Raw genomic sequence first — 61,997 nt, 5'->3', positions numbered from 1 at the left:
AGGAATACCTAGGATAGGATAAAGTAATCCTTCTAAACCCCCCCTAAAAGATTTAGATGCACTATTGTAAAGTGGTTGTTCCACTGGATATCATAAGGTGAATGCACCAATTTGTAAGTCGCTCTGGATAAGAGCGTCTGCTAAATGACTTAAATGTAAATGTATATGAGGAAATCAGTCAATTGAAATTCTTTAGTCCCTAATCTACGGGTTTCACATGATTGGGATACATACAGTACCAGTCAAATGTTTGGACACACCTACTCATTCCTGGGTTTTCCTTTATTTTTTACTATTTTCTACATTGTATAATAGTAGTGAATACATTAACTATGAAATAACACATATGGAATCATGTAGTAACCAAAAAGTGTTAAATCAAAATATTTTATATTTGAGATTCTTAAAAGTAGCCACCCTTTGCATTGATGACAGCTTTGCACAGTATTTGCATTCTCTCTTCTTGAGGCAGTCGCACAAACCATCAAGCGCTATGATAAAACTGGCTCTCATGAGGACCGCCACAGGAAAGGAAGACCCAGAGTTACCTCTGCTGTGGAGGATAAGTTCATTAGAGTTAACTGCTCCTCAGATTGCAGCCCTAATAAATGCTTCACAGAGTTCAAGTAACAGACACATGTCAACATCAACTGTTCAGAGGAGACTGTGTGAATCAGGCCTTCATGGTCGAATTGCTGCAAAGAAACCACTACTAAAGAACACCAATAAGAAGAGACTTGCTTGGGCCAAGAAACATGAGCAATGGACATTAGACTGGTGGATATCTGTCATTTGGTCTGATGAGTCCAAATTTGAGATGCTTGGTTCCAACCGCAATGTCTTTGTGAGACGCAGAGTAGATGAACGGATGATCTCCGCATGTGTGGTTCCCACCATGGAGGAGGAGGTGTGATGGTGTGGGGGTGCTTTGCTTCTGACACTGTGATTTATTTAGAATTCAAGGCACACTTAACCAGCATGGTTACCACAGCATTCTGCAGTGATATACCATCCCATCTGGTTTGGGCTTAGTGGGACTATCATTTGTTTTTCAACAGGACAATGATCCAACACACCTCAAGGCTGTGTAAGGGCTATATGACCAATAAGGGGAATGATGGAGTGCTGGGTTGACCTTCAGTTGGAGGCAGCTGTTCCTCGTTGCCTCTAATTGATGACCTGACCTCAATCCAATTGAGATGGTTTGGGATGAGTTGGACGGCAGAGTGAAGGAAAAGCAGCATTTGTGGGAACTTCTTCAACACTGTTTGAAAAGCATTCCAGGTGAAGCTGGTTGAGAGAATGCCAAGAGTGTGCAAAACTGTCATCAATGCAAAGGGTGGCTACTTTTAAGAATCTCAAATATAAAATATATTTTGATCTAACTTTTTTGGTTACTACATGATTCCATATGTGTTATTTCATAGTTTTGATGTCTTCTGTCTTCACAAACCGTAGTCTGGCTTTTTTATGGTGGTTTTGGAGCAGTGGCTTCTTCCTTGCTGAGCAGCCTTTCAGGTTATGTCGATAAAGGACTCGTTTTACTGTGGATATATAGACCCTTTTGTACATGTTTCCTCCAACATTTTCACAAGGTCCTTTGCTGCTGTTCTGAGACTGATTTGCACTTTTCGCACACCAAAGTACGTTCATCTCTAGGAGACAGAACTCGTCTCCTTCCTGAGCAGTATGATGGCTGGATGGTCCCATGGTGTTTATACTTGCGTACTATTGTTTGTACAGATGAATGTGGTACCTTCAGGCGTTTGGAAATTGCTCCCAAGGATGAACCAGACTTGTGGAGGTTGACATTTTTTTTCTGAGGTCTTAGCTGATTTCTTTTGATTTTCCCATAATGTCAAGCAAAGAGGCACTGAGTTTGAAGGTAGGCCTTGAAATACATCCACAGGTACACATCCAATTGACTCAAATTATGTCAATTAGCCTATCAGAAGGTTCTAAAGCCATGATATCATTTTCTGGAATTTTCCAAGCTGTTTAAAGGCACAGTCAACTTACTGTATGTAAACTTCTGACCCACTGGAATTGTGATACAGTGAATTATATGTTAAATAATCTGTCTGTAAACAATTGTTGGAAAAATTACTTGTGTCATGCACAAAGTAGATGTCCTAACCGACTTTCCAAAATTATAGTTTGGTAACAAGAATTTTGTGGAGTGGTTGAAAAACAAGTTTTAATGACTCCAACCTAGGTGTATGTAATCTTCAGACTTCAACTGTACGTTTTAAAACCTCTACCTATACCGTGACTGTAGCAAACATGTTCTTGCATGTCAAGTGGGTCAGGTGCAGTGGCGACCTGTCATTCAGGGCAGGTAGAGCCCCACCTGTTTTGAGCCTCACCTGTTTAGCAAGTTATTTTGGCATTAATACGTGTCACATATCAGTTTGCAAACAATGTAAAAATAAAACAATTATTGAGTTAATAAAGCTGCATACAAACATGGTCTCTTTTTTGCTTTCTTGAGTAAGGCAGCTCCAAAATGCAGGTGTTTCAGCCTAGCTCAGTGTTTTCTGTGGTGGTGGGACAGCCAGCGGAAAATACGGAGCATAGGGGTTGGTAATGTTCTCTAGTTGCGCCGTGATTGGCTCAGTGTTCTTTCACTCATGGGGAAACTGTCACCACAAAATCTACGGGAGAGCTCAAAGATTCAAGCATTAGAAGTGCCCATCCAAGAAGGCTCAAGGTCATTGGCCACAGATAAAATTGTCAAATCACTTTATATCTACATTAGCTTTGATTGGACTGATCATGTCATCATACTTTCAATCTTAACTAGCAAGCTAGCAGTTACCATGAATCAAGTCTACAATCTACTGGCAAGTTATTTAAGAGAAATTATGAAGAGAAATTATAGATAAAACTTATCGGTGCTCATCGACCATTGGACATAAACATTACACACCAAGCTGTAAATCGCAAGTTCAACAACAAGTGGTTTGGAAGGAATCAGTTGCTAACTGCAAGCATTGCAAAGGAATCACTAGCCTGCTATTCAGTGGAGTGGATGTGTGGTCCAAGTCTGGGCTTAAGGATCTCTTTTCCCAACTTAAAAGGATAAACATATAAAATTGGCCATGCTGTCAATCCAGCATGACTTCTTGTCATCATCTTCGTCTTCTGAGGAGTAAGAAATATCAGACCAATACGCAGCGTGGTAAGTGTCCATACTTATACTTTATTTTTTTTTAAAACCAGACCACAACGAGAGTCTTGTAAGGCTATACATAGAAACAACTACCCACAAAACCCATGGAAAAACACCCCTACTAAATAGGACATTCAATTAGAGGCAACGAGGAACAGCTGCCTCCAATTGAAGGTCAACCCATTAAACTAAACATAGAAATAGAAGAACTAGAACAAACATAGAAATATATTAACATAGAACATAACCCCAAAAAAACGAAACACACAAAACAAACACACCCCTGCCACGTCCTGACCAACTACAATAACAAAATGACCCCTTTACTAGTCAGGATGCGACACTTCTGCTGCTTTCAAAACAACTGGAAACTCTGAACTGGGAAATATCAGACTTCAGTGAGTTCAAGACAACTGGGAACTTTGAAAAAAATGATCTCCGACTGGGAAAATACGTTTTGAACTGTCATCCAACTCGGAATTCCAAATCGGTAGGTGGCAAATCGGGAACCTTCTTTCTAGAGCTTCGACCTGAAGGTTACTAACGTCATGATTAAACCTAGTTTTTTTTCAGAGTTCCCAGTTGTCTTGAAAGCACCATAAATCCAGAGAATGCCAGACTTTGATGACAAAATTTTCCCATGAAGGACCGCCGCGCCACCTTCCTTTTCAATTGAGCACAGCACAACAAGGTGAGTCCAAAAATGTCTTGTTAGCTGCTGCATAAATTATGTACTATGCCAGGGAGATATGTATACTGTAGCTAAGAAAGTAATACTAAGTGTATGTTGTGTAGTAAACTGTTAGTAGCCCATGTGCCTTACCCTAATAATTTGGTCCCCTTTCCCCTCATAATTTGGCCTACTGTTCTGACTTGGTGGTGCAAATGTAGCCTATAACCTGTTTCAGAGAAATGTCATCGTTGAATATTGTAAGAGCTTTCATTGTCTGCTTACAATGATCTCCAAAATTACTGGCACCCCTGACTGGCAATGCACAAACAATACTTAAAAAAATATAAACAATATAATTATAGAGATAAACTCAAAATACCAACATGTGAGAAATACTGTACTTTATTAATGTTTCAATTGAACCAACCAAAATAATTTATTGATTTAATTAAAAATCAATGTCCTCCAATTCAAGGTTTCACAATTAATGGCACCCTTAAAGATTGTTGTAAATAACATCTACCAAAATTAAACCACAATATGCTCCCTTTATTTATCGTACGGTTCTGACTTGGTTCTGACTTGGTGTACAGGGAGTGCTGAACAAATAGGTATATTGATTACGTCCATCCTAGCTTGATCATTGTCTTAATCGAAGTTATGAATTTTCATCCCCTTATGCCATCATTTGTACATCTCAGTTGTCAGTAGAAACCACATTTGTTTAAGCAAGTAAACCATATCAGCTATGTTTTTTTAAAAAGGCAGTAAATGAGGCTGAATGAAATGTTTTTCTGCCAGACAAGGCTCCGCTGATAGCCAGGTGTAACAGTGGTAAGGTGTTGGGACTGCTTTTGGGACTCTGCTGTTGGGACAGCGGTATGTAGGCCCTAACAGTTAGTGGGCACCGTTTGTCACCCTTATAGTCCAATTAATGTATTGTTTAGGGTTGTGTTGTGTTATGTAGTGGGTTTGCTGGGATGCGTCTAAAAGCATTTTTTTTTTTTGCCCCACCAAGATTTACATGCTAAAATCACCACTGGTCAGGTGATTCTCTTCAATCACCAATATGTCACACCTGTGTGCTATTTATCCTGTACTCATAAACATTTCCAGGTTTTTGCTTTTAGGGATGAATACGAGGACTTAGTTGACGTTCGGCCGGCAAGGTAGAGACGTTGGTGTTTTCTGCTTTCTCTGTGATGCATATTATTTACATTTTTTTCTTTCTGCATTGTTAGTAAGCATTTCACTGTTAGTTTACACTTGTTGTTAACAAAGTATGTGACAAATACAATTTGATTTGATATTGTGAGAGACAGGTGGGTTTAGCCTGGTCACTCCTTTAGCAACCTAAAATGACCATGATGAATAAAAAACAAACAGTAACAGCATTGGCATATTTACCATTACACCATCGTTCATATTTAAGACAAATCATGTTTTCTGATCTCAAGGACCATTTTAGATTTAAATTTAGCTACACGTAACCCAAAACAGGTTACAGCATGGAGAACATTCACCTTTTACTTCATTCCCTTATCTTCTAGTTTGACCATTAAGCTGTTCACGTCTCAATTGTTTCCCATCTAGCACCATTCAGATTAGCCTAATAGCCCAGAAAGGTTTCCACTGATCATATTAAGGGTAGTTACCTCCAATCTAGAGAACAATTTTAAACATCCTATTATTTTACTCAGTGGGGAAAAACAGGCTTAAAAGTTTTGAATTCATTAGAAAGCTTGCTTATCAGAAGTATGTGTATATTATTGCCCTAATGTAGTGGAACTAAGGTGTTATTCCTGTTGATATGCCGGTGTTGCCACAAATCACCTCTGAGAAACTGTATAAAAGGACCAATGTCTTGTAGCAATTCACAAAAAGCCTGCATCTCTCACTGAAGAATATCCATTCACAAGGTAAGATAGTTTTCAAAATATACCCTTCCAGTATTCTGTTGTTCCAACTATACATTTCTACTTAATACATGCATTCTAGTGTCTAGCTTACTGTATGTGTAATACATTTACAGAAATATAACAGTTATTTAGAAATATAAAGGCACCCCTGTATTGTAAGTGTAAGACCTTCTCCACAATTGCAGTTTTTTTTCTCTTCCTGACTTCCTCTGCCTCTTGCTTCTCTCGTTTAGTTTTGTCACCATGAAGGTAGCTTTGTTTTCACTGGTGCTTCTCTGCCTGGCTGGGATGTTGCATGCTGAAGTCCTGTCCCAGTCTGACGAGAACAGGTAAGATTCCCATCCTGCGTTTGAGATGTCTGATCATATTTCATTTTGATGTTGAGTCCCCTGCATTATCAAATTTGTCCATTCCTCTCATATGTTTGTGTTCATGTCTGCTTGTTAGTCTCACAGAAAATGGACAGGGTTTGGGGAGAAGATACGCAGAGTCAACCATCGCCAGTGACATGAGCAAAATCATGGACTCCATGGTGCAGAAGAATTTTGTCAACTTCCTGCTCAACCAGAGAGAGAAAAAGAGCATGTAAGTCAAATTGGCTCTGAAATTACTATAATTGCTGCAGTTCAGAACTTGAGACATGCAGAAGCTGAATCGGAGAGATATGCAGAGGCGGAGAGCAAATTCAGCCACTGGCAACGATAATAATAAAATAAAACTGTCATAGGTCTAATGTCACTCCAGAGGAAGATCCAGAGGCTCGCCTGTACAACAATCTCCTGAAAAAGCTTACACTGTGCATTCGCAGCAAGGGACAGATCCATGTGAGTTCATTCTGTGAACTACTTTAATATAGTAAATTGTAGTAAATATAGTAAATTGTTGCCAAATTATTGGTTGTGTCATATTGTTTTTATTATAATATTTTCACATTTGTTTCCTCACTACAACCGAACACAGTGATGTTTCGAAGAATATCAACAAATGATCAACATAGGTGGGAGAGTAATGCAAAGAAGTCAACCAAAACATTATGACAATTTGGAGCAAAATGTATGCTTTCTATTTTTGTGTACACAAATATATATTGTAAAGTTAGAAATATGAATCCAGCATGTCTGAACTTTTTCATAAATAATTTCTAAGGGGAAATAAAATAGCTTGAAGTAAAAAACAAAAATTGGCCTCACTGAGTTGTTAATTGCATCTAGCATTTTGCATGAGATAAACATTTCACAAAAGTAAAATCTTGAATTGCAATATTTTCACAAATGTTCACATTTTTCACAAATGTCACACCTTAAAGAGTCCTGCTGGTCACATTGAAAGAATAACAAGGTCCTTTGCGTATCTTGAGAGGAGGCTTCATATACAGGGCATTCGGGAAGTATTCAGACCCCTTGACTTTTCCCACATTTTCTTACGTTACAGCCTTATTACAAATTTTTTTTAATTGTTTTTTTCCCCCTCATCAATCTACACAAACGTATTACATTTTTGCAAATGTATTAAAAATAAAAAACAGAAATAGTTTATTTACATAAGTATTCAGACCCTTTGCTATGAGACTCAAAATTGAGCTCAGGTGCATCTTGTTTCCATTGATCATCCTTAAGATGTTTCTACAACTTGATTGGAGTCCACCTGTGCTAAATTCAATTGATTGGAAATGATTTGGAAAGGCACACAACTGTCTATATAAGGTCCCACAGCGCATGTCAGAGCAAAAAACAAGCCGTGATGTCGAAGGAATTGTCCGTAGAGCTCCGAGACAGGATGTGTCAAGGCATAGATTCTGGGAAGGGTACCAAAAAAATGTCTGCAGCGTTGAAGGTCCCCAAGAACACAGTGTCCTCCATCATTCTTAAATGGTAGAAATTTGGAACCACCAAGACTCTTCCTAGAGCTGGCCGGCCAGCCAAACTGAGCAATCAGGGGGAGGGCCTTGGTCAGGGAGGTGACTAAGACCCCAATGGTCAGTGGTTAAAAACAAATGGCAAGAGTTGTGGAACAGGGAGAGAAAGGGAAGACACCTGTATAAGATCCAGGAAAAGTTGGGGGCAGGGAGGTCCTCAGGCCAAGAGAGAAGGGAGGAAAGTGTAATCAGAAGGCTGAGACTGCGACACACAAGGCTCAATAGTACCATGAAATTGGTGGGGAAACATCCAACTGGGAGGTGTCCTGTGTGGCTCAGTTGGTAGCGCATGCAATTCTTGCAATTCCTAGGTTGTAGGTTCAATTCCCATGGGGGACAAGTATGAAAGTGTATGCACTCACTCCTTCACCGTCTCTGGTTCAGTCTAGTTGGAGGCAGAAGAAGTCTCTTGCCGAGGCAGTAGGTGGCAGTACCATATTTGATGGAATTGCCTCTCGTCAAACTCGGGAGGAAGTTACTTCCGGGTTTCTAAACTAAGCAAATGGACCTTGCTAGCCCTCAAGTTTCACGAATAGTGCGAAATGAGTCGATTTCAAAGTTGTGTGTATAGAAATTATTATTGAATAAGAAAGGAATGCTGAGAGCTATCATATGGCTGCAATAGGCTAAAAGCACCTCGCGACCTAATAAATTACTTTGACCGTGCAACTGGGAACTACCTAGCTACCTAACGTTAGTTGGCAAGCATAACAATAGCGGTGTCAACTTTTTCATAGCTAGCTAGTCCTTTTTTCACATCAACAAGATGCATAGGAGAGGAGTAGGTGCGGGAGCTATCGCCAAAAAGAAGCTTGCAGAGGTAACGTTGTCTAGATGATTGGGCCCATCTACAAAATGTAAACAATGAATCCAAGGCATTTCAGAAATACAGCCATCTTATCCAAAACTCTTATTTTCTTGTAGGCCAAGTATAAAGAGAGGGGGACAGTGTTAGCTGAGGATCAAATTGTTCAGGTAAGCTCAATAATAATATCATAATAATATGCCTTTTAGCAGACACTTTCATCTAAAGCGACGTAGTCATGCGTGCATACATTTTTCTTATGGGTGGTCCCTGGAATCAACCCACTATCCTGGCGTTGCAATCAATCAATCAAATTGATTTTATAAAGACCAGTTTACACCAGTAAGTGTCACAAAGTGTTATACAGATACCCATCTTTAAACCCCAAAGAGCAAGCAATGCAGATGTAGAAAAACTCCTGAGTAAGGAAGGAACCAAGGAAGAAACCTAGAGGGGAACCAGTCCTCTTCTGGCTGTGCAGGGTGGAGATTATAAGAGTATGGCCATTTAGGCCAGATTGTTCTGCAAGATGTTTAAATGTTCATAGATGACCGGTAGGGTCAGATAACAACCACAGTGGTCCCGTGTGGCTCGGTTGGTAGAGCATGGTGTTTGCAACGCCAGGGTTGTGGGTTCGATTCCCACGGGGGACCAGTACAGAAAGAAGAAAAAAAATGTATGCATTCACTACTGTAAGTCGCTCTGGATAAGATTGTCTGCTAAAATGACTAAAATGTAAATGTTATAGAGGGTGCAGCAGCATAACACTTCAGGAGTAAATGTCAGTTGGGGTTTCATAGTCGAGCAGCACCATACTCTACAAACTGAGCTTATGTGTGGGTGTGTCTTCATTGAAATGTTATTCAATCCATGTAGCTAGTCAAGCTGTTGCCATTGTGGAAATATCTAAAACATCATGGTCCTTCAGATGTCAAAACAGCTGGAGACCTTCAAATCTAACCTTGAGGAATTTGCCAGCAAGCACAAACAAGAGATTCGTAAGAGTTCCCAGTTCCGGGTCCAGTTTCAGGAGATGTGTGCCACCATTGGAGTTGACCCACTTGCCTGTGAGAATCACAACTGTGTTTGTTTAAAATAGAAGTTGTTTTTGCTCTACATTAAAATGTCCTTTACTCCTTTTTTTTTTTTTTTTTTGCATGTGGTTACTCATACGTTGTATTTATTAAAGGAATTGAAATGCAACCAATTAAGTGTTTTCTGTGTCACTGACAGCTGGCAAAGGCTTTTGGTCAGAGATGCTTGGTGTGGGTGACTTCTATTACGAGCTGGGTGTGCAGATCATTGAAGTATGCCTGGCCCTGAAACACAGAAATGGAGGTAAGGCGTGTTTGGAACTTCATCAAAGTCATAGCAAAATACTGCATTTTCAAATGTGTCGTTCATTGGTGTTCCATCTGTGTGTTTTAGGACTTATAACCCTGGACGAACTCCATCACAGAGTGTTGAAGGGAAGGGGGAAATTTGCTCAGGATGTGAGCCAGTGAGTACTATCTGACAAATATCAGAAATTATATAATCAATTCTCTCCTAAGTAATGCAGAAAGTCAACATGTATGACCATATTTAATATTAGAGAGGATCTCATGTCAAATGTAGTTGAAGTAATATGGCTACAGGTTCACTTGCCTCACCTAAACCCTATTCTTGTGGAAAGCGGCTATAGACCACCAAGTGCTAACAGTCAGTATCTGAATAATATGTGTGAAATGCTTGATAATGTATATGATATCAACAGAGAGGTTTATTTTCTGGGTAACCTAAATATTGACTGCCTTTAATCAAGCTGTCCACTCAAGAAAAAGCTTTAAACTGTAACTAGTGCCTGCAACCTGATTCAGGTTATCAGTCAGCCTGCCAGTGTATTTACAAACAGAACAGAATGATTTACAATCATCCACTTGTATTGACCACATCTTTACTAATGCTTCTGAAATCTGCCCTAAAGCAGTATCCACACCCATCAGACGTAGTGATCATAATACAATAGTCATAGCTAGGAAAACCAAAGTTCCAAAGACTGGACCTAAAATAGTGTATAAGCGATGTCACGGTTGTCATAAGGAGAGGACCAAAATGCAGCAGGGAAGTGTATACTCATCTTCTTTATTACGGACAAAGAAGGAAAAACCAAAATAAACACGTATACAAAAACACAAACGAACTAGACAGTCTTGTCAGGCACACACACACACACACACACACACATACATACATACATACATACATACATACATACATACATACATACATACATACATACATACATACATACATACATACATACATACATACATACATACATACAGGACTCTCAATCAGAGGCAACTAGAAAACACCTGCCTCCAATTGAGAGTCCAACCCCAATTAACTAGACATAGATATACAACTAACCAGAAAGAACATAGAAATACTAACACAGAACATAACCCGGAACTAACTAACCAAACACCCTACTAAATAAACCACCACCCCGAACCACATAAACAAAATACCCTCTGCCAGGTCCTGACCAAACTACAATTACAAATAATCCCTAATACTGGTCAGGACATGACAAGCGATCAAGAGGTTTTGCAATTATTCCTATGTTGAAGATGTGAAAAATATGTGTTGGTTTAATGTGTGTAATGAGGAACATCCTGACGCTGCTCTTTAAGCATTTATGAAATTGCTTTTTCCGGTTACTGACAGGCATGTGGCAATAAATAAACGTACTGTTAAAACTGCCAAATCTCCATGGATAGATGATTAATTTAAAAACTGTATGGATGAGGCTAAGGGAGTGGCAAATAAGTCTGGCAACACAGCAGATTGGCAAACATATAATAAATTGAGAAATCACATAACTAAACAAAAATAAGAAGAAAATATACTATGGAACAAATATACATTATACTGTATAAAGAATAATAGTAAAAATCTCTGGAGTACCTTAAATGAAATTCTAGGCAGAAAAGCTAACTCTGCTCCATCGAGGTTGATTGCTCATTCATAACAAAACCCTTTGATATTGCCAACCACTTTAAGAACTTTTGTGTTGGCAAGATAAGCAAACTTAGGCATGACATGCAAACAAAAAATGCTGAGCCTTCATATTCATGCATAAAGGACCAAATAATGAAAGACAAGCACTGTAGCTTTAAATTTCGCAAAGTGGGTGTGGAAGAGGTGAAAAATGTATTGCTATCTATAAATAAGGACAAACCACCTGGTACCCGACAACCTGGATGGTAAACTACTGAGGTTGGTAGCGGAATACATTGCGACTCCTATATGCCACATCTTAAATCTTAGCCTAGAAGACGGAGTGTGCCTTCAGGCCTGGAGGGAGACAAAGGTCATTCCGCTGCCCCAAAATAGTAAAGCACCCTTGAATGGTTCAAACAATCAGCCTGTTACCGGTGCTTAGCATCATTTTTGAAAAAAATCGTGTTCGACCAATGTTATTTTACAGAAAATAAATGAACAACAGACTTTCAGCATGCTTATAGGGAAGGGTACTCAACGTGCTCGGCCCTGACACAAATGACTGATGATTGGCTGAAAGAAATTGATAAGAAGATCGTGGGAGCTGTTTTGTTAGACTTCAGTGCAGCCTTTGATATCATTGAAAAAACATAGTTGTTATGGATTAACATAATTTGCCTTATCATGGATGGATTGATACCTGTCCAATAGAACACATGGAAGTCTCTGTAATGCAAATACGGTTGAGTGTGGTGTACCGCAGGGTAACCGGCTTGGACTATTATTGTTTTCTTTGTTTAGTAATGACCTTCCACTGACCTTGAATAAAGCCTCTTTGTCCATGTACGCAGACGACTCAACAGTATACACGTCGGCTGAAAAAGTAAAATAAATAACTGACACCCTTAACAGAGGTCTAGTCAGTTTTAGAATGGGTAACTAGCAATAGGCTGGTGTTAAATATCTCAAAAACTTAAAGCATCATTTTGGGACAAATCATTCGCTCAACACTAAACCTCATCAATCGATTATTGAATAGTGTGGCTATTGAGCAATTTAAAGAAACTAAACAAGCTATCATGGTCAAAATATATACAGTGCATTCGGAAAGTATTCAGACCCCTTGACTATTTCCACATTTTGTTACGTTGCAGCCTTATTCTAAAATGGATAAAAAAAACGAACAATATTCGTCATCAATCTGTACACAATACCACATAATGACAAAGAAAAAACAGGTTTTTAGAAATTGTTGCAAATGTATTAAAACGGATCACATTTACATTCATATTCAGACCCTTTATCAGTACTTTGTTGAAGCACCTTTGGCAGCAATTACAGCCTTGAGTCTTCTTGGGTATGACGCTACATGACAGAACTTGGCACACCTGTATTTGGAGAGTTTCTCCCATTCTTCTCTGCAGATCCTCTCAAGCTCTGTCAGGTTGAATGGGGAGAGTCACTGCACAGCTATTTTCAGGTCTCTCAAGAAATGTTCGATCGGGTTCAAATCCGGCCTCTGGCTGGGCCACTCAATGACATTCATAGACTTGTCCCGAAGCCACTCCTGCGTTGTCTTGGTTGTGTGCTTAGGGTTGTTGTCCTGTTGGAAGGTAAATCTTCACCCCAGTCTGAGGTCCTGAGCGCTCTGGAGGTTTTCATCAATGATCTCTCTGTACTTTATTCCATTCATATTTCCCTCGATCCTGACTAGTCTCCCAGTCCCTGCTGCTGAAAAACAACCCCAGAGCATGATGCTGCCACCACCATTCTTCATCGTAGGGATGGTGCCAGGTTTACCCCAGATGTGACGCTTGGCATTCAGGCCATAGAGTTCACTCTTGGTTTTATCAGACCTGAGAATCTTGTTTATCATGGTCTGAGAGTCCTTTAGGTGCCTTTTGGCAAACTCTAAGCGGGCTGTCATTTGCCTTTTACTGAGTAGTGGCTTCCATCTGGACACTCTACCATAAAGACCCGATTGTAGGAGTGCTGCAGAGATGGTTGTCCTTATGGAAGTTTCACCCATCTCAACAGAGGAACTCTAGAGCTTTGTCAGAGGGACCATCGGGTTGTTGGTCACCTCCCTGACCAAGGCCCTTCTCGCCCGATTGCTCAGTTTGGCCGGGCGGCCAGCTCTAGGAAGAGTCTTGGTGGTTCCAAACTTCTTCCATTTAGGAATGATGGAGGCCATTGTGTTCTTTGGGACCTTCAATGCTGCAGAATTTTTTTTGGTACACTTCCCCAGATCTGTGCCTTGACACAATCCTGTTTCGGTGCTCTACGGACAATTCCTTCGATCTCATCGCTTGGCTTGGTCAGCTGTGGGACCTTCTATAGACAGGTGTGTGCCTTTCCAAATCATGTCCAATCAATTTCATTTACCACAGGTGGACTCCAATCAAGCTGTAGAAACATCTCAAGGATGGTCAATGGAAAAAGGATGCACCTGAGCTCAATTTCGAGTCTCATAGCAAAGGTTCTGAATACTTATGTAAATAAGGTATTTCTGTTTTTTATTTTTAATACATTTGCAAAAAAATGCTTTCTCATTATGGGGTATTGTGTTTAGATTGATGGGGGGGCGACGTCAATTTAATCCATTTTAGAATAAGGCTGTAAGGTAAAAAAAAGTCAAGGGGCCTGAATACTTTCCGAATGCTATGGTTACTTAATTGGGAAGAGGTCTGTCCATGATAAGGCGTTGCTCTGCTTTCTTGATATCCCAGTCAACCAGACAGGTCCTACAGGCCCTAGTTTTGATGCACTTGGACTACTGTGCAGTTGTGTGGTCAGTTGCAGCAAAGAAGGACATAGGCAAATTGCAGTTGATCTTAAACAGAGCAGCACATATTGATTTCTCTTAGATGTACACGGAGGGAAAGTGTCAGTAGCATGTATGCCAGTCTCTCCTGGCTCAAAGTTGAGGAGAGATTGACTGTATCACTATTGGTCTTTGTGCGCCGTGTTGAAGGTACCGAACTGTCTGTTCAAGCAGTTGGCACACAGTTCAGACACTCATCGGTACAACACAAGACATGTAACCAGAGGTCCCTTCCCCAGGTCCAGAACAGAGTCTGGGAAACGCACAGTATTAAATAGAGCCATAACTACATGGAACTCTCTGCCACCCCAGGTAACTCAAACTAGCAATAAAGAAGATTGAAAAAAATTCAAGAACACCATACGGCACAACGGGGCCTGTGGAGAGACATTTTTATGCTTTTTGTATTGAATTTTGCATTGTATTGTATTATGTATGTGATACGTGGTTGGGATAGGACTTTGATATGTGGTTGACTCGCCTGGCTGTGGGTCTCTCTGTATGGGAGCGTCTGCTGAATGGCTAAATTGTAATGTAAATGTAGTGCTATGTATATTATGTATTTTATTTGTTGTCTTGTTTCCTGTTTGGACTAGCTGCTGCCTTGACAGCAGCTAATTGGGGATCCTAATAAATACTAAATACAATAATGCAAACATATTGATATTTATTCATCAACTTTAGTGCACTTTCATTATGAAGTTGAAATTGTATCTCTATTCTCCACTCCAGAGATGACTTGGTGCGGGCCATAAAGAAGCTGAAAGTCATGGGGAACGGCTTTGGGATGATTCCTGTTGGAGGCTCTTACCTCGTGCAGTCAGTGCCAGCAGAGCTCAACATGGACCACACTGTGGTACTTCAGCTGGCTGAGGTAGTCCTTCATTTCACCTCTTGAATCTGTATTGTGTGGGTGCCTCATCAGTAATTATGCTAAAGTGCTTGTCAAAAATGTCTTAGAATACTGATTGTGAGATTAAAGAGGGGCGCTGTTTGTTTTTTCTTGTGAGCAGTTGCCAACATCATGCTTGGATCCAGAACATGCTGCTCTGATTCTTTTGCTGAGTCATTTAGAGGACTGCAAATATGGTGCCAGGTGTCATGAATATTTGTTTTTCTGCCAATTTGCAGAAGAAGGGCTACGTTTCAGTGAGTGAGATCAGAGAGAGTCTCAAGTGGGAGCGAGAGCGGGCCTGTCATGTGCTGGTAAGTCGCCTACAGAGGAAATGCAAAGCAAAGCTGCCAAGAGAGTTTAGGAGGAGGATATTTTACAGAAGAAAATGGTTAGAAGAAAATTAGGACTGACGAAGCACCATAGAACCATGGTTCTTGATTTGATTTTAGCTCACCACCATCCTAACATACACACTCCTTGTTGTTTTAGGATCACCTGTTGAAAGAGGGCTTGGCGTGGTTGGATTCCCAAGCTTCTGGAGAGCCACAGTATTGGCTGCCTGCCCTCTTTTCTGAGCTGACTTCCCGTGATGTCACACCTGAGGAGGCCAATCAGATAACGCCTTAAGATAGGATTTTTGGTATGTGGGAGGTCTCGGTAACTTCTTGAAGAACAATGTGTGCCTGTTGGGAATGTCCTGAATTGAAATGGGGTGTATTTAACTTTTAAAGGGTAGGTACCAATTATGTATATAAATCATTGGTAGGTACCCATGATATTGCTTCCCTTCAGTGATTGTGGAGATTAAAACTAGGTTACAAATGTTGTTTTCTGTGGCAGTTGTCAATCATGGATTTGTTTTTTTATTTAAAAAAAATCATTATATTCAATTACATTCTATTAAAACATCAGAGGATTTCTTTGCATATTGCAGTTTGTGATACAAAAACATGTTTATTTTCATGTGAACACAACTGTGAAGAGAACTTTTATTTGTTGCTTGAACATCCCACATGAATCTCATTTCAACCCTTACATTATCAGAGACATCATTTGACCAATAATCATTTGACTTTATTATGCAACACATCATTTACATTTTAGCGGCAGGTTCAAGGGGAAAATCCATATAGTGAAGTTAGCCCAAGTAAACATACAGTAGTTCAGAAGAAATAATAGCACTAGAGTAAACATAGGAAACGATTAAATAGCAATCCATCAGCGATGGAGGCAAATTAAGAATAAACAGTCAACCCTAACCCTAGCCATCAAAGTGTCTAAAACAATATGATCAATTCAGGCAAATTCAATTAGATACAGATTTCCCAGACATTAAATTCACTACCCTTATTTTACCAGGTCAGAGAACAGTAATAAACAGGGGACTATAAATGTTTGTCTTACAATGTCGTGGATAGGTTGTTAGTCTGTGTTTATTTGTCCCACCCACCCACCTCTTAGAAATATAATTAGTACGGTATCAGCTTTCTTTAACGAGTAGTCAACTCTCTGGGTTGTGAGGATGTGGCTTCCCTACAACTCATGGCTGTAGACGTGTTCTTCATACTTGGTCTGCTCCATTCCGTCACAGATGAGGGTGCAAAAGGGGCACACTCTGTGGCTCTCCTCATGCAGCTCCAGCTCATTCGGGGTGATGCCAGGGAAGCACTCATGGCAGTGACGACATGTCAAGGACAACTATGGGACAGACACGGGTCATAAGTGGTAATAATATCGGCTCTAGACTGGATAGTTAACTGTACTCTAGCACAAAAATTATAGAGCATTATGAAACCAAATCTTTGATCCCAAACCACTAGTGTATGTTGTTGCAAACATAATCTGCCTTATAACCATGTATATCATAGGAATGACTTAACATACCACGTCCACGTTTGTCGCAGGGCCTGCAAACAGAATCATATGTCAGCCATAGTTTAACCTGTTTTGTTATTTTCCAAGAAGGTGTGTCCATGAGGCACAAGTGGCGTTCATGTCTCATTTAAGAATATTTAGGTGAGGCTTTCCAACAGCTGGAATATTGGGAATACCTGGGGTCTCATAAGGGTTCCCAAAGTGGAGAAAGGCAGCCAGTGTATCTTGCTGCTGCTCCTCAGTGGGGGTGGGGTCAGTTGAAGAGCCATAAGGGTTGGGATGCTGCATGGACACTGGAGCAGCCTGGATGTCAGCAAACTCCTTGCGAAGTCTCTCAACATTTCTTTTGAGATCCTGACAGATGGAATACAGTGGCAAAACCCCAATGTAAGCAAATGTCCCTAATTGTAAATAATTAAATGACTAGTAAAGAGTATCAAAATTCACAGCAATCACCTGATTTTCTCTGAACAACTCCTCTTTCTCTACTTTAGCGATCTCTGCCATGCTTTCTTTCTCCTCAATGACTCTGTGGAACTCTAAAAGTTGCATCTGAGAACAAGGAAATTGTGATCAGCTAAGAGAATACGTTTAGTGTGTTTTATATTCATTTGCTCTCACAGGTGAACTACATTCCCAGAACAAACAACAGATTGGTAAGACAAAAGTGATATCCCTGACCCTGTCTGTGGATCGAAATAGCATCAAAGATATTCTCTAAGCACCTCTAGTTTGCAGCTTTTCTGCTCCGCCTGTGTAGACCTCATGGCTATGAGATTCGTGCACTCATTGACCTTCACCAGTTCCCCCTCTAATTGCTCTGCACGTCTGCGTATGTTGTTGGAAGCCTGCAGCTCCTTTTGCAACTGTGTCCGAGCCTCCTGCAGCTGGCCAAGAAGAGCTTGGTATTGCACCTGAAGGCACACAAGAAGACTACAGTATTACATTTCACAATGGTGTGTACAGGAAGGACATGGTTCTTTTAGCAACTTGTTCCAACCTTCAAATCACTGTCCGCCATCTCCTGCTGTGGCTGGTGCCCCTGCTCTGACAGGCTTCTGTGTAAGGCCTTGTTCTCAGTCTTCAAGTCATCCAGGTCATGTGTGAGACCACGCAGTTTGCGCAGCTCCACAGAAAGCTTCTCCTTCTCTTTCTCACTGCTCTGGAGATCCACCTGGAAAGGGTCAGCATGAGATTCTGTGATTGACAGGTTTTTTTCACATCAAAGAAAGCACTAAATGAATTGGCCAACAGGTCTTTTAAGGAGTGTATGTGTGTTACAGGCATTCATTTACATAAATGACTCTGCTGAATGTGCTGACCTGTAGAAGCTGAATGTGATCCTTCAGTCTGTAAGACTCCTGCTCAGAATCTCTGAGCCTTGGGCTCAGCCTGTTGACACAGACACAGGGGCATGAGGAACAGCATTGTTACACAAGTGTAAAAAATATATATATATAAACTCAGCAAAAAAAGAAACAAATAACTTCACAGATCTTCATTGTAAAGGGTTTAAACACTGTTTCCCATGCTTGTTCAATGAACCATAAACAGTTAATGAACATGCACCTGTGGAACAGTCGTTAAGACACTAACAGCTTAGACGGTAGGCAATTAAGGTCACAGTTACAAAAACTGAGGACACTAAAGAGGCCTTTCTACTGACTCTGAAAAACACCAAAAGAAAGATGCCCACGATCCCTGCTCATCTTCGTGAACGTGCCTTAGGCATGCTGCAAGGAGGCATGAGGACTGCAGATGTGGCCAGGGCAATAAATTGCAATGTCCGTACTGTGAGACGCCTAAGACAGCGCTACAGGGAGACAGGACGGACAGCTGATCGTCCTCGCAGTGGCAGACCGCATGTAACAACATCTGCACAGGATCAGTACATCCGAACATCACACCTGCGGGACAGGTACAGGATGGCAACAACAAATGCCTGAGTTACACCAGGAACGCACAATCCCTCCATCAGTGCTCACTGTCCGCAATAGGCTGAGGGCTTGTAGGCCTGTTGTAAGGCAGGTCCTCACCAGACATCACCGGCAACAACGCCGCCTATGGGCACAAACCCACGTCGCTGGACCAGACAGGACTGGCAAAAAGTGCTCTTCACTGACAAGTTGCAGTTTTGGTCGGATTTGCGTTTATTGTCGAAGGAATGAGCGTTACACCGAGGCCTGTACTCTGGAGCGGGATCGATTTGGAGGTGGATGGTCCGTCATGGTCTGGGGCAGTGTGTCACAGCATCATCGGACTGAGCTTGTCGTCATTGCAGGCAATCTCAACGCTGTGCGTTAAAGGGAAGACAGCCTCCTCCCTCATGTGGTACCCTTCCTGCAGGCTCATCCTGACATGACCCTCCAGCATGACAATGCCACCAGCCATACTGCTCGTTCTGTGCGTGATTTCCTGCAAGACAGGAATGTCAGTGTTCTGCAATGGCCATCGAAGAGCCCGGATCTCAATCCCATTGACCACGTCTGGGACCTGTTGGATTGGAGGGTGAGGGCTAGGGCCATTCCCCCCAGTCCGGAAAGGTGCAGGTGCGTTGGTGGAAGAGTGGGGTAACATCTCACAGCAAGAACTGGAAAATCTGGTGCAGTCCATGAGGAGGAGATGCACTGCAGTAGTTAATGCAGCTGGTGGCCACACCAGATACTTTTCATTTTGACTCCTTCCCTTTGTTCAGGGACACATTATTCCATTTCTGTTAGTCACATGTCTGTGGAACTTGATAAGTTTGTCTCAGTTGTTGAATCTTATGTTCATACAAATATTTACACATGTTAAGTTTGCTGAAAATAAACACAGTTGACAGTGAGGGGACGTTTATTTTTTTGCTGAGTTTATATATAGACAGGATGATATCATGATATGACTGTAAAGGTCTTGTACTAGAAAGATATGTGCATTGAATGGATTGCTCGAGACAAGTACTCACTGTGCAATCTCCACACTTTGAACCTCAACCTTTCCTTTCAACTCCTCTCGCTCCTTCTTCAGCTGTTTGATCTTGCTCAATGCTTGTTCATATTTCTCACAAATAGGAGTCAGAGACTGCAGGCATTTGTGAAGAGAAATAGCAAGTTAAAGTGATTCAGACTTTGTCCCTTTAAGCCAATTTTTGCGAGTGCAGTTCGCTTAATATTTTGTGTAGTGTAAGGAAAGTTCCAAAGGAACTAAGAACCCTCAAAAGATCCCCCGAAGTGAACTGAACTGAGACCATCTCGAGAGGTGGTCTGACTTCGGTTCGCTTGAATTCTGCAGGCCGGTTCTCTTTTTTAGACCAATGTGAACACAATGCTCCCCAGGTTCGCTTGTCGTTATTCCTGCACCACACACTACACTACTTTATTAAAGAGGACTATACAGTGCCTTCGGAAAGTATTCAGACCCCTTGACTTTTTCCACATTTTGATAGGTTACAGCCTTATTTTAAAATGTATTCAATCTACACACAATACCCCATAATAACAAAGCAAAAACTGGTTTGTAGAAGAAAAACCCCCGGAAATATCACATTTACATAACTATTCAGACCCTTTACTCAGTACTTTGTTGAAACCCCTTTGGCTGTGATTACAGCCTTGAGTCTTCTTTGGTATGACGCTACAAGCTTGGCACACCTGTATTTGTGGAGTTTCTCCCATTCTTCTCTGCAGATCCTCTCAAGCTTCTTCAGGTTGGATGGGTAGCGTTGGTGCACAACTATTTTCAGGTCTCTCCAGAGATGTTTGATAGGGTTTAAGTCCGGGCTCTGGCTGGGCCACTCAAGTAAATTGAGACTTGTCCCGAAACCACTCCTGCCTTGTCTTGGCTGTGTGCTTAGGGTCGTTGTCCTGTTGGAAGGTGAACCTTCGCCCCAGTCTGAGGTCCTGAGTGCTCTGGAGCAGGTTTTCATCAAGGATCTCTCTCTACTTTGCTCTATTCATTTTTGCCTCGATCCTGACTCGTCTCCCAGTCCCTGCCGCTGAAAAACATTCCCAGAGCATGATGCTGCCACCACCATGCTTCACCGTAGGGATGGTGGCAGGTTTCCTCCAGATGTGACGCTTGGCAGTCAGGCCAAAGAGTTCAATCTTGGTTTCATTAGACCAGAGAATCTTGTTTCTCATGGTCAGAGTCTTTAGTTGCCTTTTGGAAAACTCCAAGCGGGCTGTAGTGCCTTTTACTGAGGAGTGGCTTCCGTCTGGCCATTCTACTATAAACACCTAATTGGTAGTGCTGCAGAGATGGTTGTCCTTCTGGAAGGTTCCCCTATCTCCACAGAGGAACTCTAGAGCTCTGTCAGAGTGACCATCAGGTTGTTGGTCACCTCCCTGACCAAGGCCCTTCTCCCCCGATTGCTAGGTTTGGCTGGGTGGCCAGCTCTAGGAAGAGTCTTGGTGGTTCCAAACTTCTTCCATTTAAGAATGATGGAGGCCACTGAATTCTTAGAGACCTTCAATGCTGCAGAAATGTTTTGGTACCCTTTCCCAGATCTGTGCCTCGACACAATCCTGTCTCTGAGCTCTACGGAAAATTCCTTTGACCTCGTGGCTTGGTTTTTGCTCTGACATGCACTGTCAACTGTGGGACCTTATATAGACAGGTTTGTGCCTTTCCAAATCATGTCCAATCAATTTAATTTACCACAGGTGGACTCCAATCAAGTTGTAGAAACATCTTCAAGGATGACAGGATGCACCTGAGCTCAATTTCGAGTCTCATAGCAAAGGGTCTGAATACTTATGTAAATAAGGTATTTTTTTATTTTATTTTATATATATATTTGCATTTTCGCTTTGTCATTATGGGGTATCGTGTGTAGATTGCGGGGGAAATTAATTAATTTAATCCATTTTAGAATAAGGCTGTTACGTAACAAAATGTGGAAAAGGTCAAGGGGTCTGAATACTTTCCAAAGGCACTGTATGTGAAAACTCCCTTCAATACATGACAAGGAGACAGAAAAAGTGTGGGAAAAAAAGATTAGAAGAGGCATTGAAAAATATTGATGGTATACAAACAGCTGTCGCATGTTTTGACACGTTCACCAAATATTTTTCATGAATTGGGGTCAGAGACTGCAGCCTTTCATGGAAAGAAACAGTTAGAAACAAGAGAAAATGCACTCAATAGTAGTAGTAATTCTTTGGTAGTCCCAAATGGGATATTGGTTTGCGACAGTTACCTCCTGTCCCGTGTGTGATTCATCCATTGATTTGGCATTCTGTGTCAGTTCTTCATGCTCTCTAGCATTCTGTTGCTGTTGCTCCAGTTTGCTCACTACCTGTGCAAGTTCCTCTTTGGATTCCTACAGGAACAATATACAATTCATTACCCTCTCAGCCTGATTAGGGGCTAGAAGTAAAACTGCTTGGTGGAAAGAAAAGACTTTCAAACAAACCTTGAGGCGGTCAACCTCTTGATGTTGCTCCTTTAGGGCACGTGTCAGAGTCTCATTTTGCTCTTTCAGTTGCCCCAACTCCATGACCAGCTCTTCTATCACCCTCTCACTTTTCACCACCTGTTCCTAGATTCAGAAATGCTCAAATCATGTCCATAACCTCTACTGGTTATGGATATGGAACACTAGTCACTTTAATAATGTTCACATACTGCTTTACTCATCTCATATGTATATACTGTATTCTATTCTACTGTATTTTAGTCAATGCCACTCCGACATTGCTAGTCCTAATATTTATATACTTCTTAATTCCATTATTTTACTTTTAGATTTGTTTATTGTTGTGAATTGTTAGATACTACTGCACTGTTGGAGCTAAGAACACAAGCATTTCGCTACACCCGCAATAACATCTGCTAAATATGTGTATGTGACCAATACAATTTGATTTGATTACTGTGTTTGGATACTTCCATCTATTCATCAAGTATAGTTCCACCAGTTATGGTGAAAAGCATTTATGTTTCAGTATGGAAACAGTTTCTTAGTTGTCAGATGATTTGTGATCACTGTGTTGTAGACACAAAATTCACCAAATATTACCTCCTGTGCTTTGTGTGAGTCTTCCATTGATTTAGCTTTCTGTGTCAGTTGTTCATGCTCTCTTGACTTCTGCTGCTGCTTCTCCAGGTTCCTGTCTGCCTTGTATAGTTCGTCGTTAGACAACTGCAGAAATAAGGTTACAATTCTGTTACCTCACATTGTAATTTCCATTCTCACACATGACTAGGGGCTAGAAATTAGCAGATGTTGTAACGAACATCTAGAAAACAAACCTTGAGGCAATCAATCTCTTGCTGTTGCTCCTTCAGGACTCCTCTCAAAATCTCATTTTGCTCTTTCAGTTGCCCCAACTCCATGACCATCTCGTCTTTCTCCCTCTCACGTTGCTCTACCTTTTCCTAGATTCAGAAATGCACATCATGTACATACATAACCTCTCCTACGGATAATTCTAGCTAAAATGTTCTTGTGAGGGACATCATCTCCTTGACCCAGCCACTAAGCAAGCCAAACAAAAAGTTATACATTTTTAAGTGTTCCAAACATGGTCTTTAAAACACAATCAAATCAACTTTTAATGTTAGGTATGGTGGATTGCTTTGTACCTGTGTTGTGATGACCAAGAGGTCGTTTTCCAGGCTGCCGTCTGTGCTTTGTTCCCCTGAGGTTTTAAAGCAGAATGGGGTGCTGGCTCCTCTCACTTGGCCGTTGCTATCAATATAGCAGAACTGATAGAACTCTGCCTCATCTTTTGGCAAGTAGTATGCTATCAGAATAACAACATCATTGTCAGTGTAATCCCCAGCATAATACTGATCACTTGAATGTCAAATAAATGTCATTTGTATCTAAAATTAAGAAATTAACATGGGCCTATAGGTATCATCAAAACCGAATTCACCTAAATTGATCACGATCATTCGTATCAAAGTTCATGTCAGTCGAAAAGTTTGAGGATAAAATGCACACATGGTCTTACCACTAAAAAGCACTTGTTTTCTGTTTGCATCCTGTTTTATCAGATCCAATGATGGTTCTATCCACACAAATGTGTAATAATCCTTTGTGGTGCTCCAGCCCACCTGCACAAAATCAGTTATAACACAATCAGCACAACATCAGTTACAACACAATCATGGCTGACTGACAACTGGGAGGCATTCCAGACTGTGGATTTCTATTGTTAAATATATGAGGTTATTATTTCCTTTGTGGAAATACAATCCATATCATAATCTCTGATGAAACAGACCACTCATGAATATTCATGACAAAATATCTGTAATCCCACCTTAAATATCCCCACCCAGTCTCTGGGGTTCTGTTGAATGGCTGCTGTCAGAGTGTAGCAGCAAGTCACGGCAGTATTTGGCGTGTAGGAGTGGGGGATTTCCTGAAATACAACCTGGGAAAAGGTTGTTGACAATTCCATGTTGGCTGCACTTTCGACGCTCTCCATTGTGACCTCTGAAATTGAGAATATAGCAAAATGAAAACAAGTAGGCCCAACATGCGCATAAAAAAACTAACAGCATGTACAACTCGAATAAACCATCATTTATGTTGTCAACTGAACCCGTATATGTATCTAATCTGGCAGCAGACGTTTTTGGATGGTTCGTTTGTTAATTAGAAGGCCAAACATTTTATATCACATAAAAATTGCATATAATGTTGCGTTCGCAAAACTAAGTTTCACTTTCATTTAACATTTATTGTGAAACGTATCGCCTATTCTTCACACTTGACAATCACATTTAACATACCCATACATGTTTTCAAAAGACTTTTGGACGTCAATTAGATTGTCAAACATATACTTCTAACCCAATAACTTATTCGATGGTGATTTATTATGTTTGATCAAGCTACAATAAACCATAAAAGGCCACAAATAAATCACTGGAGAGGAAACGAATATGAAAGTGAACACAATTCTGTCACTATTAAGATCAATGTGTTATACGGTTTAGCTAAAATAATGACATTAAATGGTTGAACTTACATGAAGTTTGGACTGCCAACTGCAACTGCCAGTTCAACTCAGCGGTGTCGCAACTCGGACTGCAACAAGAAGTACTTACTGTCCCTAGGTATTAATTTCCAGCAGAGAGGAAGAGGTTAGGGGCGAGGGATAACAGGGCTAAAATCTATCTTCTCCAACAGGTGGCGTTGTTTCGTTTTCTTTCGCTCAACAAGCGAGGAGCTTTTGTATGGAGGTCAATGAGAGAGTGTCGAATTTCGCTAACACAAAAATGCAATGGCTTATTTTCTATGTGTGGCTTATTTGATCAAATAGAAGTCTCATAATTATGAGGTGGTTACGACTGTACGGATATAAATAGGACACCTGACATCCCGGCAACTTTGAGAAAACACACTTTATATCGGAGTTGTGGCTGGTCATTACTACTTACCCCAGCCACAAAGTCATAAAGCCCATTTCTACAATTTATCTTCTTTAAATGTGATTTTAAACCTAACCTTAACCACACTTCTAATCTTATGCCTAACCATAACCTTAAATGAACACCAAAAATCAAATTTTTGTTTTCATATATTTTTTATGATAGCCTATAACCAATTTATACTTTGTGGCTGTGGTAACTTGTGGAAACCCTTGTGCCTGCTGTTCACACACGTATATGTTTATACTTTCCCTTTCACCTAGACCAGTGTTTGCCAGTACATGCATTTGTTGTGGCCCATGACAAGCACACCTGATTCTACTTGTCAACTAATCATCAATCCTTTGACAAGTTAAATCAGTTTTTTTTTGTCCTTGGATTCATCAGAAATGTGTGCTGCTGTTGATGGTACTCGAGGACCGGAGTTGGGAAACACTGATCTAGACAGTTGGGGAGATTTCACAATATGAAATAGGATATAGCATCTTCCCTCTGGAAAGTTGGATATTGACCTGTCCCCATTATTAAAGGGTTGGTCTTATGTTGTGACTGGATATTGCTGATGTCAATTAGTGGCATTGCGCTAGTCAGTATAGCACTATATAATAGGAAAGGGGTTCAGGTAGCCTTGGTGTCAGACTGTTTCTGTATTCAACAGTTCAGCTAAAGCAAAAATAGACTGTCACCCAGGATAGATGACAGGATGGGAGATAATCGTGATCAACTTTCAATTCCCTGCATCTGCTGTAGTGCACTCAGATATCTGTATGTAGCATGTAGCCTACAGACTTCTCCTCAGTTAACCAGTTGTTTTCTAGAGGAAACCAACAACAATTTCATTTTGTTGGTTGAATAACACAACAATCTCCTGTGTTTGCTTGAATACTTGGTCAATCTGGTGTGATTGAAGGTGCAAGGATCCCTCCTTCCATTGGCAAACAATAGCAGATGAAACAAGGGCCATAGAGGATGGGTAGAACTTTGCTATAGCAGAAGCAGACACCAAATCAAGTAAAATAAAATTGTATTTGTCACATGCGCCGAACACAACAGGTGTAGACCTTACAGTGAAATGCTTACTTACAAGCCCTTAACCAACAATGCAGTTTTAAGAAAACAGTACAGAGTCAATGTGCGGGGGCACCGGTTAGTCGAGTAATTGAGGTAATATGTACATGTAGATAGTGCTGAAGTGACTATGCATAGATAATAACCAGAGAGTAGCAGCGTAAGGAAGGGGGGGGGGGGGGGGGGGCAATGCAAATAGTCTGGGTAGCTATTTGATTAGCTGTTCAGGAGTCTTATGGCTTGGGGGTAGAAACTGTTAAGAAGCCTTTTGGACTTAGACTTGGCACTCCGGTATCGCTTGTCGTGCGGTAGCAGAGAGAACAGTCTATGACCAGGGTGGCTGGTGTCTTTGACAATTTTTAGGGCCTTCCTCTGACAACGCCTGGTATAGAGGTCCTGGATGGCAGGAAGCTTGGCCCCAGTGATGTACTGGGTCATATGCACTACCCTCTGTAGTGCCTTGTGGTCGGAGGCCGAGCAGTTGCCATACCAGGCAGTGATGCAACCAGTCAGGATGCTCTCGATGGTGCAGCTGTATAACCTTTAGAGGATCTGAGGACCAATGCCAAATCTTTTCAGTCTTCTGAGGAGGAATAGGCTTTGTCGTGCCCGCTTCACAACAGTCTTTGTGTGTTTGGACCATTCTAGTTTGTTGGTGATGTGGACACCAAGGAACTTGAAGCTCTCAACCTGTTCCACTACAGCCCCGTCGGTGAGAATGGGGGCATGCTCATTCCTTATTTTCCTGTAGTCCACAATCATCTCCTTTGTCTTGATCACGTCGAGGGAGAGGTTGTTATCCTGGCACCACACGGCCAAGTCTCTTACCTCCACCCTATAGGCTGTCTCATCATTGTTGGTGATCAGGCCTACCACTGTTGTGTCGTCAACAAACTTAATGATGGTGTTGGAGTCGTGCCTGGCCATGCAGTCATGGGTGAACAGGGAGTACAGGAGGGGACTGAGCACGCACCCATGAAGGGCCCACGTGTTCAGGATCAGCGTGGCAGATGTGTTGTTACCTACCCTTACCACCTGGGGGCGGCCCGTCAGGAAGTCTAGGATCCAGTTGCAGACGGAGGTTTTTAGTCCCAGGGTCCTTAGCTTAGTGATGAGCTTTGAGGGCATTATGGTGTTGAACGCTGAGCTGTAGTCAATGAATAGCATTCTCATGTAGGTGTTCCTTTTGTCCATGTGGGAAAGGGCAGTGTGCAGTGCAATAGAGATTGCATCATATGTGGATCTGTTGGGGCGGTATGCAAATTGGAGTGGGTCTAGGGTTTCTGGGATAATGGTGTTGATGTGAGCCATGGCCAGCCTTTCAAAGCACTTCATGGCTACAGACGTGAGTGCTATGGGTTGGTAATCATTTAGGCAGGTTACCTTAGTGTTCTTGGGAACAGGGACTATGATGGTCTGCTTGAAATTGGTTTTGGTATTACAGACTCAGTCAGGGACAGGTTGGAAATGTAAGTGAAGACACTTGCCAGTTGGTCAGTGCATGGTTGGAGTACACGTCCTGGTAATCCATCTGGCCCTGCAGACTTGTGAATGGTGACCTGTTTAAAGGTCTTACTCACATTGGCTACGGAGAGCGTGATCACACAGTTGTCCGGAACAGCTGATGCTCTCATGCATGCTTCAGTGTTGCTTGCCTCGAAGCGAGCATATAATTAATTTAGCTCGTCTGGTAGGTTTGTGTCACTGGGCAGCTCGCGGTTCTGCTTCCCTTTGTAGTCGGTAATAATTTGCAAGCCCTGCCACATCCGACAAGCGTCGGAGCCGGTGTAGTACGATTTAATCTTAGTCCTGTATTGATGCTTTGCCTGTTTGATGGTTCGTCTGAGGGCATAGCGGGATTTCTTATAAGCTTCCAGGTTAGAGTCCCGCCCCATTGAAAGCGACAGCTCTACCCTTTAGCTCAGTGAGGATGTTGCCTGTAATCCATGGCTTCTGGTTGGGGTATGTACGTACGGTCACTGTGAGGACGACATCATCGATGCACTTATTGATGAAGCCAGTGACTGATGTGGTGTACTCCTCAATGCCATCGGAAGAATCACGGAACAGATTCCAGTCTGTGCTAGCAAAACAGTCTTGTAGCTTAGCATCTGAGTCATCTAACCACTTCTTTATTGACCAAGTCACTGGTGCTTCCTGCTTCAGTGTTTGCTTGTAAGCAGGAATCAGAAGGATAGAATTATGGTCAGATTTGCCAAATGGAGGGCGAGGGAGAGCTATGTACGCGTCGCTGTGTGTGGAGTATAGATGGTCTAGAGTTTGTTTTCCTCTGGTTCACATTTAACATGCTGGTAGAAATGAGGTAAAACGGATTTAAGCTTCCCTGCTTTAAAGTCCCCAGGCCACTAGGAGCGCCGCCTCTGGATGATCGATGGTGACACACTGGTGCTGCTATTCCTGTAACACTAGCCCACTGCTCTCCTTCTGCTTCCCTGATTCAGTGTACAAAAGGAGATAACCTGCTGAGCGCTCTATCAGAGAGGTGTCAGTGTGACTCGTGTGTAGCCTAGTTGAACAGGTAGCAGCTCCCCAATGTATTGCCCAGCTTAAAACACACTATGCATAACCCTGACCTTTCTAACGTTAGCCAGGATAGTGTAGTATTAGGGACAGAATGGAGCATTGAAATGCTCTATGCACCTGTTGAAGGCCGGGTGTGGCTTTTGGCTCTTTTTCTTTCATTGCTCTGATCCATATTGCATTTTTTGAAGGATTTATTCTTATGATGGATTGTTGATTTTGAGGTTAATGTTTCCGGGTTAAATTTCTTTCTGCCCCATTTTATTTGATCAAGACCTTGTTGTCCTGTGCTGCTTCATTTAAAGATACCGCATATCTGTATATAATGACGAGATGAGAAGTTTAGATCCAAAATAAGCCCATAGAATCGCAGAAGGCTTTTTAAAAAAAGATTTTGGCAAGAGTGAAACCTCTCGCTTCGTCTTTTCATCTCTGAAGATACTCTGTGCACCCTGGTGGGTAGGCTAAATACCACCTGTTTCCTATTTTGAAAATGTTGTATTACATTTTCTCAGCATCCTGAACCTCAGTATAATCCTCCAGAAGTATTTGAGTCTCAGTGAACTGAACGTCAGTGTCAACCTCGCCTCTAGATGGTGCAAACTGACCTACATCCTTTTTCAAACCTCTCCTTAGAGACCCCTAGATGTTTCACAATTGTGTTGTAGCCCTGAACTAGCAAACCTGATTCAAGTAGTCAAGAGCTTTATGATTCCTCGTTGAATAGTTCAAATACATGTTGAATAGTTCCAATACATGAAATGGCTGGGGGTCTCTGAGGAGAGGTTTGAAAAAGGCTGCTCTAACCTACAAAATCTTCTGCGTCACCATTCACCATTTGTCTACTGTTATAAATATCAGGGGCGCAACTTTCACTGGGACTGGGGACGGGAGGGACAGGGGAAATGCCCCCCCCCCCCTCTGAAATTGCATTTTTGTCCCCACCAGTTTTAGCATTGGAATGTGATACAAAACGAGGCAACGGTATGCTTTAGGATAATGCCGACACCTCCGAACGGTTGGGTAGGCTGTTTGGAGTGTTTATCCAACCGGATAAAAAAAATATAAAAAAATGATATGCCCCCCCACTTCTAAAACCAAAGTTGCACCCCTGATAAATATAGTGGCTTTTGCAAAGATGTAACTAACAATGTCTTGATAAGCTGCTTGAGGACCTTGTCAAAGCTGGCAGGATTTCTGTCCTTCTCTGAATGGCTGATCATGGAGCAGCTTTCCGTTTCATTCTGTAGCTTCAGGAGATGAAGGATGAAACATCTGATTTTATTCTATTTTGACCTAATAAAGTGAACATTTTGTAGGGATATGTACATAATACCGATACACTGACTTCATTATGACTGACCATACCATAATAACCATAATGTGGAATACCAAGCGATCTAAAACGGCTCAAAAGCAGGGTAAAATCCGTCCACGACTCAAGGAGAACCTCAAAGGCTGATGTGTTTCTCTGGTGCAGAAGTCATCAGTTAGTACAGTGGTATTTCAACTTTTTCAACAGGGACCCCATTTTTTTCGCCAGAATTTCTCGTGACCCCACCCCAACTCTAATGGCACAACCTTAAAATTGGTACATTTCTACTTGAAGACCAACAAATAACCTTAATTTAAGTACACGTTCATCTCTCATCAAAATTAAGAGAACCAATATATACATTTACTCAATAAAATTGTCTTTTTCAAATAACCTTTCAAAAAAATATTGTTTATTGTCCCATACAATAATCTGTAGCATACTCTTATTTTATTTTATTTATTTTTAGGTACAAACCCCCACTAGGCGTTGCTGAGAGCCCATTGGCTGTCGAACGAACAATGGGCTGTGTGATTGGACGAAATTACAGCCTGTTTGTGTAGGAGGAACTTCAGCGCAAAAGAACAGGACGTCGGGAATGTTTTAAACAATATTGACACTGTGTGCCTGCCACACTAACACATATTGTGCGGAACGAAAAGTAGAAGGTAAGCTTTACTATTTTATTTTGACAGTGTATGGTTTGACATTTTCGGTGAGTGAGAACATGTTTGAGACTCAGGTGTTGATACCTACTTGCTGCTGCTTGCCCTGCAGTCAGCGAGCGTTCTGTTACCATAGCAATGCCATGCGCTATCCAGCCAAGAAGCTAACTAGCATAGCAGCAGGGAAGTCAAGTTAATACAGTGGGTTTATATTTTGAACTCACTATTTGCAATGTCAATTATTCAGTTACTTTTCTAAAAAGGTTACTGTTGGCTCAGTAGGGAATGGATAAACTGTAATGTGTAAAATAACATTTGCAGCTGGTGAGGGAGGGTATGTTAGGGGTAGGAAGAAAGCAAGTGTTAACATAGCAGAGACTCAGTCAGTGTGTGTGTGTGTGTGTGTGTGCGCGCGCGCTAGTTAGGAGATGACTGATACCTATTAGTTACCATGACAACAAGGAAACATAAGGTAAAGTGACCCCCACACAGATCAAATTACCTCCTAGGCTTTAATCTCTGTATGCTGGGGGGCTAGTTGTAACTCATCTTTGGTTAGAATAAAAGAAATATAGCTATGAAAGATAGAGCAGAAATTCTTTATAAATCCACAGGTTACAGTAACAAATAGACCAGAGCATCCCTTTGAACAACTACAGTTCAGTTCCGATTATCTGTAGTGCAGATTTCTCCATGGTCAATTCAAAGCTATTAGGATGTAAGTCAATCTGAGTAGGGCCACCCCTGGGCTCATAGTACAAATGTGCTCTTTTTGTTCAGGATTAGGACCAGACCAGAGGTGGATATGTGGCTTTGTGAGCTGCCTTCTGTTGGGAACGACCACATCTTGCTGGGCCCCTGAAACTGAGGGGCCACGGCCAACAAACAGAGTGGGTGAGTTGGACAGGTGGAGGGCATCGTCTAGCATTTCCACCCGCCTTGAATGCACAGCACAGGTTTGTGTACCTTCAAGAAAAAGTATATATATGTATGTGAGAGTGCTGTTCATTGACTACAACTCAGCGTTAAACTCCGTGGTCCCCTCCAAGCTCATCACCAAGCTCGGGACCCTGGGACTGAACACCTCCCTCTGCAACTGGATCCTGTTCCTCGGTGTCCACATCACTAAGGACTTAACATGATCCACACACATGGTCCGCACTGTCGTGAAGAGGGCACAACAGTGCCTCTTCTCCCACAGGAGGCTGAAGAGATTTGGCATGGGCCCTCAGGTCCTGAAGAGGTTCTACAGCTGCACCATCGAGAGCAACTTGACTGGTTGCATCACTGCTTGGAAAGCAACTGCACCGCCCTCGACCGCAAATCTCTACAGAGGGTGTTGAGGACGGCCCAGTACATCACTGGGGCTGAGCTCCCTGCCATCCTGTACCTCTATATCAGGCGGCGTTAGAGGAAGGCCCGAAAAAATTGCGAAAGACTTCAGCCACCCAAGCCATAGACTGTTCTCTCTGCTACCGTCCGGCAAGTGGTACCGAGGCAACGTTTCTCAGACCTGCATGCTCCGAGACAGCTTCTATCAACAAGCAATAAGACTGTTGTATAGATAATCAAATGATTAACCGGACTACATGCGCTGACTCTATTTTGCACTGACTCTATGCACACTCACAAGACTCTATCCACACACACATACACACACTTACATACGCACACACACAACACACGCGTACTGACGCCACACACACACACACACACTTTCACACATGTACACATACTCTCATCATACAATGCATTCGTACATTTTACAGACCCCTTCCCTTTTCCCACATTTTGTTACGTTACAGCCTTATTCTAAAATGTATTAAATAAAAATGTTCCCTCACCAATCTACACACAATACCCCATAATGACAAAGCTAAAACAGGTTTTTAGACATTTTTGCAAATGTATTTAAACGAACAGATAGGGTATTTACATAATTATTCAGACCCTTTGCTATGAGACTTGAAATTGAGCTCAGGTGCATCCTTTTTCCATTGAACATCCTTAAGATGTTTCTACTAGATTGGAGTCCACCTGTGGTAAATTCAATTGATTGGACATGATTTGGAAAGGCACATACCTGTCTATATAAGGTCCCACATTTGACAGTGCATGTCAGAGCAAAAACCAAGCCATGAGTTCCAAACACATGTCCGTAGAGCTCCGAGACTGGATTGTTACGACGCACAGATCTGAGAAAGTGTACCAAAAAAATGTCTACAGCATTGAAAGTCCCCAAGAACACAGTGGCCTCCATCATTCTTAAATGAAAGAAGTTTGGAACCAACAAGGCTCTCCGCCAGGCCAAACAGCAATCGGGGGAGAAGGGCCTGGGTCAGGGAGGTGACCAAGAACCCGATGGTCACTCTTGACAGAGCTCCAGAGTTCATCTGTGGAAATGGGAGAACCTTCCAGAAGGACAACCATCTTGCAGCACTCCACCAACCAGGCCTTTATGGTAGAGTGGCCAGACAGAAGCCACTCCTCAGTAAAAGGCACATGACAGCCCGCTTGGAGTTTGCCAAAAGGCACCTAAAGGGCTCTCAGACCATGAGAAACGAGGTTCTCTGGTCTGATGAAACCAAGATTGAACTCCTTGGTCTGAATGCCAAGCGTCACGTCTGGAAGAATCCTGGCACCATCCCTAAGGGGAAGCATGGTGGTGGCAGCATCATGCTGTGGGGTTGTTTTTCAGCGGCAGGGACTGGGAGACTAGTCAAGATCGAGGGAAAGATGAACGGAGCAAAGTACAGAGAGATCTTTGATGAAAACCTGCTCCAGGGTGCTCAGAACCTCAGAATGGGGCGAAGGTTCTCCTTGCATCAGGAAAACGACCCTAAACACACAGCCAAGACAACGCAGGAGTGGTATCGGGACAAGTCCTTGAGTGGCCAAGCCAGAGCCCGGACTTGAACCCTATCAAACATAGCTGTGCAGCGACGCTCCCCATGCAACCTGACAGAGCTTGAGAGGATTTGCGGAGAAAAATTTGAGAAACTCCCCAAATACAGTTGTGCCAAGCTTGTAGCGTCATACCCAAGAAGACTCAAGGCTGTAAATGCTGCCGAAGGTGCTTCAACAAAGTACTGAGTTAAGGGTCTGAATACTTATGTAAATGTGATATTTTGGTGGTTAATTTTTTCTAAGAACCTGTTTTTGCTTTGTCATTATGGGGTATTGTGTGTAGATTGATGAGGGGGGGAAACTATTTAATAAGGCTGTAACGTAACAAAATGTGGAAAAGGTCAAGGGGTCTGAATACTTTCCGAATGCAATGTATACGCTGCTGCTACTTAGTTTTTTACATTTTATTATTATCAATCCTGATGCCTAGTCACTTTACCCATGCCTACATGTACATACATAACTACCTCAGCTACCTCGTACCCCTGCACATTGATATGGTATTGGTTCACCCTGTATATAGCTTAATTCTTGTTTTTATTTTCTTATTTTACCTCTGTGTTGTCAGGAAAGAGCTTGTAAGTAAGCATTTCACTGTAAGTATTCGGCGCATGTGACAAATAAAATGTGAAGTGATAATGAGGGAAAATGCAGTGAGCATTGATCAGAGAAAAACATGCAGTCAGGTCAGTGGTTGACTGAATTGTTGATTTGAGTTGTTTTCAGAAGTTTTTTACCATGACTTCAGAACTTTTGCATGAAATAAGTACTTTGTTTTTCCATCTTGAGGATAGAGATTAGTGAATTGAAAATGAATTATTAGATAGTAATAGACCAATATCGTTCTTTGACTAGAATTTACATCTGATATACTAGAAAAAATATGCTTGAGAACACAGAACTGCTAGGCCTATTTAAAGACTATATTTATGCAATTGTTGTTTTTTGGATAGGTCCTAAAGAGAGATCCTATGAGAGTGCTGTTGTAACAGTATACCTGTAGAGGTCACTGGGCCGTCTCGGCCAAGCTCAATTACAAGAGTTCAGGGCCAGGATTATCCAGATCACTGGCTCAGAATACTGTTACCCAGCACCAGAGGAGGCTGGTGGGAGGAGCTATAGGTGGATGGGCTGATTGTAATGGCTGGAATGGAACAAATGGAACGGAGTCAAACATGTTGTTTTCATGTGTTGGATGTGTTTGATACCATTCCATCGATTCCAATCCAGCCATTACAATTAGCTCATCTTCCTATAGCTCCTCCAACTAGCAGCCTATGCCCAGCACCCAGGCCTCCCGCAGCCTGACAGGGATGTCCCTCCTCACCCCCCCGGGCCCTGTCCAGCACTTACCCTTATCATTACCAGCAATTAGCCTACTCTCACCTAGGCTTCACCTTTGGGACGTGAGATCGGAGAGAGAGCCCCTCAGTGATGGTCAGGGCACACAAGGACACTTCAAGGGGATTTAGGCTAAGTTACTGTCTGAGGAGTCTTGTGTTTTTTTCCAAACGGAGTGATCCGTCTGAACTCTGTTACAAACTTGATTCGCTGCCCAATAACTCTTGAATGACCCTCTGCTATGGATGGAATGTTGACAGGCCGAGTACCTACCTGAGAAGAGAAATGGAAATAGAAACATGATTCCCTGTGTACATTACAACCTGGATTCTGATCCAGTTGATTGTATTTCAGGGTGGGGGTACTTGTATCCACATCAAAACACAATTATGTAAATGTATGCAAATTGCTTAGATGTAGGTTGGAAAACAGAATGTATTTTAATTTGTGTTAATTGATGCTTGATAACTCAAGTTAATTAACTAGTGTTACTGTTATGTAAGCCTTTTTTATTCCTCTTTGTGTATCTTCTTCAGGATGGACCTGCGAGCAGAGAGCCCTGACAAAGACTCTGAAGATGATGCCTTCAAGTGTGGACCTGAGGGAGGAGAGGAGGGTGAGGGCTGGGGGAGCGATAGTCAACCCGAGGTCTGCACCCCTACTCCTCCGTCCACTGGCAAGAGGAAGAAGAAAAGGAAAAAGAGGTACTTTAAAGTTAAAATATGTAACTGTGTGGATGTACTGGTGCTTTGATGCTTCCTCTTCCCCAGAACGCTGGGAGAGGCAGAAGTTATTGGGGAAGGATGATTACAACCTTGCAGCAAGGCACGTCTGTCCCCCTCTCTCTGTTTCTTCTCTCCCAGATGACTGTGGATCAATATCGTCAACTGCAAATATGAAAGTGGTGAGTTATCCGGCATATACCAACGTGTGAATTGGTGTGATTTTATCTTTTCAAAGATCACCCATGTCACTTGCTTTGTTACCCCCATGTTGGGATAATCCGAGACCATCCATTTATTTCCTCACAGTCACAGTTTTGCTACTTAGTCTAGTCAAATACATTTGAAGCACAGACGTACACTGAGTATAGCATACATTAGGAACACCTTCTTAATATTGAGTTGCACCCCCTTTTGCCATCAGAACAGCCTCAATTTGTCAGGGTAGGTGTCGAAAGGTGTTGAAAGCGTTCCACAGGGATGCTGGCCCATGTTTACTCCAATGCTTCGCACAGTTGTGTCAAGTTGGCTGGATGTCATTTGGGTGGTGGACCTTTCTTGATACACACGGGAAACTAGACCGTGAAAAACCCAGCAGCGTTGCAGTTCTTGACACAAATCGGTGCACCAGACACCTACTACCATATCCCGTTCAAAGGCACTTAAATCTTTTGTCTTGCCCATTCACCCTCTGAATGGCACACACACAATCCATGTCTCAATTGTCTCAAGGCTTGAAAATCCTTCTTTAACCTGTTTCCTCCCCTTCACCTACACTGATTTGAAGTGGATTTAACAAGTTACATCAATAAGGGATCATAGCTTTCGCCTGGATTCACCTGGTCAGTCTATGTCATGAAAAGAGCAGGGGTTCCTTAATGTTTTGTATACTTAGTGTAGATTAATATATGTCATCTAATAGGAAGTCTTTCTTCCTCACCCTGTCAGTGCGACGTGCTGCTCGCAGATATGGCCTTTTGGAAGCAGTGGAGGGCGAGGACTGGACTCTCTTCTGGACAGACTGCTCTGTCTCACTGGACAGAGTTATGGACATGAAGCGCTACCAGGTACTCAACATCTCCCAAGTGCACTTCTCTCCTCATAGAGTTCTGAAAAGGTTCCTCTGCCCCATTCAATGCTATGTGTCTGCTGTACCCTTACAGAAGATCAACCATTTTCCAGGGATGAGTGAGATTTGTAGAAAGGATCTCCTGGCTCGAAACATGAACCGCATGCTAAAGCTCTTCCCCAAAGACTACAATATCTTTCCCCGAACATGGTGCCTACCAGCAGAGTGAGTTCTCATTGTCAATGTGCTTAAGAGTCTCGTTATTCAAAACACATACAGTACCAGTCAAAAGTTACTCATTCCAGGGTTTTTCTTTATTTTTACTATTTTCTACATTGTAGAATAATGGTGAAGACATCAAAACTATGAAATAACACATATGGAATCATGTGGAAACCCAAAAAGTGTTAAACAAATCCAAATATATTTTATATTTGAGATTCTTCAAAGTAGCCACCCTTTGCCTTGATGACAGCTTTGCACACTCTTGGCATTCTCTCAACCAGCTTCATGTGGTAGTCACCTGGAATGTATTTCAATTAACAGGTGTGCCTTGTTAAAAGTTAATTTGTGGAATTTCTTTCCTTCTTAATGTGTTTGAGCCAATCAGTTGTCTTGTGACAAGGTAGGGATGGTATACAGAAGATAGCCCTATTTTGTAAAAGACCAAGTCAATATTATGGCAAGAATGGCTCAAATAAGCAAAGAGAATCGGCAGTCCATCATAACTTTAAGCCATGAAGGTCAGTCAATCCGGAAAACTTCAAGAACCTTGAAAGTTTCTTCAAGTGCAGTCGCAAAAACCATCAGGCACTATAATTAAACTGGCTCTCATGAGGACCGCCACATGAAAGGAAGACCCAGAGTTACCTCTGCTGCAGAGGATAAGTTCATTAGTTAACTGCACCTCAGATTGCAGCCCAAATAAATGCTTCACAGAGTTCAAGTAACATACACATCTCAACATCAACTGTTCAGAGGAGACTGCGTGAATCAGACCTTCATGGTCAGATTACTGCAAAGAAACCACTACTAAAGAACACAAATAAGAATAAGAGACTTGCTTGGGCCAAGAAACACGAGCAATGGACATTAGACCGGTGGACATCTGTCCTTTGGTCTGATGAGTCCAAATGTGAGATTTTTGGTTCCAACCGCCGTGTCTTTGTGAGATGCAGAGTAGGTGAACGGATGATCTCCACATGTGTGGTTCCCACTGTGAAGCATGGAGGAGGAGGTATGATGGTGTGGGGGTGCTTTGCTGGTGACACTGTCTGTGATTTATTTAGAATTCAAGGCACACTTAACCAGCATGGTTACAACAGCATTCTGCAGCGATACGCTATCCCATCTGGTTTGCTCTTAGTGGGACTATCCTTTGTTTTTCAACAATGACCCAAAAGACACCTCCAGGCTGTGTAAGGGATATTTGACCAAGAAGGAGGGTGATGGAGTGCTGCATCAGATGACCTGGCCTCCACAATCACCCGACCTCAACCCAATTGATGGTTTGGGATGAGTTGGACCGCAGAGTGAAGGAAAAGCAGCCAGCAAGTGTTCAGCATATGTGCTGGGCGGCAGGTAGCCTAGTGGTTAGAGCATTGGGCCAGTAACCGAAAGGTTGCTAGATCGAATCCCCGAGCTGCCAAGGTAAAAAATCTGTTCTCAATGACATAAAAACGACATAAAAATATGTGGGAACTCCTTCAAGACTGTTGGAAAAGCATTCCTCATGAAGCTGATTGAGAGAATGCCCAGAGTGTGCAATGAGGGCACGAAAAGACTTGTTCCCCCTCAGGAGACTGAAAAAATTTGGCATGGGTCCTCAGATCCTCAAAAGGTTCTACAGCTGCACCATCAAGAGCATCCTGACTGGTTTTATCACTGCCTGGTATGGCAACTACTCGGCCTCCGACCACAAGGCACTACAGAGGGTAGTGCAAACGGCCCAGTACATCACTGGGGCCAAGCTTCCTGCCATCCAGGACCTCTATACCAGGCGGTGTCAGAGGAAGGCCCTAAAAATTGTCAAAGACTCCAGTCATAGACTGTTCTCTCTGCTACCACATGGCAAGTGGTACCGGAGCGCCAAGTCTAGGTCCAAGAGGCTTTTAAACAGCTTCTACCCCCAAGCCAAAAGACTCCTGAACACCTAATCAAATGCATAGTCACTTTAATAACACTACCTACATGTACATATTACCTCAACTAACTCGTGCCCCCACACATTGTCTCTGTACCCCCCCCCCCGTAAATATAGTCACGCAATTGTTATTTTAGTGCTGCTCTTTAATTACTTGTTACTTTTATTTCTTGTTCTTATCCATATTTTTTTTTTAACTGCATTGTTGGTTAGGGGCTCGTAAGTAAGCATTTCACTGTATTCGGCGTATCTGACTAATAAAATTTGATTTGATTTGAAGCTGTCATCAAGGCAAAGGGTGGCTACTTTGAAGAATGTAAAATATATTTAGATTTTTTTTAACACTTTTTTTGGTTACTACATGATTCCATATGTGTTATTTCCTAGTTTTGTTGTCTTCACTATTATTCTACAATGTAGAAAATAGTAAAAATAAAGAAAAACCCTGGAATGTGTAGGTGTGTCCTAACTTTTGACTGGTACTGTATATGATCAGGAGAGTAATCAATTGAGAATGGAAGTGTTTTTTTGTATCTCTGCAGTTATAGTGACTTCCAAGCTTACACCAGGTCCAAGAAACACAAGACTTTCATCTGTAAGCCAGACTCCGGTTGCCAAGGGCGAGGCATCTTACTCACCAAATCCAGCAAAGACATCCGGCCCGGAGAACACATGATCTGCCAGGTGTACGTCTCCCGGGTGAGACTCACTCCCTTCTCAGAGAGGGATCCTTCTAGACTTTTGTACATATTGTGTAACATTCTGCACAATCAATTCAACTCGTAGTTCAACTGAGGTTGCAGGATGACAGTTGTAATAAATGTGATACCTTATTATGTGACAGTATTTATGGGACCAATCAGAGAGAAGGGTTATGACAATGTCATTATGAAAGGACTAATCCGAGAGTAGGCTATGACGATGTTATTACGAAGGGACTAATCAGAGAGCAGGGTTATGTTGATGTCATTAGGTATATCATAATGCCAACCCTCCTCTCCCCCCAGCCATTCGTTATTGATGGCTTCAAGTTTGACCTGCGTATCTATGTGCTGGTGACCTCCTGTGACCCCTTCCGTATCTTCCTGTACAACGAGGGGCTGGCTCGCTTCTGCACTACCCAATACAATGAGCCCAGCAATGGCAACGTGGTGAGGTGGACAACACAGATACTCCGTTAACACTTCTAATGCCAACTGTTACGCAGCATTACACACTTCTTATTGTCCTATTTCACCCTGTTCTTTGACAGTTAATTGGTAGTTGTGGTGTTGGTTGTGTCGTTGATGCTCTGAAGCATTCGAGATAATCATTTAAAATGGGGAATCGCATCTTTACAGTATTCATATGTTTATTCCAGAATGATAGTATATTTTCTACGGTGTCCTTTCTGATCCCTTATTGTACCTTTACACATCCCTGGCGCTCCCTCACAAAATGTATATTTGTACAAGGATGATGTTTGCATGCATCTGACCAACTATGCCATCAACAAGCACAGTGAGAACTTTGTCCGTGATGACGACACGGGCAGCAAACGGTAAGCAGGTGTTTGTTTACTTCAAATACCTCTCGAGTTGACCTTTAGCTTTGTTTGTATAATTCATCTCATGATGCAAAGCTTGCATCTCTGTTCCCTCCTCCCTGTCGTTCCAGGAAGCTGTCCACCTTGAACAAGCACCTGGAAGCCATGTGTTACGACACAGAGAAGATGTGGTTGGACATTGAGGACGTGATTATTAAGACGCTCATCTCAGCCCACCCTATCCTCAAACACAACTACCACACCTGTTTCCCCAACCACGCAGCCGGCAGTGCCTGCTTTGAGATCCTTGGCTTTGATGTGCTACTAGACCATCGACTCAGGCCCTGGCTGCTGGAGGTGAGGCCTTCTTAAAGAATCAGGATGATGTATTGATTTGGGTCCAGTTCAGTGTTTGTTGAGCTAAGAAATGTGTTATTCTAATCTACTACACTCTCATCATGCAGTGTCCAATATGCATTTCGCTAGCAACTTATAATAACTTTATTATTAACGGTAGATAGCAAACAAGGAATATTCATGATGTTCAATTATTTTCACATTAATATATGGGCGTGTTTATTAAAGGTATACTTCGGGATTTTGACAATGGGGCTTTTTATCTACTTTCCCAGAGTCAGATGAGCTTGTAGATACCATTTTTATGTCTCTGTGTCCAGTATGAAGGAAGTTAGAGGTAGTTTCGCGAGCCAATGCTAACTAGCGTTAGTACAATTAATGGGAGTGTAGCGTCCTAGCAGAGACCCATAAACTTAGTCATTGCGCTAACGCTACTTAGCAATTCCGCTCGCGTTAGTTAGTAGGAGGTAGATAACGTGCCTCATTACCAAAATCCTGAAGTATCCCTTTAATGTTTGTGCAGGTGAACCACTCCCCCAGTTTCACTACTGATTCGCGGTTGGACCGGGAGGTGAAGGATAGCCTGCTGTATGACACCCTGGTCCTTATAAACCTGGGTGCCTGTGACCGCCGTAAGATCACTGAGGAGGAGAAGCGCAGGGTGAAGGAGAGGCTGCAGCAGAACCGCTCCAGAGAGGCTAGGTATAGTCAGGACCATGTGATGGATAGGAAGACAATGCGGAACTTTGATTTCAATGCGCTTGTAGGATCAGTTTGACCATGTAACAATAAGCTATGATGGGTCATTTTATTATAAATTAGCATTGTTATAGACATGTAACAAACAAAGTGATTTGGACCAAACTCAAGCCAACATACACTGAGTGTACAAAACATTAAGAACACTTTTCATGACATAGACTGACCAGGTGAATCCAGGTGAAAGCTATGATCCCTTATTGATGTCACTTGTTAAATCCACTTCAATCAGTGTAAATGAAGGGGAGGAGACAGGTTAAAGAAGGATTTTTAAGCCTTGAGACAACTGAGACATGGGCAAGACTAAAGATGTAAGTGACTTCGAACAGGGTATGGTAGTAGGGGCCAGGCGCACCGGTTTGAGTGTGTCATGAACTGCATCGCTGCTGGTTTTTCACGCTCAACAGTTTCCCATGTGTATCGAGAATGGTCCAACACCCAAGGACATCCAGCCAACTTGACACAACTGTGGGAAGCATTGGAGTCAACATGGGCCAGCATCCCTGTGGAACGCTTTCGACACCTTGTAGAGTCCATGCTGTTCTGAGGGGAAAAGGGGATGCAACTCCATATTAGGATGGTGTTCTTAATGTTTTGTACACTCAGTGTATATTGAGTGTATGCATTCATTCAGTTGTGGTAATGTTGTGTTGTCAGGAGTGAGGAACTGCGTCAGTCCCAGGCAGCCAGTGTAGAGCAGATGCGGAGGTATGAGGCCAAACACCTGGGTGGCTTCCGTGGAATCTACCCCTGTGAGGGTGGAGAGAAGTATGAGAAGTACTTCAAACACAGCAGCTCCCTGTTTCAGGAGACTGCCGCCTCTAAGGCCAGGGAGGAGTGTGCCAGGTAGAAACAATCACCCAAACACTCACACACATACGCACGCACAGGCTTCTTGACAATACCATGAAAACACTCAACAGAAAATACTAAATCGTTGTACCTTTAAATTCACTTTTTTCGTTGTTTCATGTACAACTTCTTTGTGTGTGACTGTGTGTGACTGTCCGCTCAGGCAGCAGCTGCAGGAGCTGCGTCTGAAGCAGGAGCAGAAGGAGAGGGAGCAGAAGGGGAGCCGTAGACGAGACTTGCAGGGGGAGTCTGCAGGAGAGAGGGCCAAACCACACAGAGTACAAGTTCGTCAGACCAACTCCAACTCCCAACAGGTAACTGTGAGTCACATCACCCTGCCCATCAGATTTTATGTAACATTTTACCTCAGGTTTTGAATGTAGTATTGCCTACAGAATCTAGCAGTCAACAACCGTAAAGAGAAGTCTAAAGTCTCGTTGTATCATTGGGGGTGGCAATCTTAGTGGACTTGTAGTTGTAGGGCCTTTCAGTGGCCGCAAGAGGGAGCCAAATATCTTCTCCACTAAACACCTTACACATATGTCCAGCTACCAAACTATATAATGGCCATTTATCATATTTACATAAGCATCTCAATGAATACTGAAGAATGATTTTACACTGTGATGAACTTATTCCTTACTGTATGGTGTGAATTGTGGGTGTCCAGCTCCTGACCATGCCCCTCCTGCCTACTGCTACCAATGGTTCCGCTATGGTGCAGGACCTCTCTGATGAGGAGGTGGAGAGGGTGAGTGGACTGCTCCAACGGGAGAGTCTACTGAGGGACCTGGGGGTGGTGGACCAGATCTATAAGCTGCTGCAGGGGCGAGGCCAGTCCATGCCTAACGGCATTACACCCCCCCGCGAGCAGAATGAGCTGCCCCTACACAGACATGAACGAGCCAATAAGGTTAGGCTACACCTCCATAGTCACTGACTGGTCAGTTTAGTAAGTTCCGTTTATTGTTTCCCTAACAAGGAAATGTGTCCTCCATATTTTTCCTAATATGGGATAAAGAGCTCGACAGCTTGTAGTCCTAAAAAACAGAAATTAGTTCTCTGGTTCGTTCAAGCATTCTTATGGATGGAAATTAATGGGAAAGAATGAGGTTTTGGGATAAACGTTGGAATAAGGTCAGAGATTAACACAGGTTTAGGAGATCTTATACATTTTGTTCTGTGAGAAAATGTTATTTTATATTATATTTGTCACATGCGCCGAATACAACAGGTGTAGACCTTACAGTGAAATGCTTACTTACAAGCCCTTAACCAACAATGCAGTTTTACGAAAAATACCAAAAAAATAAGAAATAAAAGTAACATAATTAAAGAGCAGCAGTAAAATAACAATAGTGAGGCTATATACAGGGGGGTACTGGTACAAAGTCAATGTGCGGGGGCACCGGTTAGTCGAGGTAATTGAGGTATTATATACACGTGGGTAGAGTTATTAAAGTGACTTATGCATAGATAATAATTAAGTGATGTTAGCTGATGAAGATTATCTCATAGAACAAAATGTGTAAGATCTCCTAAGCCTGTGTTTACTACAAACCTTATTTTTGGCGTTTTATCCAAAAACCCTACAACAAAAAAAAACATGAATTTCTCCATAGGCTTTGTTTAACCAATGAGTTATGGCGGAGTTAGTGCCGACAAAAATACAACATTACTCTTGCTCTCTATGGTCACTGCATTGTCTCAAACATTACTCCATTAGTAATGAGATGCTTAAGTCTGTCCTATGTAATGTCTTGCCAGTTGGACTCCCTGACTGAGTTTTCCTGGAGACCGAAGCGCCACTGTACTGTGATCCAACACCTGTTGCCTCCAGGGGCCAAGCCCTGCCGTCAGTACGTCCATTCCCAGCTGCTGCAGCACCGCTGGCCATGGCCCAGTCTGGACAGGGGGCCCGCTCAGACTGAGTCTGCCTGCCTTCAGTACTACACTCCAGAGGACCAAGTCCTAGAGACGGTCCGCCGGGCGCCAGGGGACCTGAGGAGGACCAACAGTGCCCAGCGTATCCCATTGACAAGTGAGCACACCCACTGAGCACCCTCACTGCACCTCACTTTATTGTGTCATTACAGTACCGCCACTGATCTAAAGTTGGACATTGTACTTCTGGGTAATTGGATGGCATAGTATTGATTTTCTCTACCTCTCTCTCTTTTTCTCTCTCTCTTTGACTCTCAGTCAATGGTGCTCGTCAGGGCAGTATGAGCTCGTCTTATGCAGAGTCCAAGGCCCGGACCACAGTGTCAAACATCTCCCAGCTCACGCCTGGACGGCTCCACTGCACCCCCATGTCCTCCGACCCCAAGGCCCTCCAGAGCCTGTTTGTCATCTCCACCCCAGCCCTACTGATCCAGAGGCCCGAGTTCCCCCACCCCATCCGCAAACCCTCGCGCAAAGTCCCCCAGCACGGACAAGGGCGTTAGGGAGCAGGGACTTTACCAGTCCATCCATAGTGCCATAAACCACGAGCAGGGGAGAGTGAACAAGCTTTCCTGGCAAAACTGTACACAAGTTGTCCCTGAAATCCTCGCCCTATACTGTGTACATTTCTTCACTTTTATTTCATGAAAATGAAATTCATTTCTACATTAGCACTGAGCTACTGAGAATTAATTGAAGAGAAATGGAGAATAGATAAATGGAATAGGTCTTATTGTGAAAATATTGAAGCAACGGTGCCTATCGTGACTTAGGTATTGTGCGCGGTACTTGGTAGGAAGACGTGTCATCTCATATGTCTACGCAAACACTGTGGCTTTTACACAATTGAATGTAAGTGAATACTATCTGTGTCTTATCAAATATCTTGGGTTGTTAAATATCACTATAACCACTGAGCCAATGGTGAAAACACGTTTTTTTTTATAATTCTGGAAATCTGGACGTTTTACTCAGTAATGTGAAATCTGAAGGGAAAATGTGACCATGTAGGCATATAGCAGGTTTGTATGACTTTGATGTTGATGACTTTGCTACTATGCTTTGTTATCATATAGATTTGTGTTTAGCTAAGCAGGAAATTCTAATTTTGCAATGGGAACCATAATCAATCATGTGTGCCAAACCTTAGAAGAAAAGCTCAGGATACTGAAATGAGATACTGAAATGGACCACCAAGCTGGACTAACAAATACTCCTCACATTTCACTGATTTTAATTGCAAATTTACCCACAGTATTTTCATATGGTTATTTTAAATTTGGGATGGGGTGTACATTTACTTATTGAGCATTCTTTTATTTGAGTTGGTGAGAAATATAGACAAATGCCTTCAGAAATGTTATGCCTTGATCATTGCTCATGTAGAAATGAGGATATTTGTTAAATTCAGGATGATATTGATAATAGTACTAGGCTTATTATCAATATATACTCCATATGAATAATCAAATAGTTTCCTAATTTGTGTAAATTATTTGGAAATCTTAAATTTGCACATTTGTAGGCCTACAAATTATGAGTGAAATCTTTGGAAATGCAAACTAAAATTTCAATGAAAATGTACGTTTATTTTCTTTAACAATGATCTTGTTTGATTTTTTTCATAAACGTTGTCGGCCTACTACTGTATTTAAATGGTAATTCGATATTTCGATGTGTTTGCATTTTACCTCAAGAATTATTTGGAAAAGTAGGCTTTAATTACAATCGAAATCATTGAACGATATATTTTTCGATTGGAATATGTAGGCCTTTGTAGAGTTTCGATGCGCGTGATCTCAAGTCTATCGCTCAAGACCTATGAGCTGTTGATATAGTTGTCATAACAATAGTTTCAGTTACATAGTTAAATTACACAGTTTAGTTATAGTTTCATATAACTTTCAACACCCTTTATCACAATATTTACATTTCAATAAAAGCACATTCGTTTTATTGTCATCTACAAACACAATAACTCAAGCCCCGTATATACGAATAATGATTGATTTTTAATCGCAAAAATAAAGTAGTCTTTACTTTTCACGCTGAAACAGCCTGCTGATGAAGACAACATCTTATTGTTGACATCTTTGAATGCCAATTAAAAATATAGGTTATCAGTTTGTTGTTAGAAATTAGTCATAAAATGTAAGCTGTGTTCTTGTCTATTCGATCCAATGAACTAGCCTATGCATCAATATTCTCTAGTATTTCAGCTAATAGCTAGCTCTTCACAGTTTAATATTTGTATCAGGTTCACGTAAATACGTCTATTCCACATTGGTTCAAAATGACGTGTAAAAAAACGTTGATTCAATCAGTGTGTGCCCAGTGGGTTCCCTCGTCTCCCTATCACCCCTCCCTTGTTGGTTTCTCTCACTTTGCATTCAAGCGCGCAATGCTTTGTCTGTTGTCTGGAGATTTTCGTCTGGAGACATAATCGTATCCAAAACAAGGCAGGATATACCCCGTGAAGCTATAATCCATGTAGTCTGCCCCATCATTCACGGACTTCAGAGAGGAAGGCAATTGAATTGGCATGGAAATGTTGGTCTTCACCGAGGAAAGTCATGCCTAAACTTCAAACCTTGCGTTTATTCCATGAAGTGTAATATATGCTAGTAGCCTGACTTAAATAAGATTTTAAACAAAGTAGAAAATGAGCTCTTATTTCGTTAATGCTCTATTCTCAAAAAACAACAACAGCGAGTCCTGGCATTCCGATTATGGGCTGGCACATGATTTGGGAAGCACATCCTCTGTATCGTACGGATACGGTGCCGGTGGCACCATCCAGCAGCAGCATCCCACGCAGTTAACGGAATTCTACAATGGCACATCGTTGTCCAAAACCGCTCACCAACACCAACTAAATCCGTGCGTATTATCGCTGCCAATGGGCAGCTTGTATCATGCCCACGATGTGATACAGAGACCAACCTTTTCCTCATCCCATAATACGGATTGTATCCAGTACAGTGATTATCATTTGAAATCCACCGGGGTTGCAAATGATTCCGTGTGCGCAGAACAGTGCTCCTCTCTACCCGACCTCTTTCCCTGGATGAAACCACAAGGTGAGTCAATGACCCTTAAAACACCTCATTTGAGAATTTGGTTGACCTCGGAGATATGTGAGACACCCCCCCCCCCCTCCAATAAACTTCGTTTCAAATGACCCCCAATAAACTTCGTTGTTTTTCCAGCATTTCTGGAGAGGACAATGGCTCGTTATGGTGTCAAAAATAAACTGTAAATCTATTTTATGATGTGAGAAAAGTTTTTGCTTCGCCTGATTTTTATTTGTAGGTGTCTGTGTGTGTCTTCACTAACAGCTATGGTATGTGGTAGCCTTTGTTTAGGCCTATTGAGTCAATGTTCATCTAAATGTCTCTAAAATGTTTTGTCTCTCAGCAGCTACCGGACGGAGAAGAGGCAGACAGGCATACAGTCGCTTCCAGACTCTGGAACTTGAGAAGGAGTTCTTATTCAACTCTTACTTGACCCGCAAGCGCAAGGTTGAAGTGTCGCACGCTCTGGCACTCACCGAGCGGCAGATTAAAATCTGGTTTCAGAACAGACGCATGAAATGGAAGAAGGAGAAGAAGAAGGACACATTTCCGATAAACAGGCCGGATCAGAATGAAATCAAGAAAGAGAGCAAAGAAACTTACAAGAATATTCAGACGTCAGATGAGGAGGGTAAAGGATAAGACTATCCTAGACTTGGTGATGGGAGGTCACACAGTGATAACAAATGTGTTAATTATAAATTGCATTTCGAATAAAAAAAAATCAACAGTCAAATCTATTGTGTTTGTTGATAATTCATTGTCAAATTAAATTCAATAAAACTTGAGAAGACGTGCGCAAAATAGCTTTTACGCACCATTTTACGCATCATTCCAATTAGAGGTTTGTGCGTGTGAATCACTTCTGCAGAATAGTCTGAACAGGTATTTATGTTGTTAGAATGTATAATTCTGTAATTTAGTGCAGTATGGTAGCACAGCTGCCACACTTTCTGCCACTAATAATAATGATTCATTAGATGGGCTTCCGAGTGGCGCAGCGGTCTAAGGCACGGCATCTCAGTGCTCGAGGCGTCAGTACAGACCCTGGTTCGATTCCAGGCTGTATCACAAACGGCCGTGATTGGTAGTCCCATAGGGTGGCGCACAATTGGCCAAGCGTCGTACGGGTTAGGGTTTGGCCGGGGTAGGCCGTCATTGTAAATAAGAATTTGTTCTTAACTGACTTTCCTAGTTAAAAAAAGGATCAATTAAAAATGTATTTAAAAAAAAAAAAGCTGGCACTAAATCCTAACTTAAGATGTGCATAAAGAATTTTGCGCAAACCTCCAATGGGCATGTTTTATGCAAAGATAGAGTAACGTGCACATCTAGAGTCCCTGTCATTTTAATTGGCAGTTTTGTATCTGTGTTGTCAATGTTGTGTCTAGAGCTGTTGTCAGGCCTTGGCTGTGAAGGCTGCTACTGGATGTAAACTGTAAATAAAATGTAACCTTTTAAATTCGAAGCCTCTCCTTTATTGTGAAACATATAGGCCTACCTAATAGTGTAATTGTTCGGATCTTTGTTTGCTGAAATCCATACTTTTTTAATAAAACGTTAATCAAATACAACCACCAACTGTTTTCTTGAATAGATTCAATTGGCACATGCGCATTTGCGCTGAGTTGCCATAGAGCAACAGTAACTAGGAAACAGTCGGTGGTTGTATTTGATGAACGTTTAATTAAAAAGTATGGGTTTCAGAAAACAAAGAAAGACATGCAACAACAGATGACAAACAGGTACACAGCAAGCGTTAAGGAATTAACATTTGGAAGTGTCGACGCATAGCTAATTGAAGGAGTCGGAGGTTCATTTAAAATAACGAATCTTTGCTCAACTCTGTGGAGGAGTTAAGCTGGCTAACAACCAAGATCACATATTGCAGGTCTGTATCCAGTTTCCTCCGTGTTATATCGACATTTTGAGTAGCCTATACAGTTTGGCACTAGCATAACAAATTCAAAAGATCTAGAGATATTATAGAAAAAAATATTTGTTTTACTATGTCGGGTAACTGATATTTTGTACACCATCATTTAGTCTAATATAAGCCTGGTTGAATTCATGCCAATTGTATATTCATTGGGCCTAGATTGAAAAAAGTGTCTGAAGGTTAATAAACAGTCTGAAATTGTGGAAACACACAATTTCAGCTAAATTTTATCCACCTTTATGAGGCAAATACATTGTAGTTAATGAAAACCATAATGTATCAAAATGCTTCATGTTAGTTTATTGTTGATAGGTTGTTAGCATTTTTTAGACTGCAATACAATGTGCCAACGTAGGCCTATAGACCTAATTACAGGTCACATTCATCCAAAGTAGAATCATTTCAAACTGCATTTGACAACCTCCAAGTCTACATAATATTTACGAATTTTATAGAAATAGCTATAAAAAACGAATTCTCCGTTTATTGTCGTGGAGGTTAGGCCTGTTGGTCTTACTAATGAAAAACATTCCTGAATTAATTTCAATAAAAAAACATTGCAAGTTTCCTAGAATATGTTCGGTTTAGGCTAGTCCTGCTTTGGGGAGATTAGGCCGAATTTTCTCTGTGCGACCTTTTGCAGAAGGAATAGGTTGCATTGGGGGGTTTTATGGTTTTATTGCATCTATAAACGTCGGAAATCCTTTTGTCAATTAAATTTAATTTAACAGGGCACCATGCAAACAGTTGCTTTGGCTATGTAACGGAACATTTTTCCATACATTTTATATAAATATTTTACCTGGGCACAGACGTCAGTTCAACCTCTATTACACGTTGGCTTAACATAATTTCATTGAAATGACGTGGAAACAACGTTGATTCAACCAATGTGTGCCCAGTGGGTGTTTTCAAATAGGGATATCTTTGGTCTATATATCTTAACATACAACTGTTTTATATGAGAGAAAAATCTTAAGATGGGCAGCTCAGTAGGCTATTGCAACAGTATAGGCTAATTACATGGATCCCTATCATATTTTGTCGCATTTGTTTGAAAATCTGTGCTAGTGCAATGAAGGTAGGCCTATAGGCTATCTAAGGGATTCATAAAGGGTTCACGCTTGATTATGTTGATATATAACTAGTTTAACGTAACTACATTACTAAACGTAATGCAAATGTAGACTAGGCCTTAAATACTTATCCGTTTACATAGTCTACCTATAGGCTTTTATCAATAATTTAAGTAAACTTATAATAACTATCCTATAAGACAATGTAAATTGTAACCAAACATGTTTTATATAAGCCTATATGCTATTGTATGGAACTACAATTTGGTCAAACGTTTCAGCATTTTTGTAGCTTAATATTCAATTGATAAGGCATGATCATCAAATGCTCTAATTAGGATACAGGCCTGAAATATTATAGACCTAGCCATTTCGCTTTAAAGACAACGTAGCTTTTAAAAAAAAGGCAAAAATGCTATCCCATCTTTGAAAGGAAAAAATGGCAATGAAGAAAGAAATGCCTTCTATTGAAGCGTTCCTGAAAAAATGCAATAAATTAGAGTCTGCTAATGAAAATGTACAACTTTATGATGGAACTTTACGACTGGCTGGGTTCTGGGATTGGCTGAGGTTGGTCATGCGGACTCTGGACAGGGAACTTTTCCCCCCTTGAGGTTATATTGCAGCTGTCTGTTTTCGACCGCTCATTCAGTAACACCTTCGTTTTCTTGGCTCTTGTATAAGCTACAGTTGAATTCTGGTAGAAATGTGTTCTGTATCTACGGAGCTCCACCAACTGAGAGATGGAGTCAATGAGGAATCTCTCATCCAATGTTAGCATATGCTAATGTGGCTATCTCTGAATTGCACCGTCAAAGAAGACTCAATATTCGCAAGGACAATGGAATACTTTCTTTTTGATTTTTCACAGAGGGAATCGTTTAGTTATTGCTACTTACCGTATGCAATATACCAGATTAACAGTAATGGAAGACGTAAAAAGAACTGTGATAATCACATCCGGAATACCCACATGCGAAATGATGAATTATCAACAAAAGGTAGGTCGTCAAATCTCAATGTCCTATATCACCACAATCATACTTGAAGCCTGTCTTATAAGGTTTTTAAAATGATAAAATGTTGAGTAGGTCATGAGGTGCAAATTATGTTCGATAAAAACCGTTACAAATGTAACATTGGTAGCATACAAAATGGCTAGTGTCTTAAAGTGTACTAGCATTGTATTGATTTGCAATACCTATAGTGCGTTAGTGGCAAGATGGCAGCAGTATCTTTGGCGGGTGACTGTGGCCTAAATGCATTTAGTATTTTAAGGTTTCAGATAAATAGGTAGGCCTATATGATACCTCTTGGAAGTTGCCACAATCATGTGCACACACTGAAAATGAGACAACCCAAAATATTTAGATCTAGATTTCCTGTGTTTTGTTTTTTAGATGTACAGTGTTTTTTATTGTGTGTCGCCTACATTTGTATTACCTTTGAGCTAGCTGTAATGCTAAGTAGATATGCTACAATTGACTCATACCCAAAATGTTTTATGGGTCATTTAAAGAGTAAAATCGAGACATGATGTAAGCGATGTTCTCAATGGTTCAATGTCATTTTTCAGAATCCACTTTCCAATCATCTGCACTATTCGACGTCGTCATCATCATCATCATCAGCATCAACATCAACATTATCGTCGAGCCTCAATCAATAAATTGATAAGCTGTATGTTATTCACTCCATTTATACAGCAGTATGCTGACACATTTTCTTTACAACCTGATCTCGTGTATTGCTCTTTGACTCCATCTACTGGCGACAATAAGCCTACATTTGGACACCGAATTCTTGAGACAGAAGCTTTCAGAATGACATATTGACGTATTCGTACAAATTATTTATTTTTTCTTTCGTTTTTTATTATCAAATTAAACTAAAGCAAACTAAAATGTATTTTGCACAAACGCTATTGACGTTGAGTAACTGTCATTCTGTATACAGACAAGTCGTAGGATACTTAGCAACAATGTTTGATTACTTGTGGAAACATCATTTTGTTGAAGGAAGTCTACACAGACTATTAACTATCAAGTTTAAATAATACAACATGATTTTGTTGAAATATCAAAGGTTTTTACAGTGAACGGGAAATAACATTGATTGGAAAAAGGAAAGACATCCTATTGTAAAGAAAGTGGTATTGTTTATTGATTAAAATGTATTGAACGTTTTAGTCCAACAAAAAAATAACGATAATAGCATAATAATAATAAATATTAAATAATATTATTCAACTCAATAATATGGGTCTACTGATATAAGAAGCAGTCAAAAACAATATCAGACTAGATTCGATAATGACAATATTTATATTAATGTAAATATATTTATTTGATAATATTCAAAAACATAGATTATTTATTTTAGTGGTTAATAATAAAACATGCTGCATGTAATGTGGTCTACTTAGGCCTACAAGTTCCCGAAAAATGAACGGCAATCTTTAAGTGATGAATGTTTAAACCAATGTGTAATATCCTCTGCATTGGCCTTGATCAGTTGGAAAATCATTTTGCCTTCTGTGAGTTGATTTGTCAGTGTAGACGTCTTGGTCGTGTTTTACTTTTTATCCGGCCAGTGTGGGAATACCTAGAAAACATAACGAACACGTTAACTTATACGTGAACGAATGATGAAACATAAATTATGTCAAACAGCTTAAAATAACAGCTGCATGAAAGTAGAAATTCAGCTGGATCAATTCAATAGGCCCACGTTTGATTGTGCAACTAGCCCACTTCTAGTAATCAATACTTTACATTTGTGGGTAATTGAAAGAACCAACAAACAACAACATTATTCTTCTTAAGTCAATTTTATAAAAGGGGAAATTGTACAGTGATTATTTCATGCAAACCAAAGATCGAATAAAGATCATATAAGGGTCAATTTGTGTGTGTGTGTGTGTGTGTGTGTGTGTGTGTGTGTGTGTGTGTGTGTGTGTGTGTGTGTGTGTGTGTGTGTGTGTGTGTGTGTGTGTGTGTGTGTGTGGAGAGAGAGGGTGGTGTTGCCAGCATTATATTATTTATATCGTTTGTTTGGAACGAAATTAAGAACGAAAACGAAATGCTTCAATGTTTAATGAATCAGAGGGCGCAAGCTCATTTGATATGTGGAAAGACTGCGCGAGAAGCCTGGGCGCTTCGTTTCGAGTCACTGGGGACCCCTGTGCGCAACAAGAGCCCCCCCATGAGAGCAATATTGCAACCAGACGCTCGCGATTGGCCGGACGTTGATCAGATGGTACAGTTCCCTTCTGCCCTATTGAGTGGCACCTCGCAAGCCCCCTTCAGCTAAAACCAAATCTCCGATAAAGTAATGGCAAAACCACTTGGACTATAAAACATTACAAATCATATTCCTCGGAGCAAATTTGTCCATCCAATGAGTTCCTATTTTGTCAACTCAACTTTTCCTGTTTCTCTGCCGGGAGGACAGGAGTCTCTCCTCGCTCAGATACCTTTATATTCCTCCGGATATACTGACCCTTTAAGACACTTTTCCAACGCTACATATGGAGCTGCCAATATGCAAGAGAAGGTTTACCCAACCTCATATTACCAGCAAACCACTAGTCTCTACGGTCGCCCCAGCACCAGCGCTCCCTGCGACTATACAGCTGCCACTTTTTACACTGACCGCTCGTGCGCTTTCGCAAATCGAGAGGAGCAGCCGCTCTTTGTAACTCAGGATCAGCGCAAGTCAGAGTGCCTCGAGCAGAATGTAAACATAACCACTGCTGTGGACGACAAGTCTTCTCTGCTTTATCCGTGGATGCAAAGGATGAATTCTTGCACCGCCGGTCAGTGAAATCTTTACTTTTGATTTTTGTTAACGTTTAACGTGTTTTCATTGTTAATTTATTGAAAGGGGGGTTTACAATCTGCATGTTGCCTATCAATCAGATGACTACTGTAACAGTGTTGCCTGGCAGAGTCCATAATATGCATAGACATTGTAGCTTATAAGTAACTATTGCTTTGAAATTAAGACGGGAAAAATAGAAAAGAGGAAGAATTTTACTAGTCGTTGTGTGAACACTTGCATGATGATTTGATGACTGGGATATGTATTGGATTCTATCGCCGGGAACGTGATTGACATGAAAAATATATGAACAGATAAACTGGTTTTGTATAGGAAACGCGTTAAACTGTCAAAATGCAGTGGGCTATCATGTGAATCAAATTGATAATTTCAACTACGCTATGCTATTTTTAAGGTTTTAGTAATGGAGGCTATTTTACATGTATATAGGCTAATTTATTACATCCATAATAGTGATTGTAACAATAGTCTATAACAGTGATGATAGTGTAAAGGTATCCATCCTGTCCATGTCTTTGTTTCTTACATAATTGCTGGGTTTGGTTTGCTATTCTTTTTTTGTAGGGACATTGGGCAGCAGTGGACGCAGGGGCCGTCAGACCTATACTCGATACCAGACTCTTGAGCTCGAGAAAGAGTTCCATTTCAATAGGTATCTCACCAGGCGTCGTCGAATCGAGATTTCGCATGCTCTGTGTCTCACTGAACGTCAGATAAAGATTTGGTTCCAGAATCGCAGAATGAAGTGGAAAAAGGAGAACAAAGTTATGAATCCTTCGAAACCCAGCGACGAAGAGGAGGAAAAGCAGGCAGATTAAAAGACACTGAGTAAAAAAGCTACACAAGCCATCCTATAACTGTCGTAACATGAATTGAGAGATGTTTAATTATTGTTGGTTGTTGTTTTTCATAAAATAGCTGCATAGGCCTACACATTTTTGTGAAAATATGTAAATAGGCCTACTAGATAAATATATTTGCACGATGAAATAACGTCTGTTGGTTAGAAACAGGTTCAAACCAACTGAAGCTGGCTAGCCTATTCTTAATTAATTGATTTTGTATTTTTGTTTTGTCAATATTGTTGCTTGAAAGTAAAATAGGGTTTACCACATCCACAATGTCAAAATTGGCTATATCGTAAAAATGAATGAAAAAAGAAATGTGGTCTTAATTTAAGGTTAGGTAGTGTGGTTAAGGTATAAAATCACATTTTAGGAAGATCAATTGTAGAAATAGGCGGGGTTTATGACTTTGTGGTTGTGGTAACTGGTGACGACCGTGAAATAGGCCTTACACTCGCACATTTTGGTTTCCTGGAGCGGCGTTGAAGTGCAAAAACAAGCCTAGTCAAAATACTCGATAATTAAATATTTTTGCTTCAAAAATATTTTTTATGGCACCATTATAGATACAAGAGAGATGCTTTGGCCTAATAGCCTACCATAGTGTGTGTTGTATTTTGTTCGTTTTAGGCTTTTACATCGCTTTGTCATATTCAACTGGATAATGTTTTCACAAGTTGTTTATTGTGCACTTACCATCTGGATGTCGTGTGCAATATTATGTAAGACATGTTTTGTTATCTTTTGTAAATGCAAATAAAGCGTTGGTAATTTCTGCAAATATTTCATAGAAAGTTTTCTTGTTTTATTGATGTGAAGGCAACAGTCTTATAATAGTTATTATTATCATCCTGTAAAATGGACCTAGTTGAGCAAGCCGGACATTTAAATAGGCTAGTCTCTCTTTAATGATACAAATGCCTAGTGTATTAGGCCTACATATATGTTTTTGTATAACTTTTTTATACTGGGATACATGTCTGAGAGACCTATTGGTAAAATAGCTTAGCCTACTTTTGTGTCCTAGAACAGTCGATGTAAAAAATAAATAAATGAACAATGAAAAAAAGTATTCAGAGCACCCTCTCTGACAGTTACCTCCACTGCCAGTAGATGACGCTGTCTGCCTACATGGATCTCAGGGCGAAATGGGGAGGCACCATTGACTCGAGCATAACGACCATCATTTCGTCATCATTTGTAACCATAGAGCATGAATTACCTCTTGAAGTCATCAGTGAGAATTTACGACTGGTCAACAAATGCACGTGATTCCCGAGCGCTCTCCCATATTTGGCCGCATACCTGGCAAAGTACAGTAGGCTTCATTGCTATAATTCATGATTACATCATAAATCGTGAAGCAGAGGATTATAGCGACAAAGATCTACAAATCGAGCCTTTAAAAACAAGCAAATGAGCTCTTACTTTGTTAACTCGTTTTCAGGGCGCTATCCGAATGGCTCCGACTATCAGTTACTAAATTATGGGACTAACGGCACTGTGAACGGTACGTTCAGGGACCCTGGCACCATGCACTCTGGGTCTTTCGGATGCAACTACAATGGCATGGACCTAACCGTAAATCGCCCCGACACTGGTAGCCACTTCGCGGCTGTTGGAGAGGATACCCGTGGTTTTCCGTCCACTGGCCCGGATGCCCGGTACAGATTGCCGACCTGCTCGCTTTCGTCTCCAGATCCCCTTCCTTGCGCCAACCGCGAGTCTTTGGAACTAAAAAGCCCCTCTCCTCCACCTGACCGGAGCACGACCTCGATCGCCAACAATAATCTCAACAAAGGCAACAACAGTCATTTTACAGAGATAGAGGATACCAGCGTTGTCTCTGAGACCGAGGAAGGCGCGCACACAAGCAGTACCAGCAGCATGGCTGCCCGGGCACAACAACTACAACAGGAGTCCAATAACGCAACCTCCACGACAATCTCAAACGATTGCCAAACGCCGCAAATATTCCCATGGATGCGGAAACTGCACATTAACCATGGTACATACATAGCCTACTTTTACTGTGTTTTGTGGTGGTCTTGCTTTGGAGTGAATTGCATGCTCGCTGATGTGATTTTCTATAGTACAAATTTGTAGCGTCACAAATATGTCAAGTGTTGCATGAACTCCGTAAGGATGGTAGGATATGGCAACGGATTTGCTTTTATGATATTGTCCATTGCAATATATTTCTTAGTGCAAGATAAAACATAATTGTTAGCCTATTAAAGTATTTTAATTGTAATAAAGATAATTGTAATAAAGATTAATTTAGAGAAACATTATTTAAATGTTGGAAAATTGGTGGCTATTTATGTTTAGGCTATAGCTGAATGCAAGTTCTATTTCTGGTAATGTAGGATAGTTGTGCGACAATCCGTGCATGCCATACAACGTGCAGCCTATTCAACACCCAGAATTGCTTAATATTTCATATGTGCTGTTAAACATGTTTCCTTTTGTAATGTTTAAAATCCTATTTCCACTATCTGTTGTCCACTTCTAATTTGGATTTTTCATGCAATTTAGAAATGGCTGGACCAGATGGGAAAAGGGCCCGAACAGCGTACACCCGCTACCAGACGCTAGAGCTGGAGAAAGAATTTCACTTCAATAGATACCTAACCCGGAGGAGGAGAATAGAGATAGCCCACACGTTGTGCCTCACGGAACGACAAATAAAAATCTGGTTTCAGAATCGAAGGATGAAATGGAAGAAGGACAATAAACTGAAAAGTATGAGTCTGGTTACAGGAGGTAGCGCGTTCCATAACTGAGCTCGAACTAAAAGTGATACGGGGGAAATCCGGAGTACTGTAAGCTACAGCGCAGCACCTTTCAGCATGTTGTTGTGATTTTAGACGAAAAAATATTCTGTGGTCTTTAACAGACGTTTAGCTTAACGTTGTGTTACGGTAGCCTGTAGTTATCTTTGGAACTAGAAAAAAGTTAGACTCATTGTCTAAGGGTAGTATAAAGTCATGTGCTCTGTTTTATCTCTTGAATGTTGTCATGTTTCACGTGAGCTGTTAGCCTATATTGTGTAATTTCTAAACATTCGAACAGGTGTAAAGTGTACAGTAGCCTATGTTTCCAAAACATACGCTGCTCTTCATTGAATGTAAACCTATAGATGATGGGATCATTCAAAGCGCTTCAGTGTAAGTTTTTAATGCTGTATTTATGCTTGATTATCGTGGTTAGCGCAGTACGTTTTCCAGGTTTAAAAATACAGGTAAATCTGTTATGTAGCATATAACACGTTGTGCACAAATATATCCAATTGTAATTGTTTAGAACTAAGTACTTATTAAGTTGCATAAATGTATTGAACCTTTTCAATGTGATCAATTTGTATAGTGGACAGGAAGGGAGTGGTATTCGGTGGATTATACGCCTACAGTGATGGTAAAGATTTTGCCAATTAAGCTTTTTGTATTTCTATGTGAATCTATAGATTTGGAAATAAAGTTTCTCTCCATCGCTCGATATATTTGAAGCATAGTAATTGCAATTAATTAACCTCTTCTTCATTTAACATATAGTAAATGAATGAATTAGGCCTACACATGTTCTAATGCACTATTTTATAGACACACATAGGCTATAACACTGGTGAACGTAAACCATTCATGGCATTTTGGACATCTTGTATCAACAATTTAGGCTTACTTAACCTTGCCACACGTTCAAACAAATTAACTTCATAAACAACATGTTCCTATAGATTCTGTACTGTTTTACAATGATATAAAATAACACATTAGCAAGAATAATTTCCATGGAAGTTTTCATGCTTAACATTGGCTTGAGATTACTTTTTGGTATAGGCCTATGACGTGCATTACATTTGAGTCAGGTTTGTTGCTGATTTAAATATGTGCATTGTTTTCGTCCAAGCTATATTGTTTTAAACATGCACCTATAAAGTGCCCACCATTATGTCAAGGTTATTAGATTCATTATTGGTTCCATGCTGCCATTCTTTACCAGAAAAACAAACGCTAAACCTTTTAAACTTACCCTCTTATTGACTTCTTTGGGTTGAGTCGCACTTCTGTTTGCTTGTATTTAGTTATTCGTTTCCCCATCAAATGTCCCAACATGTAGGCTGTCTTACAGGTACGTGGCTCGAATTTACTAAATGCCTCCGTACCGTAGAACATATAATCCATTTACTGACTCTGAAAGGTCACGTGGGGTCCATAAAGTTAGTTTTATGGTTTTGGGGAGTAGACAATGTACTATATAATTCACATTCTTGAATGAAAGTGACGGTTTTACTGCTGCGAAGGGATTAGAAAGGGTTGTGGACTGTACAGCACTAGTCTGGGCAGTGGCGATATCCTCGATATCAGGATAGAAAGTTAATATCAGAAATGCAGTGATACATTTAAATAAGTGTTCCACTGTCTATGATTATAAACCAAACATATGTTATTAATGTTGTAATTAGCCTCAAAATAAAATATTTTGAGAATCCATGGATTGTAATCGAATTATCTATAAACACCAGCAAATAAGAATTCATTCATTTTGCTCAGCGTAAAACTGGGGGAAATTCTGCCTCTTCACGAATAGGACACTAACTAATTCAATTTCTGCAATAACTGCATTGAACCTCGTGGATTTAGTGTCAGAGGTGCTGATATGAGAAGGGAAATTGGATAATGCATGTCTCTGGCCTATAGACTCAAGTCAGAAAACTGACAAAAACTTGAAGTGAAATTCAAGTCTGTATCCAAAAATTAGACCGTCTTGATAAAAGCGTGGCCTAAGGTAAAGCACGAACTTGAACAGGGTTTTGTGTGTACCATCAATCTCCAAGATAAGCCATTGAACAGTGCGTCTCTCTCCAAGGACAGGATAAGTGAATCCACTGTAAACGTTGGGAATCAGACCTCTGTCGATTTGAATAAATTATGCTGGATATATGATCTAATCATATAAATATTAGGCTTTATAATGCCACACTGAACAAAAATATAAACGCAACATGTAAAGTGTTGGTCCCATGTTTCATGAGCTGAAATAAAAGATCCCAGAAATGTTCCATATGTACAAAAAGCTTATTTCTCTCAAATGTTGTGCACACATTTGTTTACATCCCTGTTAGTTGGATGTACTGCCAAATGAGCATTTCCCCATTTGCCAACATAATCCATCCACCTGACAGATGTGGCATATCAAGAAGCTTGTTCTGTTGACAATAAAAGGACACTCTAAAATGTGCAGTTTTGTCACACATCACAATGCCACAGATGTCTCAAGTTTTGAGGAAGTGTGCAATTGGCATGCTGACTGCAGGAATGTCCACCAGAACTGTTGCCGGAGAATTGAATGTTAATTTCTCTAGCATAAGCCGCCTCCAACATAATTTTAGACAATTTGGCAGTACATCCAACTAGCCTCACAACAGCAGACAAGGTATATGGCGTCGGTATGGGCGAGCTGTTTGCTGATGTCAATGTTGTGAACAGAGTACCCAATGGTGGCGGTGGGGTTATGAAATGAGCAGGCATAAACTAACAACAATGAACACAATTGCATTTTCTCTGGCAGTTTGAATGCACAGAAATAGCGTGACGAGATCCTGAGGCCCATTTTGAGGCTGTGACCAACACAGCTGCATATCTGTATTCCAAGTCATGTGAAATCCATAGATTAGGGACTCATTTATTTATTTCAATTGACTGATTTCCTTATTTGAACAGTAATTCAGTAAAATCTTAGAAATTGTTACACTTTGCGTTTTTATATTTTTGTTCGGTTTATAAACGCATCAAACACTGATCCTGATTGTATAGGCCTGTATGTCAAACTTGGATTACGCCCAATTTTGTATGTTATATTATAATAACGCGTTGCTATTGTGTGTTTGTAGCCTATGTTAATGGTTCATGTCTTTGCGTAGTTGCCATGGCTAAATTGTGTGTCCCATTGTGTAGCAAGCCTACCTGACCAAATTGTATATGAATCAGCATGCAATCGCAGTTCTGCGTGGTGATATCCAATCAAATTAGGGCAATATGAAAACACTGGTTTTGACATCTTTCGTCAATAGCTGTCATTTATTCATCTAAAATGTACCTAAATGCAATAAATATTCCCGATGTCTCAAACTTTTTTTGCTTAAATCATTTTATATATTCAAAAAATAATTATGCTAAAGGACACACACCAATGTTTTGTATTGGGTAGAAACAATTCCACTATTCATAACTGTTAAATAGCCATTTAACCAGGATAATAAGTATTGCATATTGATAGGGGTAATCTGTGCACGGATCTCATCAATAATTCATAGACCGGGATCATCGCGAGGTCACTAGACGAGAGCCACAGATGCTGAGGATCTAACCTACAATACCAATAGGCCTGTTTCTCAGACATCGTCAACATCCTTGGAATCCATAGGCCTACACGAACGAAAAAGACAGTCTGAATAATTGTTTTAATTTGTGCTTTTGGAAGCATACATGATAGCCGATGGAATTGTATATTGTGTTGGTTATTCTGTATGGATGGATTAATGCGTAAAATACGTTAGTGTTTTGTTTAAGAATT

The 61,997-nt window shown here is 41.1% G+C and overlaps 6 protein-coding genes across 9 annotated transcripts; 5 read left to right on the top strand and 1 right to left on the bottom strand.

Annotated features, from left to right (window-relative positions):
- The first annotated feature begins 5,746 nt into the window (after positions 1-5,746).
- On the top strand, positions 5,747-16,117 carry snf8 (SNF8 subunit of ESCRT-II). 2 transcript variants are annotated; one of them, XM_045701850.2, is made up of 11 exons: positions 5,747-5,764; positions 5,998-6,093; positions 6,212-6,349; positions 6,492-6,588; positions 8,604-8,654; positions 9,413-9,551; positions 9,718-9,822; positions 9,913-9,985; positions 15,029-15,170; positions 15,428-15,502; positions 15,681-16,117. In XM_045701850.2, the coding sequence occupies exons 2-11, from the start codon at positions 6,008-6,010 to the stop codon at positions 15,816-15,818; spliced, it is 1,044 nt and encodes a 347-aa protein (XP_045557806.1). In that variant the 5' UTR covers positions 5,747-5,764; positions 5,998-6,007; the 3' UTR covers positions 15,819-16,117. The 2 variants fall into 2 exon arrangements, with proteins under 2 accessions (XP_045557806.1, NP_001134277.1); NM_001140805.2 differs by lacking the exons at positions 5,747-5,764; positions 5,998-6,093; positions 6,212-6,349; positions 6,492-6,588 and adding an exon at positions 8,157-8,499 and having other exon boundaries at positions 15,681-16,105.
- A 49-nt stretch (positions 16,118-16,166) lies between these two features.
- On the bottom strand, positions 16,167-25,199 carry LOC106579308 (uncharacterized). Its single transcript, XM_014159117.3, has 16 exons — positions 25,034-25,199; positions 24,320-24,495; positions 24,008-24,110; positions 23,634-23,794; positions 23,301-23,426; positions 23,068-23,190; positions 22,462-22,587; positions 22,246-22,368; positions 20,014-20,129; positions 18,389-18,458; positions 18,067-18,240; positions 17,792-17,980; positions 17,523-17,618; positions 17,243-17,420; positions 17,076-17,098; positions 16,167-16,889 (listed from the first exon to the last, which is right to left on the bottom strand). Exons 2-16 carry the CDS (start codon positions 24,485-24,487, stop codon positions 16,725-16,727), a joined length of 1,941 nt encoding a protein of 646 aa, XP_014014592.1. The 5' UTR covers positions 24,488-24,495; positions 25,034-25,199; the 3' UTR covers positions 16,167-16,724.
- Positions 25,200-36,045: 10,846 nt separating this feature from the next.
- Positions 36,046-46,294, top strand: ttll6 (tubulin tyrosine ligase-like family, member 6). The gene is made up of 13 exons (XM_082965835.1): positions 36,046-36,177; positions 36,944-37,062; positions 37,159-37,289; positions 39,750-39,906; positions 40,215-40,358; positions 40,662-40,747; positions 40,864-41,089; positions 41,613-41,791; positions 42,506-42,694; positions 42,864-43,014; positions 43,371-43,613; positions 44,468-44,741; positions 44,903-46,294. The coding sequence occupies exons 2-13, from the start codon at positions 37,042-37,044 to the stop codon at positions 45,145-45,147; spliced, it is 2,046 nt and encodes a 681-aa protein (XP_082821961.1). The 5' UTR covers positions 36,046-36,177; positions 36,944-37,041; the 3' UTR covers positions 45,148-46,294.
- A 525-nt stretch (positions 46,295-46,819) lies between these two features.
- Positions 46,820-48,879, top strand: hoxb8ba (homeobox protein HoxB8ba2). Of its 2 annotated transcripts, none has more exons than XM_014158479.3 (2): positions 46,820-47,724; positions 48,065-48,879. In XM_014158479.3, the coding sequence occupies exons 1-2, from the start codon at positions 47,307-47,309 to the stop codon at positions 48,358-48,360; spliced, it is 714 nt and encodes a 237-aa protein (XP_014013954.3). In that variant the 5' UTR covers positions 46,820-47,306; the 3' UTR covers positions 48,361-48,879.
- A 2,463-nt stretch (positions 48,880-51,342) lies between these two features.
- On the top strand, positions 51,343-56,204 carry hoxb6ba (homeobox protein HoxB6ba). Of its 2 annotated transcripts, XM_082965478.1 has the most exons (3): positions 51,343-51,734; positions 52,310-54,550; positions 55,141-56,204. In XM_082965478.1, exons 2-3 carry the CDS (start codon positions 54,133-54,135, stop codon positions 55,392-55,394), a joined length of 672 nt encoding a protein of 223 aa, XP_082821604.1. In that variant the 5' UTR covers positions 51,343-51,734; positions 52,310-54,132; the 3' UTR covers positions 55,395-56,204.
- Positions 56,205-56,544: 340 nt separating this feature from the next.
- On the top strand, positions 56,545-58,921 carry LOC106579315 (homeobox protein Hox-B5b). The gene is made up of 2 exons (XM_014159128.3): positions 56,545-57,429; positions 57,960-58,921. Exons 1-2 carry the CDS (start codon positions 56,838-56,840, stop codon positions 58,205-58,207), a joined length of 840 nt encoding a protein of 279 aa, XP_014014603.1. The 5' UTR covers positions 56,545-56,837; the 3' UTR covers positions 58,208-58,921.
- Positions 58,922-61,997: the final 3,076 nt, after the last annotated feature.

The sequence above is a fragment of the Salmo salar genome, chromosome 19, assembly GCF_965601325.2.
Source record: "Salmo salar chromosome 19, fSalSal1, whole genome shotgun sequence".
In the NCBI taxonomy this organism is placed as follows: domain Eukaryota; kingdom Metazoa; phylum Chordata; class Actinopteri; order Salmoniformes; family Salmonidae; genus Salmo; species Salmo salar.
The sequence above is the reverse complement of the archived record's forward strand: the minus strand, read 5'-3'. Positions and strand labels throughout refer to the sequence as shown.

Bases quoted from the DNA above. Each gene is read 5' to 3' on its own strand.
- snf8 (XM_045701850.2), top strand. From the start codon at position 6,008: ATGAAGGTAGCTTTGTTTTCACTGGTGCTTCTCTGCCTGGCTGGGATG. The intron at 6,094-6,211 runs GTAAGATTCCCA...TCTGCTTGTTAG, and splicing joins TCCCAGTCTGACGAGAACAG to TCTCACAGAAAATGGACAGG. The intron at 9,552-9,717 runs GTGAGAATCACA...TGTCACTGACAG, and splicing joins TGGAGTTGACCCACTTGCCT to CTGGCAAAGGCTTTTGGTCA.
- LOC106579308 (XM_014159117.3), bottom strand. From the start codon at position 24,487: ATGGAGAGCGTCGAAAGTGCAGCCAACATGGAATTGTCAACAACCTTT. The intron at 18,459-20,013 runs GTGAGTACTTGT...CTGTGTCAACAG, and splicing joins CAAAGTGTGGAGATTGCACA to GCTGAGCCCAAGGCTCAGAG. The intron at 17,619-17,791 runs GTGCTTAGAGAA...CCTTGTTCTCAG, and splicing joins AGAAAAGCTGCAAACTAGAG to ATGCAACTTTTAGAGTTCCA.
- ttll6 (XM_082965835.1), top strand. From the start codon at position 37,042: ATGGACATGAAGCGCTACCAG. The intron at 40,748-40,863 runs GTAAGCAGGTGT...CTGTCGTTCCAG, and splicing joins GACGACACGGGCAGCAAACG to GAAGCTGTCCACCTTGAACA. The intron at 44,742-44,902 runs GTGAGCACACCC...TTTGACTCTCAG, and splicing joins CCAGCGTATCCCATTGACAA to TCAATGGTGCTCGTCAGGGC.
- hoxb8ba (XM_014158479.3), top strand. From the start codon at position 47,307: ATGAGCTCTTATTTCGTTAATGCTCTATTCTCAAAAAACAACAACAGC. The intron at 47,725-48,064 runs GTGAGTCAATGA...GTCTCTCAGCAG, and splicing joins TCCCTGGATGAAACCACAAG to CTACCGGACGGAGAAGAGGC.
- hoxb6ba (XM_082965478.1), top strand. From the start codon at position 54,133: ATGAGTTCCTATTTTGTCAACTCAACTTTTCCTGTTTCTCTGCCGGGA. The intron at 54,551-55,140 runs GTCAGTGAAATC...CTTTTTTTGTAG, and splicing joins GATGAATTCTTGCACCGCCG to GGACATTGGGCAGCAGTGGA.
- LOC106579315 (XM_014159128.3), top strand. From the start codon at position 56,838: ATGAGCTCTTACTTTGTTAACTCGTTTTCAGGGCGCTATCCGAATGGC. The intron at 57,430-57,959 runs GTACATACATAG...CATGCAATTTAG, and splicing joins GAAACTGCACATTAACCATG to AAATGGCTGGACCAGATGGG.